The sequence below is a fragment of the Actinia tenebrosa genome, unplaced genomic scaffold, assembly GCF_029948245.1.
Source record: "Actinia tenebrosa isolate PJP-AT-01 unplaced genomic scaffold, QUT_ActTen_1.0 PGA_scaffold16__25_contigs__length_10494907, whole genome shotgun sequence".
Classification (NCBI taxonomy): Eukaryota; Metazoa; Cnidaria; class Anthozoa; order Actiniaria; family Actiniidae; genus Actinia; species Actinia tenebrosa.
In genome coordinates, this window is record NW_028292576.1 from 1,225,509 (window position 1) to 1,297,136 (window position 71,628).

General features: G+C 37.5%; 7 protein-coding genes across 8 annotated transcripts in view; 3 read left to right on the forward strand and 4 right to left on the reverse strand.

Moving 5' to 3' along the window:
* Positions 1-11,902: 11,902 nt before the first annotated feature.
* On the reverse strand, positions 11,903-16,962 carry LOC148910526 (uncharacterized). Its single transcript, XM_089031369.1, has 4 exons — positions 15,261-16,962; positions 14,732-14,832; positions 13,388-14,410; positions 11,903-13,195 (listed from the first exon to the last, which is right to left on the reverse strand). The coding sequence occupies exons 1-4, from the start codon at positions 15,679-15,681 to the stop codon at positions 11,903-11,905; spliced, it is 2,838 nt and encodes a 945-aa protein (XP_088887495.1). The 5' UTR covers positions 15,682-16,962.
* Positions 16,963-17,096: 134 nt separating this feature from the next.
* LOC116293864 (src substrate cortactin) lies at positions 17,097-34,428 on the reverse strand. Of its 2 annotated transcripts, XM_089030977.1 has the most exons (23): positions 34,255-34,428; positions 32,713-32,786; positions 31,008-31,060; positions 30,128-30,143; positions 29,489-29,549; positions 28,875-28,929; positions 28,270-28,325; positions 27,889-27,943; positions 27,397-27,452; positions 26,509-26,563; positions 26,376-26,431; positions 25,566-25,620; positions 25,434-25,489; positions 25,269-25,323; positions 25,149-25,204; positions 24,672-24,726; positions 23,847-23,902; positions 22,711-22,777; positions 22,246-22,307; positions 21,833-21,922; positions 21,325-21,561; positions 19,844-19,898; positions 17,097-17,761 (listed from the first exon to the last, which is right to left on the reverse strand). In XM_089030977.1, exons 1-23 carry the CDS (start codon positions 34,339-34,341, stop codon positions 17,625-17,627), a joined length of 1,605 nt encoding a protein of 534 aa, XP_088887103.1. In that variant the 5' UTR covers positions 34,342-34,428; the 3' UTR covers positions 17,097-17,624. The 2 variants fall into 2 exon arrangements, with proteins under 2 accessions (XP_088887103.1, XP_088887104.1); XM_089030978.1 differs by lacking the exon at positions 34,255-34,428 and having other exon boundaries at positions 30,128-30,145; positions 31,009-31,060; positions 32,713-32,730.
* Positions 34,429-37,133: 2,705 nt separating this feature from the next.
* On the reverse strand, positions 37,134-38,434 carry LOC116293860 (uncharacterized). Its single transcript, XM_031701351.2, has one exon. It carries the CDS (start codon positions 38,432-38,434, stop codon positions 37,328-37,330), a length of 1,107 nt encoding a protein of 368 aa, XP_031557211.2. The 3' UTR covers positions 37,134-37,327.
* Positions 38,435-43,868: 5,434 nt separating this feature from the next.
* LOC148910527 (uncharacterized) lies at positions 43,869-47,453 on the forward strand. Its single transcript, XM_089031449.1, has 2 exons — positions 43,869-44,399; positions 46,254-47,453. Exons 1-2 carry the CDS (start codon positions 44,147-44,149, stop codon positions 46,358-46,360), a joined length of 360 nt encoding a protein of 119 aa, XP_088887575.1. The 5' UTR covers positions 43,869-44,146; the 3' UTR covers positions 46,361-47,453.
* An 8,303-nt stretch (positions 47,454-55,756) lies between these two features.
* Positions 55,757-58,718, forward strand: LOC148910528 (uncharacterized). The gene has a single exon (XM_089031166.1). It carries the CDS (start codon positions 56,107-56,109, stop codon positions 57,988-57,990), a length of 1,884 nt encoding a protein of 627 aa, XP_088887292.1. The 5' UTR covers positions 55,757-56,106; the 3' UTR covers positions 57,991-58,718.
* LOC148910529 (uncharacterized) lies at positions 58,133-60,675 on the reverse strand. Its single transcript, XM_089031167.1, has 3 exons — positions 60,222-60,675; positions 59,747-59,961; positions 58,133-59,456 (listed from the first exon to the last, which is right to left on the reverse strand). The coding sequence occupies exons 1-3, from the start codon at positions 60,508-60,510 to the stop codon at positions 58,287-58,289; spliced, it is 1,674 nt and encodes a 557-aa protein (XP_088887293.1). The 5' UTR covers positions 60,511-60,675; the 3' UTR covers positions 58,133-58,286.
* Positions 60,676-69,429: 8,754 nt separating this feature from the next.
* LOC116293870 (uncharacterized) overlaps positions 69,430-71,628 on the forward strand; it is a 7,548-nt gene continuing 5,349 nt past the window's right edge. The window contains exon 1 of the mRNA XM_031701371.2: positions 69,430-69,937. Within this exon, the coding sequence (XP_031557231.2) occupies positions 69,641-69,937 (297 nt within the window). The 5' untranslated portion in view covers positions 69,430-69,640. The remainder of the gene's footprint in view (positions 69,938-71,628) is intronic.

Here is a 71,628-nt window from a genome sequence, read left to right on the forward strand (position 1 = left end):
CGCAGGGAATGAAGCCCTCAGACATCTACAGGGAAATAAAAAGAAAGTTTGGGGATCAAGTTGCACCCGGTGAGTTCTTTACCAATAAGTATGCACTGTGGATTGACATGCGAACCACCAACGACGAGGATTTACATGGGCAGGGATTGCGTCTGGTAAATACCCAGGACGGCATTACCCTGGAAATCAAGCGTGACTTAAACGCTAGCGCAGGCGACTCAGACAAGATCAACGCATACATCTTCGTGGTGTCTGACGCCCAGTTGAGCGTAGAAATGAATCAGCTAAAGAGCGTTGCGTATTGATTCGCGCGCTGCGCTCCCTCATCCAAGAAAGGATAAAATATCCCTTACGTATATAATGCTTCGCGTATTCGAAAACAACAACACCAAACTGCAATGCATAGTGCAAGGCGATAAACTTTATTTCAAAGCAAAGTCCGTGGCTGATGCCTTGGGTTACGTAAATTCCAGAAAAGCGGCGTCTGATCACGTCTCAGAGGAAAACAAGGTAACTTTGAGGTCTATAAAGGGTGTAAATCTGACTGACACCCTTAATGCGCAACCACATTCCGTTTACATCACTGAAATGGGTCTTTATGAGTTAATATTCGGATCTGAAAAGTCCGTAGCTAAGGAGTTCAGAAAATGGGTGTTAGGTGACGTTCTCCCTACCCTCAGGAAAACGGGTAAGTATGAAATAGAGCGGCGCTTTGACGGTCCTAACAAGTTGGTATTCAAAATAGAAAATGAATTTGACCTGCATAAGAAGGTCGTAAACTACATACGTCGATTCCACCCTATCCTACTGCTCGCACCAGGTCTTGGAGAACTACAGGACTCAGCTAGCAAAAGGATAGTATGTTGGCAGAAAGGGTATCAGGCGGGGCAACCCGACATCTTAGTCCTTAATGCACATAAAAAACATAATGGGTTATGCCTGGAGTTGAAGACGCCTAAGGGTAACGGCGTATTATCCTCAAAACAAGAGGCGTTACTCACACAATACGAGGCAAATGGTTACCTAACCATGGTGTGCAACGATTACGACCTTATATGTAGGGAGATCGACCATTACGCGGAAGGCATTCGTGTACCTTGTCCTTGGTGTGTTAAGGCTTTTAAGACGCAGGAGGCGTTAAGGACTCACCAAAGAATATTTCATAGATATAATGATAGTTGAACAGACACACTGGCGTGAATTAGTTCAAGGCATCACATACAAAATAAAAAATTACGTCGTCTTCGAAGACATCAGCCGCTTAAGGTTGGTCCTCAAACACGAAGGTAAAGAGTGCACGCTATGGGCGCCGGACTGCGTGCGGTACGTCATTCAAGGTGAAGAGTACACACACATACGCAGTCATGGTAAGGTTAACGGTCGATGGAAGTTCGACGTTGAAAGGAAGGTAGATGCTAATCCTCTGTGTGATTAGAAGTCATCCTCATGAGCGGTTAAGTATTGGTCTGCTACGGCGGACCTCATTTTTTTCTGTCATGTAATTAGTATGGTAATTAAGGCTCCTCCTGCGAACGCTGCGATGTAAGGTAACATCATATATTATTCATTTTTCCATGCTTTTCTTACAGCAAGGTAATGGTCTAAGGGCTTGGGTCCGTCGTACAGGCAACACCAAATATGTTGACCGCTGCGTAGACAGCCACATCGGACGCAAATGCCGTCCCAGTGTTCCCTGTCTTCCCATCTCACGCCCTCGACGTCGTCAAAGCATACGAAGGTCTGGTCTATTTCCTTCTTACGTCGCGTGAGCGCCCGGGAGGTTTCGTGGGGACAACAACGTTCGGCTAAGTCTCCGTGGGTTTCACAGACGACATCTTCGAGGTGGTAACGACGACAGCGGTATTTATGCCAGTTCTCCTCGAAGTGAGGTTCATCGCAACGGAGACAACGGTCTTTGAGGCAGACTCTGTTCTCGCGGTGATATCGTAGGGCCTGTACAGTGGACAGTTCCTTACCGCAGTCACCGCAAAGGGCACTTACGGTCTTCTGACAGACTTTCTTGGAAAGATGGTATTGCAGTCGCTGCTTGCTACTAAAAGCTCTATCACATTGCACGCACTTCATTATATATACCTTATTTTTTTATTGTTAAATTGTTAAATGCTGCAAAGAGGTCTCAAGTAAGGATCTATCTTTTATTGTTATTTTGTTAAGCCCCCATTAAAAGATGAGGTATCATTCTTTCTCATTGTTGAAACCAGCAAAAAGATAATCATGTTAACCATTCTTCGATCGTGATGATTTAACAAAATAACAATAAAAGATAGATCCTTACTTGAGACCTCTTTGCAGCATTTAACAAAATAACGATAAAAAAAAGAAAGACCTATGCTAATTCCTCTTGCTGGGGCTTAGTAAGATCTTCTTTGCGACCTCTTACTCTTCTCGAACGTCGTCTAAAGTCCTTTGTGCTTTAGTATCCGCGGGACACCAATGTCCAACGAAGTCTTCTTCAGAGAATACCTTATTACAGTGACAGCAGCTGTGTTTCTTACGAGGCGTCGGAGGGGTAACGATGATGCAGTCAGCAGGTAGTTCGCACGTAATGCAGTCCATATATCTATGGGGGATATCGAATGAAGTCCTTAATGGACTCCTTAGCCCAGCCCGCCATTGTCAAAAGCGCGCCAAACCGTTCTGCACGCTTCAGACCACACATTTCATCGTACAATTCCTGTACGCGCTCTTTTAACCGGTCTATCTCTTCCCTTTGCATTTCTATGGTGTCTCTTTTATCCTTTGCGTCGGCGGCAATCCTTCTTACTGCGTCCACTGGGTCCATTGTATATATAATGGATCCGAACCATATTCCCTGCAATGCTCTGATAGTAGGACCCACCGGCTGCGGAAAGACCCAGTTCGTGGTAGAGCAGCTATTAGGACCCTTTAGATACCGCTTTGACTACATAGTGCTATTATGCCCCACCTACGTGAACAACCGCACCTGGACGGGCATAGGAGTGAAAGACGACGACTTCTTTGTAGATATCTTAGACCCTAACGAGTTATCCAGCCATTTGAAGTTCTGGCACAAGCAATTCCCTAAAGATACACAGACTTTACTCATACTGGATGACATTGCCTGTGGGGACGACGTAAAAAAGCGCACCTCCGAATTAGTGAAGCTCGCTTTCAGCGGCAGACACGACAATATCAGCGTTTGGTTGCTCTCGCAGCAGCTTACCAGTGTCTCTAAACCCTTTAGGGAAAACATAGGCTCTCTCGTAGTATTTTATACACCCAGTAAGTCTGATCTGGAAACCATCTTAAGCGACTACGGCGGCGAGATAAGCAAGGAACAGTTGCATGAATACATGCGGCATTTAAAGACGCACCAACATTCCAAAATGATTTTCTCTTTGAGGTTTCCTTATGACGTTAATGTATATGGAGATTGAGCAGCTCTTAGATGAAGTCCCCACACAGTTAGATGAAAGTAACCTTAAGGAACAACTTAACATCCTTGTGTCTTCTGGGAAGTGTAAAGAAATGATAGGTAAGGAACTTACCCATGAGCAAGTTAACAAGTTGTCGGAAGAGGAAGTCAAGAAGTTCCATAAGAGGTATGAGGCTGCCCTTGCAAGTAAGACCACGGACGCCGTAGCAGACTCCGCCATTAAGCTGATCACCAAGCTCCTCGGACTTGCACTGCCCATAGACGACGTGGAGCAACTACAGAAGGACATAAGAGATGACTATGTCATATCCCAAGAACTTAAGATAACCTGTGGGTGGTTGTCTTTGAAGTGCGGTAAGTTAATGGCAGTCGCCTCTGCGGCACTTCACGTAGCTCAGCACGTCGACTTGAAGGAACTTACGGCCTCTTGGAAGGACTTCAAGAAGAACAGAGACGTTGAAAAGGTCTTCCAGGCAGCACTTACTGAGGTACCTGATCAAGTCGCCTCAAGTACCTAGTCAAGTCGTTGTCAAGTCACCTCAAGTACTTAGTCAAGTCGTCCTTAAGTCATTCTCAAGTACTTAGTCAAGTCGTTGTCAAGTCACCTCAAGTACTTAGTCAAGTCGTCCTTAAGTCATTCTCAAGTACTTAGTCAAGTCGTTGTCAAGTCATTGCCAAGTCATTGTCAAGTCGTCATCAAGTTACTTGTCAAGTCCTTCAAGTCCCTTAATATAAGATGAGTGACACCGAAGAACAACCAGAAAAGGCTCCCGTAGAAGATACCAAGATTACCAAGGCTAAATCTCCGGGCAGAGTCGCTGCCGGAAAGAAGCTCGCGGAGATGAATAAGAAGAACAAAGCAAAGAAGGAGGAAAAGGTGGAGGAAAGAGAAGAGGAATCCTTTATCAATCCTGGGTACGTCATTGGCGCGTTAGGAGTTGCTATAGCAGCAGGCAGCCTTTACTTACAATGGCGGGCTACGAAAAAGGTAGAACCGCCAACATATCGCGCACCTGTGGAGGTTAGAAAAAGCAAAATCCCTGAAATGGAATAACCTTCTCGCTTTGTAATATAATGTCGACCGCGTTGTTGAAAACTGTTGAAGAAGCAGCTATCATTACTTCTATTGTTGCGGGTATTGGTTGGGTAGGTAAGAAAGTGCTCAAAGAAGACTTTACTGAAGACCCAAGCAAGAGCTTCGCTAACTTTGCTAAGATGACCGCTGCCGTAGGCGGGGCTATCATGCTAAAGGATTACCTACGAAAGGAAAAGTACCTGCCTACGACGTAATATATAATGGCTGGCTTAGTCGCAGGTGGAGTCATTGCAGCTTTAGCATTCACTGGAGCTAATTATGGCGGTCAATATTTGGATAGATTAGTCAGAGGCGACAAAAGCGGTGCCGCCGAAAGGAAGAGACACGACTTAGCGCTGGAGAAATATCAGCGGGACGTGGCAGCTTGGAATGAAAAAAGACAAGCTTACAGGGATTGGTTGGATAAGAACTACCAAGACAAAATGCAGGCAGACAAGAACTTCGAAAACACAGACTACGCCTTCAAACTTTATGCGCAAGCACACCCCGACTTTAGAATGAAAAAGCCTCAGTTCAAGAATTACTACCAGCCTTCTAAGAAACAAAAAGACAATGAATTGGTCTTTGTAGGAGTCGCAGGGCTGGCCGGAGGCGTGGCTTTGGCGTATCTAATATAATGATCGTCTTTTTGGAAAGCGACAAGAATGGCTTTACCACGTATTTGAATCCTCCCATCAAAGCCTGTAAGGTTCGGTTGGTTAGTTGCTCTTTGTATAATTCTTGGTATAATTTAATTAATGGCTTTGTCATCGGAACTTCCGGCACCAAACCGAAAATACCAGATTCCCATTACACCCCCATAACACTGGCTAAGGAGCTAGCAAAGCATGGATATACTCTTACCACAGGATTACCCCATGAAATGACATTTAAGAAAAATAATGGGAGCGCTAATTTAAAGGACAGTTCATTGGTAGAACTCCTGGGCCTTACTAGTACCACGATAAATAGCGGCAGTACATATGACGTGAAATGGAAAGTCGCATCCTCTTATGAAGTCTATTGCGACTTGGTCCATAGTTACAACAATGGAGAAAAGTCTTCTCTTATGTCCAAGTTTCTGCCCCAAGGTAATCCATTTGACCCAGTAGAATACACTCCCATTTCTTTGAGCTATGACTTGTCTAATTTGGTAGAAAGCATAAACATCACCATTAAAGTGGACGGAAAGACGGTGGATTTTAACGGACGTAAGATCAATCTTGTTTTGGAATTCATATAATGGGCCGCGTAGAGGACAAACTCAAAAGGATTTACTATGGGCCGGAAGGCTATTGGAGAGGAGCGTCAGCTATCAAGAAACTCGCGACCGCGGCCAGGGTATCAGACGAAACGGCTAAGAACTGGTTAAGAAAACAAACCCTCTGGCAGGTTTATCTTCCCGTGCCTAAGTACATTCCCAGGCCCAGCTTTACCGTAAATGCCCCCAATGAAGTTCATCAAGCGGATTTGCTTTTCTTGCCGCACGATAAGGTGAGAAAGAAGACCTATAGGTACGCTTTGACCGTAGTCGATATCGCAAGCAGATACAAGGACGCCGAACCTATAACCAGCAAGGATTCTGGGGAAGTCGCAGAAGCCCTAGGTAGGGTTTATAAGCGCGTCTTGAAATGGCCTAAGCTGCTGCAAGTGGATGCGGGGACGGAGTTTATGGGCGTGGTTACCAAGACCCTGAAAGACCACGACACTAAGATTAGAAGAGCTAAAGCAGAGTACCACAGGGGTCAGAGCATTGTCGAAAGATTCAATAAGACCTTGGCCGAGCGTCTCTTTGGGTACCAGTATTGGAAAGAGCTGGAAGATCCCTCCAAACGCAACAGGGAATGGACTCAGAGGCTCCCCCAGGTCGTCGCAGCTTCGAACAACGAGGCGGCCAGGGCTACGGGAATGAAACCCAAGGATGCCATAAAAAAGAAACACGTGGAACACAAGTCCTTCATCAGAAGTTCGAGGGCGGTCTTCCCCCAGGAAAAAAGATTAGGCGATGTCACGGTTCGATATCTCTATGAGTCGGGTGAATTAGAAGGAGGATCCAAAAGAGCTACGGATCCTAATTGGTCTTTGGAAACTTACCAGATCCGAAGTGCGATAGCTAAGAAGGGTCAGCCCATCTTGTATTATCTTCATGATGGTCCCACGCGTGGGTTCGTCAAAGAAGAACTGCTTATCGTGTGATGTCCGAATGCTATCGTATGCACTCCGTCATCACACATCCATCGCTTACCGTCAAATGCAGACAGTGACACCTTCTCCTGCGTGACGTTATGTATCTGATGACCATAGCTGCGCAGGCTGTTCATCTTATGCCGCTGTTCCTTGCGTGTTCGTAATACGTTGAGGTAGGACTCGTGCGTAATGTCCTTCTTAACCACATACTTTTTTACGCCTTTAGCTTTCTTTTCTACGCCGTCTAACTTTAGCACGCTGTACATCTTTGGTTTCAGACCCACGTACTCCACGATGGGTTTTCCTAACATTTCGTCTTTCATCTTCCCAATTACCTTCTTATTCTTCGCAGAGTAAAGGAAGTGCTCCTTCGGGTAACCGCTGGTGTCGTACTCGTCTATGTCGGGGAGGCAGTCTTTGTAAACGTCTTCCGTTTGCACTTCTAGAATTAGGGAGTCGGTGTCTGTGTACAGGAGGCGACAGCGGTCTCCGTACTTTGGCTTAAGCTTATCGTAGTAGAACTCGTACATAAGCAGCTTCGATAGATCCAGCACCGTAAAGCCTGTGTAAACGGGCTTGTTTAGTAAGAGGTTTGCCTTTTTCATGTGAATCACGTAGAAGTTCAGCATTTCTACGTATCTAACGAAGCCTGGCTGTGACACGTATGCTTCTGCTTCCTCTTTGGTGCTGACTATTTTTACGCTTACGCGCTTGCGGATGTTCTCCATTGTCTTTCCGAACACGCTGTTGTTCATCAGTTTGAAGAGATTTTTCTCGAAGTCATTTTTCGCTGCGGTACGCTTTTGCGTGTTAAAGTCAATGTAGGGGCGCATCCAGGGTTCCTGCGTGAATTTTAGGACTCTGTGGATCTTCTCTACGCGCATTCCGTGTCGCACGTAGAACTGCAGGTTGCGGTAATGTACCACATACTTCTTCTTATCCATCAGGTTCATAGTTAGTTTCCTGTACGGTTTGTAACCAGGGCACATTTGCTTTTGCAGCGGACTTAGCTGCTTAAATGGTATCTCTATCGCTTCTGGTGCTAAGGGGAACTCATTGTGTTCGTCGTGCAGGCGCTCTGGGTACTCCAGATCCACTTCTAAGACGTAACCCTTGTCTTCCTCCTTTCCTACCTGCATGTAGAAGTCTATCGGCTTCACTGGATCCCATTCGAAGTCTCTCACAGGTAGGTACTGTGACATTGCCCAACCATAAAGGTTATTCGCATCCAGGTAGTAAATGTATGTGGTTGGTTTCTCTGGGTCGTGCTCTACTAAGGGGTTGTTTGCGCGGGCGTAACGTCGGCTGGGTCCGCATACGCCGCCACGAATACCGTCTTCCATAAACCGATACATGTCGTACTCCGTTAGGAGATCCAACTGCGCATTTGTCTTCTTTAACAAAGCACTCCAGCTGAGCCCAGGAGCCGTGTAGAAATTAGCGGGATCCAATCCGTAATATTCCATAGCCATCTTTCTGAAGCTTTGGAAAACATCTGCAAGCAGCACTACGTCAGACCTTAGATAGATGTCGTGGTAGTCACCCATGTTCTCACAGGAGTACTTTTCCCACACGTCTAACGCATGCTGGTACTCCTCATCCTTTATACCAGACTCGTTTAGGGTGCTGTAGAAGCGATCTTTAGGTGGTAGGGGTTCTTTGAATCGATCCCAGGAGTCCATGTATTCGTATGGGTAGACTCCTTTCCTTTCCGCGCCGTATTGACTGGAAATGGGAAAGTTGGTGTTATACTTTACGAGGTTTGCTAAGGAGTCCGCCATAAACTGCTGCGAATCTAAGAACTTTAGCTTACCCACAGTTACGGACATGTAGCGCTCTTTGTTGTTGGGTATGCATTTGACGTCGGAGCCGTCTGTTCCTTGTAGTAGCAAATGGGAGTCGTAACCGCGGAGGTTGTGAAAGAACACCGGAATCTCCATGTCTGGATTTACTTTGAAGTTTATATTGCATTTCCAGTGAGTCGCTCCTCTGTATTTACCCGTGATGTGGCAGTGATCCCTAACCTTATCCACATAGAAATCCTCAACAAATGCTTTGTGGCAGTGAATGCAGTGCGTGGAGGGCTTTCCCGGCTTCTCACCTTTCTTAGCATACTTCCCGCATTTAAAATGAGCTTCTCCTAGATACTTTCCATCTTCATCCCACGCTTTCTTGGCTCGTCTTCCAAACTGAAGAAGCGTATGTTGACAAATGTGGCATTTTTTTGCCTTGTTAAAAGCCTCCTGGTTCTCTTTGGTAAATTCCATCTTCTTTGGACGTCTTAATTGTTCTCTAATCTCCCCCTCCTCTTCTCGCAATGCTTCTAGAAACTCATTAGCTGCGTTCTTACCTCGGTAAATCACAGGAGGGTTTGCTTTACCGTCTGATCTGACTACTATGTAACCAAAGGAGCAGATCTCGTGTAATCCTACCTTATTCGTGGCGCCACGTTTCTGCTCTTCCTTAGTTATCAACGCTTCGAAATCTGCATATATCACGTAAGGCACTTGCATCTGCTTTTGATGGTCTGCGTATGAAAGCTCTTTGTTGGTGGGCATCTGGATCCGTTGCGCCACTTCTTCGACTCCGCGGCAGATCTCATCGTGTTTCTTTAGGGTATTTAAGGATGTAAATGACAGCAAGCAGCAGTCGCAGAAGTACTTTTTGCCTTTGTGCTTAGTGTGTCTGTAGAATAGTCTGCTAATGTGTTTAACCCATGAGTAGTGTCCGCCGTGGTAGAATAAATGTACGCGCTCTCCTTTACTTTTTGACAGAACTAACGGTACTATCGTCTGCTCTCTGACTCCGTAAACGTTAATTGCTAGATCGTTTATTTCCTCAAATATGGGGATGTCTATCAACTGCATGGGAAATTCCACACCATCCCACTCTAAATCATCTGTGGGATACTTACTTGTCCTACAGGGATCCTTCTCTGCTGGATACAGTGCAGACCTGATTGCCCACATAAAGCATCGATTGTCTTCATTCTTCACGTTTACAATAGCCTTCTTCCTTTCTACCCACGTTGGTAGCGGTACGTAACTCCCCCCTCGTATGGGTACGTACCTGGCTATACTTATCTCTATTCCTTCAACCTCCTCTACTGTCCAACCCGATCCTTCTTTCGTGTAGTTAGACAGCGACTCCATTATTGCTTCTAAGGCTTCACTGAGTGACCTATCCAGATTCGTGGATTCTAATATCACTAACGACTTTGATCGCAACATTGCTGTCGTCATTACCTCGTCTTTTGACAAACTTACTTCTACCATTATGCTCGCTTTCAGGGCTCCTAATTCTTCTATACCTTTTCGGAGAGTCCTTTTAACCTTCCTTTCTGACTGACGCCAAAACTGTCTAACGTCAATCTCACCGTTACCGGGTATTGACACCGTGCTGAAGTTGCTTTGGGATTCCATCTATATAATAGGAAATATTTTATACCTAATACCAAGCACTTTTTAAGTCGTCGTAGTCGTACTCACAGTCCTGACAATGCCAAAACAATTTAACCTTAGTCTCAAACTTCTTACCACATCCACAATCATAACTGCTCATACACTTCGTCTTCATTTTCAAATGCTTTTTCAAATCCGCTTCTTTCTTAAAAGTTCTCTTACAATCTTCGCACTCCATATATAGACTAACATATTTGCGCTGTTGCCCCCAACCACACTTGGAGTGGGTTGTTTCCGTAGGTGGATTTTTGACACGGGTCTTGCCCGTGTTGAGATTGCGCTGGAACCCCCATTCCCTATACTACTAAATCGTGCTTCGGTCTAAGGTCTACGGTCGCCTAAGATCTGTCAAATCGTCAAGTCGCAACTAACAATTTGCATCAACAATCACGGGTTTTTTTCTTTTGCCGGCAAACTGTCTTTAAATCAAAACAACAAAAACAAAAACAAAAACATATTTTGCCATTAAATTTCGTAGATTTCAACAACTTGTAGCTATAAATCTTGTAATTTATATAGTTCATATTTAGCCCGCCAGCGCTGGATAATTTATGCACAGGACTTCGATTAAATTGTAAACACTTTTTAAATTGCGGTTTTCCTTGTATTTGCTGTCTTATTAAAAATATATTAGTTTGATTTCTTTAGGGAATATGTGGACGATAAATTCGCCAATTTTCTAAAAAATATATATAAGCTTCGAAAGAACCAAACCCGACATTTGTTGATCGACACTAAGATAAGGATGGCGGCATAATTAACATGTAATTGCATTTGCGTTCCTACAAGGCCCCTATAATGTACACCCCGAGAACGAGAAGGTATAGGGCGTGCACGCGGGTGAGGGATTTGACTACCCTCTCAGATAAAATGCTACAAACATAGGGACTACATTTCCCTTATATATTTTAGCATTGGATTCAGATTACTTTTATTGGAGTGATCATGCGGATTCTACTTTATGGTAGCTAGCTTCGATCTTGTAATAATTGCGAATAACCAGAACCTGTATTCTTTTTTTTCTAATAACGTCACTTCCTTACATACCTGAAAACGGACGTGCTATCAGTTGACAACTTTAAATATTAGACGTTGAACAACTACAGGTGGCGACCAATTTCTCGAGAAGATCAACATATGGCTTCTTTCGCTTTATTTTAATAGAAGATATGTCCAGTTCCAACGAGGTACACATATCTTGTAACATTGTAATGGAAAAGTTTGATAGTTTTGACTGAGATGCCATTTTGCAAATGTCGTATGCTTGAAACATAATTGGATGTTGAACAGCTACCTCGTACATTACTTTCTTTCTTAATTCTTGTAGCTCATTTTCCACGTCTAGTTGGTGTCGTTCTAATTCTGAATCATCATCCCCATCATGGATGTCGACTTTTTTCTTTGCCGCTACGCGCGAGAAAAAACTAGATATCTGTTGTGGCGTCAAAAACTCGTTCTTCCCAAACAAACGAGCACCGTCCTTGTTTCTAGCTGTCCTCATCGCCTTTGAAACGGTTGACGGGTTGGCTTTTTGACCTGTCCGTTCTCCTGTTTGAAAAACTTTGATCAGGTAATTTCTTTGGCTGTCGGTGAACCTCTTTTTTTTAGCTGTCGTCTTAAGTGCCCAGCCCATCGGTAGTGCTTTTGCATTATCCAGTGGTTGGTTCATTTCTTTACCGGATTCAGAAATAGTACTAGCTCCATGTTCCAATTTGTTTGCGTATAGGTTCATCGCCTTATCGTACAGTGTTTCATGCTCTATCACGTATTTGTGTTGTGTCGTTCTAGATCGAGATGGTTTTCCAGAGGATGGTATCTCTGAAATGACCGTATGCACCCCTCCTCAGGACAGGAATACAACATTTCGTTATCATCTTTTTCTTTTTCATCATCATCACCTTCAGAAGCAGCTTCGACATCTCTGTCATCACCTTTCCCTCCATCGGCTTTTTTGGTTATCTTTGTTCTTAAGAGGGAATTCTTTCTTGCCTTGGTTGCAACGAATGCGCCTGTTGGGCTTTCGTTTACTGAGATTTTGTTCAGCTCAGGCAAGTTTTTGGGTAAGTCGAAACTACTCCATTGCAAGAATTTCCCAGGTCCAACTCCGTACGCCCTCCAAACTTTGATTCCTTCAGTGTCGTATTCAATATTGTTAATGAGACTCACGCCTTCCCATTTCACTTTTAAGTTTACAGAGGGTTGCGGGCCACAAAGCGCTACTACTACACCACTTATGCCACCACAAAATTCTATTGCGCTCTTCATTTGTTCAGCGGTTTCGATATCGTTGCCTGCATTTAAATACATTTTCATATGATTCTTGATCAATGCCGCCTTACGATCGCAACTTCCTTTTCCACCTTGTGGATCTGAGAAATCGATGCGTCTAAGAGAGATATTATGCTTCATAGCTACTTGGTGAATAAGAAGCAGAGTTGATGCTGAATGATAACATCCAGCATTGTCTTCTTTTAAATACACGCTTTTCACAACTGGTTTGACGTTTTTCAACTCTTTAAGTATGTCATCGAAAATAGCCAAAATTGCAGAGCTTTCCTGATTGCAAGATTGGAATGGATGAACAAATGTCAGCATTTGCATTTCACCATCAGCACTCTTTCGAATAGCCACGGTAAGGTGCCAAGAGATTCCCCTCTTACCGAACCAGTCTCTTTGATTTTCTCGGTACTTCCTTGGCAAGAATTTCATTGCCCAATCTGATACTAGCAGAACAGAGTGTTGATCTAAGGTCTCAAGAATTTCTTGTCTCGCGGAATCTTGGTTCACGTTTCTAAGGAGATGAGCTTTCCAAGCACTGATACTATGTACTGACGTTGACACTATATACTCCATTTCTTCTCTTTCTTCCTTAGAACACTCGGCTTTTGCAAGAACTACCTGTAGTTCATCCATAGCAGCAGTTAGAAGATGGCATCTGTCACACTGCATATTGTGCTCATGATCACAATCACCAGTAAAATCGTCATCATCTGGGTCACTGAGTGCAAAAGTTCTACAATGATCGGCGACCATTGAACTTTTTGAAACGTGGACCTATGAAGAAAGAAAAACCAAATAATTAAGAATAAAACAAATAACACTATACAAAAGGCGTAGTCATCGTCCCGTCTGTATGTTGAATTTTCTCGCGTACGCATGATGTAAGTTGATTTTACTCTAGTCTCGGAAAAGGCGTCTTCTGTTGCTTTAAGGTTTTTTCGTATAGTTATTTCAAATTTGCTTTACCTTGTAATCACATTTAAGGTATCGTTTGGCAAGTTTAAATCTGTCACTTAAATCTTTGGTCCAAGTAAGGCCCTTTCCACATTCATCTCCAAGTTTATCGATCACATTTTGTAGGTCGTCAAAAGCATCTGCTCCAACTGCAGAAAAATAGTCTAAACCTTGCAGAGACTTGCGGGTGGATGCCGAGCACACGTTAAGGACTCTCCACAAGGTGCTGCGGCTCATTGGCTCAAATCCTATTTCACTACAGTAGCCTTGATACTTTCGGATTATCTGCTCTGGTATCAATGTTCGAACAACATTGGGGATCCTTATTTCTGCATCACAAGAAAGCCTAAGTGTCTTTTCTCCAAAAGGCAAATCTTGCACTATGTGAGTGCTCGTTATAAATGAAAGAAAGTGATCGAGTTTCTCTTCTTTCACACACATCCTAGTGTTATTCACAGGTGGCAGTGCTGTGCCTCGGCCATGCAATAATATGTGATGCCTAGCAATGTCATAGCGATATTTAGTTAAGGTTGGTATCCACCTAAGCAAATCTTTAAAGCCAACCTTATCAGCCATTATAGATAGTATCTGGCGACGAGAACTCCAGTGTTCTGCGTTATTATAACATTCAGACAGGGCCTCCATTAATGAGCAATCAACGTTAGAACCTTCAAACTTTTTTTTATCTAAGTGATTAAACAGCTGGGCTGATTCTCCTGGGGCAATTTCCTCGAGACACGTATGAACCACTTGTTGCGCCTTTCGTAGATGCAATCTTTTAGTACGCTCCGACGCATTATCCCATGGAATCGTCAGAGTATTTCGGACGGGACTTATGTCTCTGGAACTAAGATATTCATTTAATTTTGCTCGCGGAGATTCTTCTGCAACAGGAGTAAACAAAAGTGACTCTTGGCTTGGCTTGTAAAGGCTTTTTGGAGTATCTGGACTAAAGCATTCATTATCATCTATTTGAGAGAGTGCTGGACTTGCAAATACTGGTCCTAAAGACACCTCTTCGTCTTTGTTTTCTTCCTAAAGATAGAAACAACCAAAATTATCAGTTCTACTGCTCATTATTTTTTTGGCATAGGCATTCTGATTATCCCTTCTTCTCTAAATCTTTTTTTACAAACAAACAAACAAACAATTGTATGTGTGAATAAAACTATGCCGTTTCAGAGTTTTAATTGAATTGAGAAACAATAACCTCAGGCGAATGGTTGGGATGCCTGTGTTTGTATCGCCATCATATACTAATCGACGGCGCAGGGAGGGAGGGGCTGAGGGACTAAATGAATGCCTTAGATTGATTATCGCATTTATCAGCCGATTACATCAATATACAATCCATACCAGTTTCAGATTACTCATTTCAATGGTGACTTCAGTTTCATGATTATCGTCCTCTTCTTTTTCCATTTCCCTTAGCAGTTTTCTACAGTTGACGCAGACACCTGACAAAAACCAGTACTAGACTGAGCGACTGAATCAATTTATTAAATCAAGAGAAAATGAACTAAGAGAAGGAATCCCCGTGCACCATCATGTGCACACTTTGACGCTATTTTTAGAATCATTGATGCTATTTTTAACTCGTTACCATGCCCGCGCGATAATCTTGCTTCCCTTTAATGCTTCGTTTTAGGACACGAAAAGCGCCATATTTCGCTACGTTCACAACAAAAACACAGGCTTTTGATTACTGCAAGACTGGAAGCCGCCTACCCTCAAGAAATCAACCAATCAGGTTCTTCGCTCAAAATATTTCCAAGCTAAAAATAGCATCAAACTGTGCACATGATGGTTACAAGGCTATATAGGTAGGATTCCTTCTCTTAGTTCATATTCCCTTGATTAAATAGAATCGACAAAAATATGTTACCTGAGCCAGGTTGAACAAAAACGCCAGTCTTCTTTAAGATAAATTGCGCATCTCTTTTACCGATTCCCCTTTCACCCTTCGGCCACTTTCTTTTGCCTTTTCCATGATTAGAGATTTGCACGGGTACTCTACACCTTGTAATAAACTTCCTTGTCCAACCCAGCCCTAGTTTTCCGCGATGAAGTGCACAAATCGTCCAGGTTTCGATATCTTTGGGACGTGTAAATAATCCAGCTCTACTTAAAATCAGATCTACTTCATTCTCGTGTCCAGAAAATTGAAATAGATTCTCATGACTAGAAATCTCCTTTTTACATGCAACGAAAGGAATCACTTTACAATATTTGTGACGATCTCTTGCAATTGGATCAGGACCACAGTTCCCTCCAGCAACAGCTTTAAAAAAACAATGTATCTCCATTTTTACACCGAGTTGAACTTGTTAAAAGCCCAAACAACGTAACCATCTAAAAATATTTTGATTTTGCTCTAACTTTTAGTCGGGTAGTCGGAAAACACACATAACATGTCAATGTTAATTAGTCCCCGCCATCCTTATCTTAGTGTCGATCAACAAATGTCGGGTTTGGTTCTTTCGAAGCTTATATATATTTTTTAGAAAATTGGCGAATTTATCGTCCACATATTCCCTAAAGAAATCAAACTAATATATTTTTAATAAGACAGCAAATACAAGGAAAACCGCAATTTAAAAAGTGTTTACAATTTAATCGAAGTCCTGTGCATAAATTATCCAGCGCTGGCGGGCTAAATATGAACTATATAAATTACAAGATTTATAGCTACAAGTTGTTGAAATCTACGAAATTTAATGGCAAAATATGTTTTTGTTTTTGTTTTTGTTGTTTTGATTTAAAGACAGTTTGCCGGCAAAAGAAAAAAAACCCGTGATTGTTGATGCAAATTGTTAGTTGCGACTTGACGATTTGACAGATCTTAGGCGACCGTAGACCTTAGACCGAAGCACGATTTTGTGAAAGTTCGAAGCTCCATAACTTCGCTCCATCACATTTACCCAAGCTGTTTTTTTCATAGTCATATATTTGATATCTTGACTTTAAGTATACGAAATATTATTGAATAATTTTGGGTAGCACATAGTAAAATATTTTTTTGTTTTTACACTATTTTTCATAAGGCGTAAAGTATAACTTTAAAATAAATTTAAAATAATATCAAAAAGTAGCTAGAAATTTTTATAAAGCCTTTGGACTAAACTTAAGATGTCAATTAACAATTTTAAGAAGGTTTGAAGTCATAAGAGTATTTAAGTTTGCCACACGAGGCCACCAAAGTTGACTTAAAATCTGACCGTCTCAAAGCAGCGATTTGACGAAATTTCATTTTTCGCGATTTTCTCGTAAAAAATGCAATTTTTTTTCAAACAAAATACCTCATGATTTGTTTCATGTTATGGTCTATCTATGGTTAAAATATGAGCAAAATCTATTTTTTGAGCTTTGCCACGATTGTCTGGTTTTTACAGACATCTTCTCTTAAGTCATTTAGTAATATAGAAACTACTGCATAAAATTATTTATTTTGCATCTTCATAGTATACTTGGGCTTCAGCTGCATTTTAAACGACTATTTATCATTAAGCGATGAATTATGCTTCATACAGGAAAAATAAAATAGAAAAAAATGATTAGACTTACCTATCACTTCGTTTTTATGCATAATATACCTTTCGCAGAAAACCCCGTAACGAATAAATTCAGCTTAGTGTCCTTAATACAAACTGTTAAATTGTCGACAGCGTATTAAAAAAAAAAATTAATAAAGACATCACCAAGAAAAGGTTTTGCACATTCGCCTTTTTCATAATCACTCCATGATGTTTTGATTTATTGGTAATAATCAGTGAGAAAACTAAACGAGATCATATCATGCTGCTTCTTTATATTGCTTATGAGCGCATTATAAGAACATCAAGAGATTTACTGTATTGACTTGTCATACAGCTTCAAATATCATGCATATAATGTGCATAATTTACAAAATCGTCTAATTAATCTTCAGCAAAATACTTGTGGTTTTTCCCCTTAGTTACCTTTCAGAGGAAGGACGAGGAATATTAAAATGGCTAATAGTTGTCAATTGAATAAAAAATAAGCAGAAAAAATATACGTATATAATCATTTTTTTGCTATCCAGTTACAATCTCTTGACTATTAATTGCTTAAAGAGTTTTTCAAACAGCGCATTATTTATTTTTCTTAAAAAAGCATATTTAATTGATAATCAAATAGTTATGGATTGCTTCTTCCAAATCCTCTTCTGTATACTGACATGGACTTGCGGCGGTAAAAATGCCGTGCATGTACTAAAAGTGTTCGGCTGTTACTCATTCACCTCAACGTAATTGGCGGGAAACAGGCCAGACTGACCATTGCATGTACCACTCCACCATCCCTCATCAATCACTTCGATGTTAGTGATGATGTCACCGGGGTCGAAAGTGATTTCGTCTTCACCAGCTGAAAATATCAAACATTATTTAGAAGAATTATTAACATCATAATATTGCACTAGTTCGGTAAATCCTAACATATGCGGGAAAAATTATCTGTATGACTGTTTACCTTTCCTTGGGAGTTCTTTTAACTCAATGGATAAACAAAAAAATGGCCAAATCATGGGAGGTTGTTACACCATAATTGTGAGGTTGTTTCAGGAAACATGAGTCAACTAATTGCTTTTAGCATAAACCTACTAGCATACTATCACAAATCCTGCAATCTGATTGGCTAACGTACTCACTATCTATCCAGTGATAGCGAGTAGCGAAAAACAAACAAGTGCATGGTCAAGTTTCGACGAAATCTCTGCTTGTTCTCTAAAAAATCTTTAAAAATTGATTGTAGGAAAGACAATACTTTATCAAGGAAAGAAATGGAGGTTTTGAACGGTACAGATAAGTAAAAAACTGAAGAATTACAGCAATTCTAACACGAAAAAGCGGCCGTCAGATTTCGCTGAGATTTTCATGTGCAAACTTTACGACGGACAAACAACTGACTGCTGAGATAATGATGGTATTTTAAAAGAATTCCCTCAAAGAACAGAAAAAATCCAAAAGACAACTTATTCACATGTATTCAAGAAGAATTTTAAACGGTAAGAACAGGCGAAACAATAAAGAAAGTGCAAGTTAACTGACAAGAATCTTGTAAATTGAAAAATTGTAAACATGGCACGGCTTTGAATGGTCTGACAACAAAGTATTTGTAAATAAATTATTTCAGTTTATCACTCATCAACAAGAAAAATGATCCAAAGAACTGATAAGATAAAAAACATCGGAAAGAAAATTTTGACAGTAATAATAGAGACAAAAAGCTATAAAAAATAGAGCAAGTTTAAGCTTTACGTTAATACTTCGAAACGAGTTCGAAAATATGAATGAAAACAGTGCTGCCGGTTGACCATCGCTTTGTACGGTAAAGTTTTCAGTGTCATTTTTTGTTTTCAATACTATAATATTAGCTAGTAGGTTTATACTAAAACAATTAGACTACTCGTTCTCGTTTTCTATGAGTCAAATAGTCGATTAGGCGCTACGCGCCTCATCGACTATCTATTGACTCATAGAAAACTCGTAGTCTAATTGTTGATTAGTATCGTGGAATGTCTCCAGTTAATCTCGAAGACGGATATTTGAAGAATGTTAATAAATATTTCCAAATTAGTGATTGTTATAATATCTAAAAAATATATTATTATAATAATATATAATATATAAGAAATCAATATCTAATAATATCTAAAGATAAAGGAATATCTGCCCTTCACTTTTATAAGGATTATTATTAAATGATCTATTGTCTACCCTGCGTGCTGCCCAACTTTAACTCTGATTAAGATCAGCTCAAGAATGAATATTTAATCGTTAATTCAGGGGTTTTTACTCGCATTCCAGTGGCGGATCCAGGAATTTAAAATTTTGGATTCCAAAATGGCCGCCAGGCAGAAAAACCTGGTAAGCTTGGCTTCACATAAGGGGTGTTCCATTCATTCTACTGCCAGCGTAAAGAACATGCTTCACAAGATCTCAGAAAAAGCGGTTCCATGGAACGGCCCCTGGATCCGCCACTGTATTCATTTCGGTTCAGTTGCGTAATCTTGAGCCGGTCGACAACGTTCTTTGAACTGACTGTATACACCTATTTCGAAAATCGTTGTCGCACCAGGAGCGTCAAGTAACAAGCGAAGGCTCCTGAAAACGTCGGTACTTTTAATTATAATTGATTTATTCAAGGTTCATGCAAGTGGCTATAGCTCTCCACTAATTATCAACTCAAGCAGCCTTGCTTGGAGCAAAGTCAATAAATGAAAATGCACCATGAATAAACTAATTACAGCTAAAAGTACCGGCATCCTCTGCGGTCTTGGCTTGTTGCTTGAGGCTTTTGGTGCGACAATGATTTCTGAAATAGGTGTGTATAAACGTGCAACTGACTATGCAGGGGACTAGAATTAAGGAATCTTGCTCTGATTCTCAGACTGTTTTGACCAGAGTTAAATAAAGGCTGCACAACTGAGGCCAACTATTGTCTTACTGGCTTCGTAATCGTAGAGAGCAGTAGCAACAACACCATAGTCACCAGAGGAAACCTGAAATACGACAAACATACTGGTTAGCATGAGTGATTTTGCTTTCTTGGTTTTCACAGCTTTTCATTAACAAAAAAATCTGCCAGTATTAAGTGACTAGTTGTTTTTCACTCTTTTAAGGTGGCTCGATGCATGGCGTTTTCTCGGCGCGCTACCATCCAACTTCAAATCGCAACCAGACGCTCTTGGAACGTGCATTGGGTTGCCTAATGTGTGGGTATGCTTGAGCTTATTTAACACCTAATCTTTGTTATGTACCTCTATTTCGTGGGAGGGTGTGCTTTGAAACATGTTAAATGTATTTTTATGTCCGACCATATTAGTTTCAGCTCGTCTGAATTAAATAAAAAGTTAAAAATACCCTTTTCTCCTTCTTATGTGCACTTAAAGTATTTTTTAACATCCAAACCAGTGAAGTGGAATGGGACTCAATTAGTCTCTAGAAAACGGTTACTGACGTGACTAGTTTTAATAATTATACTCTCTATCTTGAATTACACAAATTACAAGCATCTTGGCCTAAAGAATCGTCACGTCTAACGAAATAAATAATATTCAAATACCAATAAGCGGCCTAATTTTGTATAGAAATGCGTTTAAATGGTTATTTACTTTTCGCTAACAGTTCTGAAGTCCTCGATCTCTCCATTATTGATTATATTCGATTCTTGAAAAAGAGTCGTCTTTTATATCCAAACCAGTGAAGTGGAACGAAACTCGGTTAGTAAAATGATTCAAAACTCAGCGTTGTTGCAAAGTTGTTGCACGTCCAAAGTTGTCATCTTTATTACCGCGTTGTAATTCGTTTTTGCAAAATTCCTATGTGTCAAAACTTCAACGTCATGCCAGATTTCTGAAAAACGCTCTAGCAGATTTTCTTCAAATTTTCTAAATCTTGAGCTAAGTACTCATCCTCAAAGATGTCAAGCGCAATTTAGGTCAAAAAATGGAGAAAATGAGTAATAAAGCAAACGCGCCAACACTTAACAGCAGTATTTTATTAATTCCGACTTCAGTAAAAACATTCTCATTCGAAAATTTCGTCTTTCCCTTAAAATCTTTAAACTTTTTATCCCCAATAAATTGTTTGCGAGCGCGTATTTGCGATTTGTAGTTACATGGTAGGGCGCCGAGAAAACCCCCATTGAGCCACCTTAAGTATTTTCGTTATAAAAAAGGAAAACCACAACTTCCCGCACATCAAGATAAACTTTGTGCGACTGGAGATTGCACAGAAATAAAGGACTAGGGACAAAAACTTTCTCCATATCAGAAAGAGCCAGTATTACGCCCATGAGCTTGTTCTGTGCCTAAGAAGTTGGGTTGGTTTGGTTTTCTTACGAAGAAAATTCCGCTGTGACGCAGGCTATTCGAACTGTTGCTATTCTCGTAGCTAGTCAATCTAAATGTTAAATATTCATTTTACCTCAGCCTGGGGCTCATCCTCTTGGTTTTCGGGTTTTGCTGGTGAAGCAGTGTCATACAAGGCTTCAGCGTCTTCTTCAGCATATCTCCTTTCTTGTTCTTGTCTTTCTGCTTCTTCAGCTTCTCTCCTTCGGGCTTCTTCTGCTTCCCTCTCAGCTTCGTCTGCTTCACGTTGGGCTTCCTCTTCTTCTCTACGCCTTTCCTCCTCCTCATTTTCTTCCTTTTCCCTAGCTGCTTCCTGTTCCAAAAAGTACAAAGGAAAAAGGTTATTAAGTAATACATCTATGCACATATCATAGGTAATGTCACTTGCTTGTAATCCCCTCCTCCTAACCCCGATGCTTCTCTTTCTTCAATTTAATGATATTTGAACTGCTTCATACATGCAAGTTTCATCTTTTTAGGGTTATTTCAAAAATAAAAAAATGGAATAAAGTTTTTAAAAATGTATTTTTTTTCGAGCATTTGCTGAAAAGGAATGTCTACTAAGCTGTTAGTGTTCCACTGACCCTTTCCTGTCTTTTCTTGGAGGCTTCTTTTTCACGTTCTTCTTTGGCTCTACGCCGTTCTTTTTCTTCTTCTGCTTTGCGTCTTGCCTCCTACAGATCAAATATTGGAACAATTAGAAGGACGAGGAATACCTTGTTTAAACAATAGACATGCTAACCCCTATACTCTGTTATCCTGGTAAATGGATTGTTTTTATTTTCATTCACTAAAACTACTCATCTAATGTTCATGAAAGTACATATTTTCTTGACGCTAAATAAACACAGATCAGATTCAACCATTTTAAATCAAACTCGTTAGATTTTTTAAGAGTGCGAGTTTTATAATTTTTCACCACTCACCGAAGGTTGCCTGGTGCATTGGTGTCTTTTAAAAACCGATAATATAGAAACTAAAGACTAAAAAAACAAACCTCTTCTTCTTGCTTCGCCATGTTCTCGAACCTTGCTCTCAGATTTCCAGCTGAACCAGAATCTGAAATTAGACAATTATGTACGAAAATCAGATGGGATGAAGGAAAACTAGGCGACACATACCGTCAGACCCTGTACATATTATTGATAACATTTTGCATTGACTAGAGTTCCTAGTTTACTATAAGTAAGCCTAAACTCATACATCCGAAGCGCGTGCGCTCTGATTTCTCGAGAATTACTTATAATTGTGTTGTGTTGAAGAAACAAACTGAATACGCCACGCGTGTGCTCTGTGCGGTTATTGGCACAACACAAGAGAAGTGTTAGGATCTTAAGCGTCGTGCTTCTAATGATCTGTTAATCTCCGCGTACTTTATAACTGCACACATCACTCATTATGGCATCCTATGTACATTGACTAGAGGTACTTGTTTAGTACAAGTATAATCCATACACCATACCTGTACGAGGTTTGGCTGTGTGGTACTCTGATTTGACTTCTTGCATGTCTTCATAACCACCAGCAGACTTTCCATAAAAAAAGAAATGCAGCACATTACACTAACTAAAATGAGTTACTAAAAAAAGATGCAAATTAACAAATTGACATCAGATTTTTATGTGTCTGTCCTCTTATTGACAATAAATTGCGTCATCACATTGTCAAAGTAGTGTGGATCCGCATACTACTTTGACAATGTGATGGCGAAATTTATTATCAATAAGAGGACAGACACATAAAAATCTGATGTCAATTTATTTTTTACAATAACAAAAACGATAAAAACTTCTCATTTTTAGCGATCAAAACATTCAACGGAAAGAGCGCGCGCTCGTTGACGTCAGCTTTATCTGTGTGTCCTCTTATTGATGATAAAAAATTACCAATCAGCGCGCGAGAAATAAGAAGTTGTTGTAAAATGATCTGTTGCACAGTTGATGGAAAAAATCGAAACGATATGAACCTTTGACAAATGATACCATTAAAAATAATAGTGTTGGTTTGTATATTAATTTTTTGAAATTCAAATTTGAATTTTTACAAAAATTGAAAAAAGGTTTCCTTTTGGTAGCGACGTCATTATTAAATTGGTTCATTGACAAATGCCTGCTGTACAGGGAAAATACTGTAAGACAAAGAAACCTGACGGTAGAACACATCAGATAAGGCAATTCAAACGTTTTGTCTTCTGCTTCAGTTTTTATAAAAGCGAAACGAAAAAGCAGTGAGACATGCGGTAAAGCAAGAACGACGGCAAGAAAGCAATTAAAAAACGAAAAATACAGCACTGGCAAATACAAACTGTCAGTCTGCACGGAAAGGAAGGATAAAAAAGCTCTGTTGACAACCGGGGACAAACAACCTTCAAATATCATCAATACTGACCCTGAAACAACCCGCTCGCATGCATGACACGACTAACTAACAGATTGAATTCAAAGAGACCTAACAAACTCTTTTTACATATGATGTCAAGTCTAGATATCAAACCTGAGACCCCAAAGGTGAGACTGGTTAATTTCGAAAGCATTTCAATTACCGCGTACTTTGTTATATTGACCTGGTACAGAATAAACTATTATATTCTTTTCCTACCTTGTCCATACGATCCTTTTGGACTCCATACTTGCCACCGAACCCCTTAGCGTAATCTGTAGCATTTAAACGATGGGAATATTATTTACAAGTTAAGATTAGTCGCCTGAAGCATAACCTTCCTTATAGACCCATGGACAAGGATTACTTAGCATTTCAAATGGAATGCCAACATTAGAAGTGGAGGAAAAATTCAGCGTTCTAACAAGTATACCTGAAAAGTTACAGCGTTTTGAAATTACAAGTACTTGCATTAGAAACTACACACGACCAACACACGACCAGGCTCGTTTTCATGTTTTTCGAATATCTTAAATGCTTGTATATCTTTCCTTTACGACCAATGAACAATACTGAAATTGTGGACATTTAGTAATTCATTCATGATCTCTCCTTTGGTAAGAAAATGATAATCCAAATCGCGAACTACTTTCCAATAGCCCATAATGCTTTATGGGGGCCGGTATGATCAGCCTTCAGCACAATGCGTGTGGTTTTTTCCTGTGATTACGCGCCAAAACTGTAACGTATTAGATGGGTGTGTGAATAATCGCACATATTTGGAAAGGGTCTATAGGCACGAAACGCGAGACATAAAAAAACTACCACCAGAACCACTAACACCATCACCAACAAAAATTACATTTCTTATTCCTCTTTTACTTTAAAAACTTAATACTTATTTCTAAAACCTCAATCCAAGTCACCGACTGGTCTTGCTGCAAGAAGTGCTATCAAGCCGTTTTTGGAATCATCACGCATGTCACATTCAACAATCCGCAGTTTTTAACATTATCATTTACCTTCTAAAGTAAAACAATTTACCTTTCTGTGACTCATGCGCATCTGTTTTTCCTTCATATTCCCATCCCACAGCAGACTACAAGATAAAAAATTAAAAAAAGAGGTTAGAAGTTTATTAAAAATGAGCATTTCGGGCCATTAAGTTTAACTGATTGGTCGGGGTGGCCAGTTTTCAAACGGTACGTGCCAGTTTTGCCCGCGACTGTCCAGTTCTGGCCCCTCGGACCGACTGGTTCGACTTAATGGAAAGCACCCTTCAATAATGGGTGAGTAAAGATGTACAAATAGTAAAGATTTGAGTGAAAATGAAAAAAAGTCCTGTTCTATAGCTACAAAGAAACCAAATGAGTCGGTGGACTTCAAAGACAGCGATATTTATCAAAGTATAAAAGGGACTATTAAAACCCTAGAGGCAAAAAGAAGAGTGCACATTACCAATCTTCACTTGTGTTAGCCACTTAATAACTGTAACAAAAACTCAATGGACACAGTAATTACCTTGTCAACTCTGTCTTTTTGTACACCAAACTTTCCTCCGAATCCTTTTGAAAAATCTTTAATAAGAAAGAAGCGGTTAGTAAGAAGAATGTATGATAGATTGGGTAGTAATGGTGCTACCTTTGGTTGAATCATGAGCCTCTGTCTTGCCTTCATACTCCCATCCTACAGCAGACTACAACGAGAATATTGCCAAGTTGTTACTGCAACTCAAACATGCATTCCCCCCCCCCCCCCCCCCCCTCAATAATAATTAACGTTATTTGAGTCCGGCAATTGACATACCTTATCAACTCTGTCTTTCTGAACACCATATTTCCCTCCAAAACCTTTTGAAAAATCTGTTAAGAGATAGAAAGTTTTCCTAATAAGAAAAGCTGTTACATGGAATATCCATTTCAAATTGTTTGATCGTACCTTTAGTGGATTCATGTGCTTCTGTTTTGCCTTGGTATTCAAAGCCCTCAGCAGACTGTTCAAGATAACCAAACAAGTTTGAGAAAATAATTTGGAAAAAGAGATGCTTATGAAATAACAGTTATGAATCTCGCGTTCTGATTGGATGGGAGATCGTGCTTTATGAGAGCACACAGAATATGCGCACACTTTCTATTTCGTCATTCCTATCCAGAATAACGGTTACTCTAATCGCATTTTATAAAAGAAATAAACAAATTGCTTGTTGTGCTGTGTGGAGTAATAAAGCACTTGGGTATTGGCAGAACACTCGAGAAGTGTTGAGAAGCACTGCGCGTGCTTTATAACTAAACACAGCACCTTCACGTGTTTTCTATTTCTTCTATGTTATTTAGATTATCAGACGAGTTTGTAATAATAAAATACAAAAGATAACTCATTTAGCTCATGTAAAAAGGGCTACTGAATCAAAGCGAACGTACTTTTAGTCAGACCTATGGGTCAAAGTGTAATCATTATGTTGTGATTTGGGAAAGGAGGGTTAGTGGTCTTAGGGATGTCAGTATCACGTGATTGATTCAAGGCTTTTTCTTTGGATTAATATCTAGTTTTCCTCCCTCCACAAAATTTAACAAGCTAAATCCCAATAATATCTGCACGTTAGCCACGTCCTGAATTTGATCAGCCAAGAGGCTGTTTCAGGGCATTGATAAGTGTTGTTTTTTCCCCTCAAAATGTGTAAAAAAATTCTTTTTTTTAATACTGTATTTAGTTTTTTCCTCATAATATGTAAATAAAAAGTAAAATTACCTTGTCCACTCTATCTTTCTGTACACCATACTTGCCCCCAAATCCCTTGGAATGATCTGTAAAGGATTTAAACATGAAAGAGTACATCACCAGAATGCCTCATTTGATAAAGCATTGGATTAAGAAAATGTACCTTTAGTGGATTCATGAGCCTCTGTTTTGCCTTCATAATCCCATCCAGCAGCAGACTATAGATAGGGTGAAACATAAAATGAATTGAAATCGTTTGTAGGTATCACCACTTTAGGCCTTAAGATTTACATGTAAAAATATTTTTGATCCGAAATATCTTGACGGGACAAGAGACATTAAAGAAACACCATTCGTTTAAAATCTTAAGAAAATTCAACGATCAAGAAGAAAATGTATCATAAATCCCGCAATTTTGGTCAAATAGGACATTTTAAAAAGTTACTTGCAAAATCTTGAAGCAACACAGCATTTTAAACGCCATCTTGTTGTTTTAAAGTGGTTAACAGTAGATAACGTTCAGAATTTATGCAAGATTTAACTCTTAGACATGATAACAAATGGTAGATTTACGAAAAAAGAACAAAATTGTAAATAATTTCTTGAATACTGAAGCGTTTTTTGTTGTTTTGTTATTAAGTAATCCCTTGCTTTCCCTTGCATAATTTGACATTCTTTCTGCATAATGCGGAAAAACGTTCCACATAATGTGAACTTTTTCTCAGCATTCTGTCAGAAGCCCTGCCTTAATAATGAACGACTGTGTCTTTTACATCTCAAGAAAAATATAGAATGTTGTCATCATTAGATGTTTTAAAAATGTTCAAATGACCAGTGAAGTACTCAAAACTGAAGTACCCGAAACTGAAATGATAAAAAGGTAAATTATACACTATGAAACGATGAAAAAACTGACGTTTCGGACGTTAGTACTCCGACGAAGGAGTATAATTTACCTTTTTATCATTACTGTTTCATTAGAAACACCAACGCAGCTCACACTAGTTTTTAGCTAGTTATATCTTCTTACCCAAAACTGATTATGATTTACCTTATCTTGGTGATCTTTCTGTACGCCAAACTTGCCTCCAAAACCTTTGGAATAATCTAGAAGACAAATTGCATATTTTAATATAAAAGATAAAAGAAAAGATAAGTTTACTTAATATGATAAAATTTAATTAATCATTTTCCAACAATTCAAATATTGTTGACTCATAATAACACACTATGACAAAAGTCTATTTAACCAACAAATTGGTATTCCGTTTGGACAAGAGGTCATTCAGCCCACATTGGCACTGCCAAGTGGTTATCAGCTTTGCACCAATAAGAATGACAGTATATAATGTGAAAGTTGAGACCAGCATGTAGATTCCTTTCTACATTATTGAACATCATGAAAAGTATATTATAATTGTGAATCACAGTGATGTGGCATATTCACCAAATTCATTATTAAATGTCATGAGGGGTGGATTTTATATTAAATAAGTCATATTCCAGAGCATGATTTGTGTAGTATCATATATTTTAAACGTACCTTTTGTGGAGTCATGTGCTTTTGTTTTGCCTTCATAATCATAGCCAACTGCAGACTTCAAATACAAAGAAAAGTCATTTATTTGCAAATACTGCCAGCAATAGGCCATTGCCCTAACCTGGCCACATCATGACCCTGCCCTTTTAAATCAAGAGGTTGCACCAGAAATAAAGATCACCTCAATATTAGTGAGGAGACAGAGCTTCAGCTAAAACGGTCAACTATATAATATTAGGGATTGAAATGGTTTCAATAGCAAAGGAAGGGTATCCTGTAGCTATGAGTTGTGTGTCAAGCCACTTGATACTGCGATCGTGTGGTTGTTACAAAATATTAAATTTTAACAGGCTTCTGTTAATAACATTTTGCATAAATTGTTACCTTGTCAACCCTATCTTTCTGTACTCCATATTTTCCACCAAACCCAGTTGCATAATCTGCATATCAATAAGGACATATTATTATTGCAACATATACTGTATGGAATTGATACAACTCAATAAAGAATCTTATTCTCAAGGGAATGACAAGTGGCCCATAAAATTATTGGAAAACATTATTGCAACACAAAGAATTAGGTTTATTGGCTGACTGTTAAAGGATTATTGGTTAAGAGTGAGTCGATTGACGACCAATAATCACCTGGTGCACAGCTGTCTGTAACATACATGTGAGTGACATGTTTGTGCCGGGCGTGGAGGATTTGTTCAATTAATAGATCAGAAACCGAATTATTACTAAGGCAGGTTATATTTTTTTTAAATATGGACCAAACAGGAGTGTGATTTACTACAAGCTTGTGGGAACAGTTTTTACTTGATTGTTGATTGCTGTTATTTCATAATGACTTGTGTGCCTACACCACCTGTTTATAGACAAAACTTGGGGGCTGTGTCTATAGTTTTCATGCTGAATATATGCCAAGACTTTTCTTGTGCAGGTGCATTTAACATCTCAAATTATTAAATAGTATTAAGACTTCATACCCTTTTGAGAATTATGTTTGGATAGCTTTGCTTCATAGTCATAGCCAACTGTACTCTGTCATTTAAACAGGGAGACATTAGTGCATAAGCATCATGTACTGGCCACTTCCTTTCAATAAACCACCCATCCATTCAATCATTCCTACATGTATTTTTTTCATACATGCATATTCATTCATTATCTTACTCAATGCCTGCAATAATACTCACGATGAAGGCATTAAATTTTGAAGGTCATTATCTTTAAAGTTGTACATTCAATAATAGACTATATTGCTTGTCTTTCTGAGCGATGCATTCTTGGGATGTTAACGAGAGGTCATGGTTTGTTGTTCTTTTGTTTGGTGAATTATTGAACTGAGTAGACAGTACCAGAATGCATTGCTGTGATAGACTAGTGATATTAATAGTCTATTCCTTGACTCATTACTTCGCTTGTCATTAATACCACCTACACATTTCTTAATTGCAAAATCAATGAACAACAAAAACAACATGCATGCATTACTAGTGAAGGGGATCTGCTGGTGGAAATTACGTTGTTGGCAATAAACTATGAAATCAATGAGGACTATAATTAATTAGCACTACATTTGTTTAACATTAAAATTTACCTTGTCTTGTCTGTCCTTTTCTACACCAAACTTTCCACCATAGCCATAAGATGATTTAGGCCTTGTGAAATTGTTAAGAGACAAAACTACTTTACACTTTGACTAGATACCGAATCAATTCTGCAATACTGTAATACAGTAGCTTCTAGATTAGCTTGATACTTTTAAGTATTAAAATTCCCTCATATAAAATAATAATATTAGTCAACATATACATGTACTCCTCTATTTGTCTCAGAAGTAAATCCTGCATGAGCTAGACAGGGTTTAGAACGAGAGATTGTTGGCCCAAAGCATTTTCTTCTTGATACTCCACTTATTTTTCTCTCACTGCAAGACTCCTGCAATTCACAGTTTATATGAGTTTATGATGTCCTAATATAGGCTTACATCTAACAGTCCAAAAATGTTATAGGGTTTGATGAAATTGATAACTGGTTTTAGGGGGAAGAATGAAGCTTCATACATGAACATTAGTAATTTAATCAATCTTAGACTTCCTTAAGGAATGAATTATATTTTTCATTATGAATTATAATATCCCCCTCCCCTTGATTTAATGTGTGTTTATATGAATCAATTAAAAATATTAAAATATTATTATTTTTTCTTAAAAATTATTCATGATGTAAAGGATACCCAGATTCCATTTCCTCTGTAAGAAAAAAAAAAAACAATTAAATCAGCCAAATATATATTTCTTTTAATTATTAATTATAAATTTATAAAGAAAACATGTATCATTTCTAGCTTTTGCATAATATTTGGTCTTTAAAAAAATTAAAGCTTTGATAAGCATATTATATATTATCATATTATTTGCCCAACCATCCCTCTCAGACTTTGGTTGCTCTCTTGAATATTTAGTTCTCCACATAATCTTTTTTTGTTTTTGCTTGACATCACAGTATATCAGTATACCCAACAACACTGGTCACCTCTATGCATGTTTAATGGGCAAGAGTAACACAACCCTCTTCCCCTCCCCATGCTCACTGGTCACCTCTATGCATGTTTAATGGGCAGGAGTAGCACAACCCTCCTTCCCTCCCCATGCTCACTGGTCACCTCTATGCATGTTTAATGGACAGCAGTAACACAACCCTCTTCCCCTCCCCATGCTCACTGGTCACCTCTATGCATGTTTAATGGACAGCAGTAACACAACCCTCTTCCCCTTCCCATGCTCACTGGTCACCTCTATGCATGTTTAATGGACAGCAGTAACACAACCCTCTTCCCCTCCCCATGCTCACTGGTCACCTCTATGCATGTTTAATGGGCAGGAGAAAAACAACTCCTTTCCTTTCCAAAGCTGAGTTGTCACCTTATGCATGTTTACTGAATTAAAACTAACTTGGCCGGCAGCAATCATGACTGGCTACTGAGCAGCTTTACACATGTACACTGCATCTTAAGCCCTGCCATAGTCATTTATAGTATGAACAAAGAACTTTTTAATTCAAAAGTGAATATCAACAGATGCTCATAACATAATTAACAATTATAGGAACTCTACCTTTTTTTACATTTTTATGATCCTTTTCTACTTGCTGTCGAAGATCCTTGATGCTATAGAATGAGAACACGTAATAAATCAAAAATGAGTGTGAGTATAACTATTTCATGGGGGATTCCAAACACCAAGAAACTGATGGTTCCAAGGTATTGAAAACTGCCACATAGTGATTAATTATCTCGAGACAGCAGACAATTATTGCTTAAAGGTACTGGAGACCTTCAGGGGTATGTTTCATTTAAGACTCTGTCTATGCAACAAAACCCCATAAACAAAAACCCCATAAGACTATTATCGTTTTACAGGTCATATGATAAAGATGTAGAAAACAATATTGTATTTTTATTTATATAAAAGTGATTTTTTAATTTGAACAATGCCGAGCCTTAAACACAAATCGGGCATGTTCCGTGTACGTGAATTAATGGAAATGGTGTTTGCATAATAGCCAAAAGAACTTTACTATGTGAATAAGCAAAAGATAATCTACAAAAGGGTATGAGCAATTTTGAGCAATTATGAGCAATTATGAGCAACTTTTCAAAGAAGCAAAATATCTAAAAAAAAGTGTGTTTCCTGTTGCATGATAAAAATGATTGGGGTTGGTAGGACAAATTTTTTTTTACTGATACAACAATGGAAATTAGCTCACTAAAAAATATTAGATGAGAATATGTGGACCGCATGGCACTAATGAAATACATGAAGATATAGAAATATAAATAAGTTATAGTGCTTGGGAACGAGGTTATTCCGGGCGAAAGCCCTTGGATTTAAATTCGGAAAAATTAATTTCCAACCTCGCTGGGAATTGAACCCACGAACTTCGGAATCGACCTTCTATTAATTATTTCGCCCGGAATAACCTCATTCCCAAGCACTATAACTTATCTATATTTCTATATCTTCATGTAAAAAATATTAGCGTCGGCAAAAATCAGCAAGAAAATTAGGGTCTGTCACGCAACAGGATCGAAACACACTTATTTTTTTGTTTGGCCTCACACCCTTTTGTAGAACTTTTATCTTTTGCTTACAGCTGCTGTATTTACATAGTGAAATTCTTTTGGCTATCGCTGCGTTAATGTCATGTCCATCAATTCACCTCTACAGAACATGCCCAATTTGTGTTTAAGGCTCAGGCATCGTTCCAAATTAGAAAATCGCTTTCAAATGATATTATTTTCAAAATCTTTACCTTTAAGACAACGTATAGTTTTATGGGGTTTTGTTTAACACATGTTGTGTAGAGAGTCTTAAGAGAAACATGCCCCTGAAGGTCTCCAGTAACGTTAAAACCAACAACAAGTTAGGGGCAGACCATTTGATAATTGAAGGGGTATTGCAAAAATGTCCAGCAAATACTTCCATACATATACATATACCACCAGTGTCCTTAATAATTTAAACTTTAGTTCTAACCATACCATGGTAAGCTAGATTATAAAAAAGCTTAAGTTTAAAATAAGGCTTAAAATAACAGCCACACAATGTCTGGCCAAGATTAGACTTTGTCCAGATAAATATTTGCCTTGTCCGTCACTATGAACCATTAAAGTTGAGCCACAAAAACAAGGTATGACTGAGCTAAATTAATTTGACCAGTGATCATGAACTGTGACTGTGCAGCCACTATTTGAGCCCTGCTGTAATGTGTAAATACTTTTACATCTAGAAACAGCTTAGTACAATAATTTTAACCTACTTCAAGGACTCTTGATGACCAGATCCTTCAATTGTTTTAGCACCCCATCTCTGTTCTTCCTCAGATACATCATTCTAGATAAATATTAAAATGAATAAACTAGTTATTTTCATGGAAACATTGAAAATAATATTAAGCAATTATCAGGACACCACAAGAATGGTGACCTTTTTTATTACATATATTTATGGAAATGCTAAAGATGCTCATTCACTCAGTTAAAAAAAACATTAATTTATCAAATGTGACATTTTTTGCTTCATTTCTACCTATGAGAACAACAACAAACATGCCGGGACAGTTTTGTTCAAGATGTGCTTATTTTGTTCCTCAAGAAAGAGTTTCTAGTTTAAATGCCTCATAGAAAACCATCTTGAAAACAGATTATTATAGTTATAAGTGCATTATAACATTTTAGTTATTTTCCACTACTAAATGACTTGTCACCTAGTTTAGGATAGGTGCAGAAATGACCCATTTTTTAAGTCATTTTATTTTCAGGTTGCAAGGTGACTGGTGCACCTAATTCTTTAGACTTTTTTTGTGTGTTTTATTTTTATCAACTGGCATGAGTTTCAGAAAATTGACATTATGTCAAATAACTGTGCACTATTAATAATAACATATTATTAAGTATTTTAGTAAACTTATCAGTTTGTACACATTCAAATAATAGTAAACTAATTAGAAATCAGTACTTGGTTCACAGAACACATGACTCTTGCTCCCCTTTCCCATCTCAACTCAGAATAGAATTATGTCATCAAATTACAAATCATGCACATGCTTGAAACCATTTTTCTTTTAAATTTTCCCCTTGCTTTTTTTAATTTAATTGTTAATTTTCTGTGGTAAAAATACAATTCCCTCCAGGTGGTATGTATTTACTTTTTTTTTGTCATCGAGCCGTCAAAATATGTTGTGGACTCCCTCAACTACACCTTGTGAGTTCACAACATTTTGACAGCTAGATGAAGAAAATCATAGTAAATAAGAGGACATACCATGTAAAACTGGAGGAAATTGGTTGAGTAAAGCCCGGTCCAGGGGGGAAAGGGGGGGGGTCATAGAGTTGATGATAGTTGCACATAGTTTCAGTACTGGAATATTTTAAATTTGAATTGGTGTACTAGTGTATGAGCATTCCTAGCTTTGGTCTCATTTTGACCTTTAGAACGACAAATCCGAGAATACACACAAAGAAAGTCTCACGATCTTAATAGGAATGCATAAAACAAATTAATAGATCTTCAATAAACCATACAAAGGGATGAAAGCTGATAATGAATCGAATCTGAAATAGTATAAAGCTTTCGTTCGTCAAGTTCGATTCTGTAAATACTTCGACTTCTTACTGACTAAAAGTCTTCTCGGGAGCTGTAAATGTTAATCAACTTCATAACTTGATAGGCAAACGATCTTTTGGTTCACATATATACAAAAATACGCTATGATTGAGGAGCTGAATCTAGTCCGGAAGGCTGACTATGAACCGAGTCAAGGATAAACATTTCCTACAGAAAAAGGTACAAAATATCTTACCACGAAGTCAGGATCAGTTTCCCAATCATCGTCTTCAGCGTTATCACCGCCTAAAGGGACATTAATGCCTGCTTGAGCCTTCCACATGATCTTTTGAAGTAAGATTGAAGAAATGTGGAAATAACTTGCTGGTTTGTATTACTTCCTGCAACCCTGCCCCCTGTCACGTGATACTAGCAAACTGACCACAGCTAGCCACTTGCACTAAAAGTTGAAAAGCGTTTTCACAAAATAACACAAAAATTTAAAAAAACGTTTGTTTTCATTTATAATTATATAGGTTATATACAACTCATAAAAAATTATATTTTCTAAAAGAAATGTGGTTTTTTTTTAAATTCTCAAGAATGCAGAATTCTCAAGAATTTATGGTACTAACCGCTGACCAAATATCACAATCGGTTGCGTGCGGAGTCGAGTCGTGAGTGATCTCACCGTTTACATAACATGCAAATAAATTAAATAATTAGGGGCTTTTAAAATTAGTCATTTAGTTGAAATTTATATATCTAGGCATTTTGATATTTTTATGTATTATGGTTTTTTATTGTTGCAGTCTCTTTAGCCTGTGGTTCATCTAGGGGAGAGGGGTGTGTGGTGAAAGAGAAGAGGGGGCTATTGGCTTGTATAACTGTTCGTAGAAGAACACCAATCAAGAAGAAAGAGTAACGACTGAATAAAAACTGCGACGACTTGTGAGCCGCATTGTACTATTGACAAGCTACATTCCCACTTCTGAAAGTGCCAACTATATTTATCGAAACACTATTTAAAAAATATATATATATTAAAAAGTACTTTAATCATTCAGAATCGGCAAAATATCTCCTTTCAACTCGATTGCATTTAGAAATGGTACTAAATTGGTACTCCGTTTATTGTTGGTCATCACTGCTAGATTGACGTGACCCTCGTGGGCCGGTAGTGGGGGGGGGGGGGGGGGGGGAGGGAGAGTGCAGAGAGTCTAATGCCAATCGACGAATTTTTAAAATTGGAAAAAGGGAGTGAGTAACAATTAAGCATTCCAGCATATGTTGTTTTGTAAGCCTCGCGCAAGTATTCTCCATATATGGAAGCAAAAGACTTAGTAGCTGATAGTTCCTGCTGTGTATACGTCGAGTGGCTGCAGGCGGTGGTCTTCACGCACCGAAAACCACGATGGTACAAATTGAAATTTCGACCCATTTGCATCTGAACGTCCAAGTGTAAACAACTAAATTGCTGTGTGATTCAATGAATATTCACTGTCTTCTTCCATATTTTTCTCAACAAATAAACTCTGATATATAACGCTTTCTAGAAAACCTAGGATAGTAAATGGGTATTGTTTGATCTACAAAGCAGAGCAGTCAGTTCATGCGCAGAGAATTGACATACTCACTTTATTCTTGACTTCTTGGCTGGCTTCAATAGCGGTTGGTGTGTTAGGGACCATCGTACCGTTTTAAACTCAAGTATAACAAGAATAGCGTATTTAAATCACTTTATTTATTTATTTATTTATTTATTTATTTATTTATTTATTTATTTATTTATTTATTTATTTATTTATTTATTTATTTATTTATTTATTTATTTATTTATTTATTTATTTATTTATTTATTTATTTATTTATTTATTTATTTATTTATTTATTTATTTATTTATTTATTTATTTATTTATTTATTTATTTATTTATTTATTTATTTATTTATTTATTTATTTATTTATTTATTTATTTATTTATTTATTTATTTATTTATTTATTTATTTATTTATTGGTTTGAAAGTAAGGAACCATCCATAGGCAGATATAAATCTAGAATACTTCAAGGTATCAGTGCAGTAATAAAAGTTGTTTTGGTACGAAGAGTGACGTGTGATGTGTCGGGCCGCCGATGCTCAATATTCGTTAAATTTTCAAACTCCAAGGCCGATTTTCACCCTTAAAGACCCATTGCCACTTACCGTGATGCACCGCGGCCACAGATGAATTTCGTGGTCCATGAAATTCAAAGATTTATATATTGAATAATAACTTGATATTAAATCCTTTTCCGACATAGCACTAAGGCACAATAATGATTCTTTTACATTCTTTTAAGAGTTTATTCAAAAGGTTAGAATTGTTTTTTCAGTGGTGACACGATTCAAAATGTAAACAAATTGTGATGCATCACGGCAAGTGGCAATGGGTCTTTAAAGGAACCCCTTTCACTTTTTCTTAAAGCTTACTATTCTCATTGGATGTTTCGTATCACGTGGAACGTGTCCAACACCGTCAGATTTGGTTGCAAGGAGTTGTAGGTGGATATCGTAGGACATTTTTTCATTTGTCCAGGTTGATCATGACTTGGTCATTGTTGAAAGTTCATGAAATATTGAATTCATATTCTAGTATTGTAGCTAGAGGGCTCGTTTTAGCCGTTCTCCAGAGCGCTGGCGACTTCTTCGTTCGAAGGATGATTGAACCTCCTTTGAGGATAATTGGGTCCCATCGTTGAGAATGATTCGGTCTGTACAGCGAATAAGTAAACCCCTTCGCGAAGGATAACTATTTCATGTTTTACTGAGAGAAATGGAAGTTGAGATTTTCAAAGTGATCAGGAACAATATCTATTGAAAGTTTATCTAATAACTAGCATGAAGTTGCCACTTATGCTCAATAATTACCCCAGTCTTTTTTCTTTTTTTTTTTAAATAATAATAATATAATAATAATACTTATTTACATTATGTACTTTGTGAAAATTTAAAGAGAAAAAGTTACTATTTACAAAAAACTAGAAAAAAACAAAATGAAAAACAAGCATTATAAAAAAGTCTAAAATTTTTTTTTTTTTTTTTTTTTAAATTTTTTTGAAGTCTTTTTTAATTAATCTATTTATCTATTGTGTTTTTATTTTTCTTATGAGCATGGCTTTAAAACAAACATAGTAATGGATTTCATGCAAGTCTTTATATATAGACCGGGTATCCAAAGTCATAGACGTGTGAGCCTAAAGCAAGGATTTGATTGGCGCAATAAGTTATGATCGAATTATTTTAAAAAACATACTTCTAGTTCTAATTTTTTTTCCTTTTAGTTTAGCTTAGGCAATGTCATTTTTCCACTTTCTTGCTTTTTCCACCTTCTCTTTCAATGCCTTTATGTGTCTCTCTTTACTTTCTAATTTGGATTTCAGTTCTATATTATTTTGTAGCTCTTGATGGTAAGATGCTTCAGCCTTTATTTTCCTTATGGCCAGTTCATCGATTTTGTTCCCCCTTTCGTTGATGATAACGTTCAATTGTGTAATAAGATTCATGCATTCGGCCTGTTTCTCGTCTCTTTCTTTTTTTAAAGATTCGATGTTTTCTTCCAGACTTAGTTGTCTATCTTCTTTGCATTTAAGTATTAGTCTTCGTCGTTGTATTTTTTCTGTTAATCTTTCAATAATAACATTTGCTTCTTTCAGCTTTTGTTCTGCAATTGCGTTATCATGAATAAGTTTGGATTTTTCCTTATTTTCTCGTTCCGTCCTGTGTAGCAAAGCCCTAAACATGTCACCATATTGAATATGATGTGAGTTCCCATGGCAACTATCTCTCGCAGAGACTCTTAAAGCTGGGTCTACTGTGAGCTCTAGCGTATGTTTTCCTTTGGTCCTTGTAGACTTAACATTTATTTCATCGTTGACTTCACTATTTAATTCGTTTTCTAAATAAAGGCTTCTATTTTTTGCAGCTGTTTTCTTTCCACTACCATGAGTGCTAAAGAATTCCATGTCAAATTGTTGGCGAGAAAGGATATCTTTTTCGACCGATGCAAAATATCTGTCTAAGGGCTCTATTACTTTTGTGTTTCGTCCATCCTGGCTCCCTAAATTTAATTTGAAAAGGCTATCCCACGTAACGGTGCTTGCTGGTGCCTTGAACGTAAGATCATCAAATTCATTGCTCAACCTTTCTCCATTTTGCACAACGTCGTCATCTCTAATTCCAGGTGAATCAACTTTATCCAACAAGCTTGACACTGGTCCTTGATTGCTATCAGTCGATCCATCGCCATTTTTTAGAGGAATAAGAGTAAACTTATCAATTTGTGTTTCACAAAACAACTCATGATGGAACTTTTCATCTCGGTTCTTTTGAGGCAAGGCACTATTAGCTAGCAAGACACCTTCTGTAGATCTTGCTAAAGTAGGCAACGAAACCATCATGGAAAAACAATAGACTGTCTCTTGGTCGAATCCTTTTCAGTTTGATTCTTTATCGGCAGTGGCTTTGTTAACTGAGTGTTAACTCGAGAACTGCCCCCATCGCTAATTATGTTATTTATCTAATGTCAACAAATAGTCCGGCAGATCCATACCAGAAATTGTAAGAAAAGTTATCCCTTGCTTTGTTTAGCTGTCCCAAAGACTAATCCTTTAAATGAATTATTTACATAAAGTAATTTTGCTTCATAGATTTTATTGAAAAAAGGTACGTCCTTTGGCTTAGTGTTCAGGTAGTAATCTTTACTTTATTGAAGTTATTATCTTTACTTAAGAATTGAAGCTATTGTTGGTCGAATATACTTCTGTTCAGCAACAAGCAACAAAGGCAATATAGCTAACGGGCTGGTGGTCAAAGCTAGTAAACCATCAAACCGTTACTAAACATGTACAAACAGCACTCATTGCTACCGAATCAATAAAGAAAATGGAATTGCTTTACCAGTGCGCAAATCAAGAAAGCCTATAGATTTGATATAATGGGACTTAGAAGTGGCTTTAGGTACAGGCTCTCGTACTGAATACGCGGTTGGAATTGAAATCTAGTGTAAGTCGTAGCTATGATATTTCAGCTGTTTGAACGCAAATATGCAGGTCTCTGAAAATATGTACAAAAAAGAATGTCGTACTAAATTGAAGTTTAACTTTAGTAATAGTGCTGATAAATATCCAACAAGTAACAGTGCTTAAAATCACTAGAATCGTAACTGCAGCAAAATTGGCGATTGGAGTTAAGCTTATGCGGATTAACGTGTAAAACCAGTTTTATCGTCAATGAACTGATTAATAACGTGGTGTTCCAAATCTTTATCGGCACGGAATCATGACTTAGCTAGGATCCTTCAATAAAGGGTGCTCTATTTGTCGAGATCGATCTATACAGTTAGTTTTCGTACTGACTGCATGTTATTCTGACATGCTTTGCCGGAGTATATCAAACAAAGGGGACTTATTTCTTTTCATCGAGCACAGTTGGTTTCCAATGCAACGCCATGTTGTCAAGGCATGAACAACACTCAGCAATGTGTGTAGAAACTTTCGACCATCCTGTAAGTCTTGGGAACGTTGCCAGAATTGATGAGTCTTCAAGTTCATTGTTGAGCAAGGAAGGCAAAGTGGGATACTTTAAAAAGGCTTTGATTCGCAATGATAACAATTTAAAATTGATAAAATCTAATGGAATAACCTCCATCAATAATCTTGGTATTGCAAACCGTATTATCAAGGACCTTAGAATACAGCTAGATGATACGAATGTCAAAATGAGGGTCACTTTTAACAGTGAAAACACTTTGCAAATGCAAGTCAAACAGATACTTAAGGAGACCAAGGATCTTCGAGAAAAGATGACTATTCTAAGAAAACACATAGAGGAATTTGTACAAACGACTGACGTTACAATCAATCGACTGGAAAGTGAAACTACAAAGTTTAAAAAGCTTGGAGATCGACTTTTTGCGGAAAATCAAGAACTAAGAGCAAAGTTATCAAGGAGAAAGGATATTGTATATTCTCTAAATGGGAAATCAAAACATCTTAACAGTATACTGTATCATATTTTGTTGGCTAAAACATCAAAAAATGCCATAAAATACTGGAGAACATCGTACAAACAGTGTATCCGAAATGTTTCTATTTTCAACAATAAAGTTCAATTGTGTGAACCATTTGAATGTCTGATATATATACGAGAATGACTATAATTGGCAAACTAATTGCTGCATATACAGCTATCAGTTAAAACTAAGGTTGGTGAAGGTTGGTTTTTGCATACCAAGTCCGAACTGACTGTACTATGGTTGATGTCAATCCGATAAGCGAGAGGACACAACCATATGAACTTTTTCCAAACTTTGTCTGCACGTGTTTACGTTTTCAGAATAAACTCTTCTGTGTTTACATTTTGTTTATTTACTCTCTCTTATCTCGCTCAGTTAACAAGCTTCAGAAAAACTAGCATTTTTAATTTTTTGAATTGAATAGCCATAGGAAAACATAAAATACATTTCAAGCTTAGTAACATGCAACATGCAACATGCAACATGCAACATGCAACATGCAACATGCAACATGCAACATGCAACATGCAACATGCAACATGCAACATGCAACATGCAACATGCAACATGCAACATGCAACATGCAACATGCAACATGCAACATGCAACATGCAACATGCATGAAATAGCTGTATACTGATCTGGTCGTATAAACTGGCCAACGCCTCCGTGCTCAGTCATCGTAGTCGATTACGCGGTTCATATCTGGGCGGGTATGTCTTTGAAGACAAAAGGAAACCTTGATATCTAATATTTTGTTTATTCAAACCCATTGCAGTTTAAAAAACTAAGTTACAGGTTGATGTATTTAGTCATAAAATAAATAAATATAAATAATATCTATATTCGACATATAATTCATACTTTTGTATAACAATGCTAAAACAAAGGGCGATTTTGATAGTGTTAATCCAGACAGAGATCTTGGAATCTAACTGTAACAAAATTCTTAAAACGTTCAGTATTCAACTAAACACAATTCTAGGCCATGCGAAGTATCGCGCCAGAACGCAAAGCCATCGGTAGGTGTAACTTGTACGGTTCTGTTGTGAAGCTAGTAGGTAAATCGTGTGCGATAATTTCGGCCTTTGATGTACTTCGGTAAGAGATCCATTCAGTGGTAGGAGGGTCGGAAACTGAAAGCCGAAACATTAGAGTTATGTGTCAAAATGATATTAATTTAATTAGTCTCACCGCGCGGAACCAATTACATCCAATACTTCGTGCCATAAATACACACGGCAAGTAATTGCTTAACTTAATTTGTTATTGGCCTGTAGTCAGTATTAGATGTTCTTTTTTCCTTCCTGCCCAGTACATTCACACCGTTTATATATACTTCAAGCATACAGCGAGAAAAGACTGGAAGCTATAATTGACAGGCTTCTTTCATCATCCCACTCTGAATTATTGGAAGAAAAATTTTCACACGAATATTTATACCCATTTTACTGCTACAGCTGAATATAGGAAGATGGTTTTATTCAAAGTAAGATGCTCTCGAAATAACCCGGGGCTAATAATTACGTGTGGATTGAATTAAATGGATGATATGCTATACTAGTGTTTATGATATTGGCATGCCTCATGTTTATCTAACGTTCCAGTTGTTGAGGTTCGACAACGTGCACTTCAAGTCTTTGATCTTTTCTTCTTTCTTTAGAGCTTCCTCAGACATCAGCCTATTTTCCTCTCGCGTTACATTCTCAAGGTTTTTGTACTTTTGAATGTTCGATTTCAATTTACAGATACTTTGGTCTTGATCTTTACGTAGCAGTTGTGTCTGCGTGAAAGCAGCAGCGCATTGGTTTTCCACCACTTCCAGCTGTTTCTTTACTATTAACTTCAAATGTTCGAGATGTTTCTGTCTTGCTCTTAGCTTTTTCATTGAATTTTCTTGCTGCTTTAACCGGTACTTCAATTCTTCGATTACAAAACCAGCAATAATCAGTTTATTTTTAGTTTCTTGGTAATTATTCATACACAAGCGAAGCTGGCTTAAACCGTTCGGCCCGAATCCTTTGGCTGCCTATTCTTTTACTCTACCTCTCTTTCTTCTTCTCCTCCTCTTTTTTATCCTCTTCCTTTTCTTTTTCTTCACGCTCCCTCTATTTTCACTCATTTCGAAGTTAACGTTATGTAATATTATGGGAATGAATATATCAAATTGAAACTAGCTTAGCTCAAATTAATTATTCTTACTTAACAAAAATGAGACAATATTTGGCTCAAAAAGCGTTTAGTTGCGATAGATTTTGGGCCTTGAAGCGGGATTCCGTTTGTTAAATTGTTAAAACCAACCTACAAACCAAACGACCAACCAGCCAATATCAAACCCCCACCAACACCAACTCATCAAAATACCAACCCACCATCACCAACCCACCATCACCAACCCACCATCACCAACCCACCATCACCAACCCACCATCACCAACCCACCATCACCAACCCACCATCACCAACCCACCATCACCAACCCACCAATAACCCACCGAAACAAATCCACCATCACCAACCCACCATCACCAACCCACCAATAACCTACCATCACCAACCCACCATCACCAATCTACCATCACAAATCCACCATCACCAACCCACCATCACCAACCCACCATCACCAACCCACCATCACCAACCCACCATCACCAACACACCATTACCAGCCCACGATCACAAACCCACCATCACCAATCCACCAACACTAACCCACTATCACCAACCCACCATCACCAACCCACCATCACCAACCCTCCATTACCAATCCACCATCACCAATCCACCATCACCAACCTACCGTCACTAACCCACCATCACCAACCCACCACCAACCTACCAACACCAACACCAACCCTACAATACCAACTTACTAACACCAACCTATCATGCCCAGCAACAACCTTTCGACAAATCACCAACACCAACCCACACACCAACTATCCAATACCAACCCTCCAACGCCAACCCACCCAGCACCAACGGATGAGTTGGTTGGTAAATTGTTTTTTTGTTTTTTGTTTTTGTTTTTTTTTTGTGTGTTTTTTTTTTTGTTTTTGTTTTGTTGTTGTTGTTTTTTTTTTGTTTTTTTGTTTTTTTTTGTTTTTGTTTGTTTGTTTGTTTGTTTGTTTTTTGGTTTTTGTTTTTTATTTTTATTTTTAATATTTTTTAAAATCTTTTAATCACAACAAAAATCACTGAAAACATAACACAAAAGACCTAAGATGAAAAACCTTCTTCTTTTTTGTTCAGCATATGTATACAAGTTTAAGAAGAACATTATTTCCCGCATTAATATTTTTGTGCAGCACATGCTTTCTCTTACATTTTTCCCCTTTTTGTCTATAGTGTTTTGCACCAAACTAATTCCGGTAATTTTCCTATGAACCTTTCGTCAAAGGATTATCAGATCAAGAAAGGAAATGTTGTCTTGAGTCTCAATTTCACTCTTGTCCGGGTTCAAAGTATCATGATGGATTTGAAGGAAAGTCAACCCATCTATCAACAACAAAGGTGCTCATCATGGCCATGTCATGACAGTCCTGTCGGTTATCGAATTCTTTGTTTTTCTAGACACTTTGATTAGATTTAGTCTGAGAGTGTCTTCGTGCATGCTTTAACACAAAAATCACACATGTTTCGTGGAGCAGCATAGAGAATAACTACAACAGCTCTTGGTGTGACAAGATGGCACCAACAAACAACATCTCTATCAATAAAATTGACAATTGTACATCTGCTATTAATAGAATTTCGTTCATTGCTTTACGTCAGTCATCAGCTGAATTCAGACAACAACAATGATGATGATGAAGATGACATTTATCATATAAAGATCTTTCCCAAAAAAATTTCTACCGGAAACGCTCATTCAAATCATTACATGGATCGGACTGGACGCCAGAGATACAAAAGAAAGACTGGTAGATGACACACTCAAACCCTGCAGTACATCAGTACATAGACTTGAAAATGACCTTTATGCCTTCTTTCCGTAACAGGGGGAGTGTTTAAGAATCCTTTATTAACCAGTACGGTTCTGATCAAGTAACAGTTCGTGACAGCTATCGTCCAAAATCTTACCTTTATCACCATGAAGATCTTGTGTATCGCGACCATCTCGAGTCTATTTCTGATATTACACTTTTTAATTAGCTACGTGGTTGTTAATGGAGACGCTGTCGTGGTTATTTTGAGCAAAGGAATGATACGGAAACCCCAGCCAGAAAGTAAGCAATCCGCACCAATGGTCATTGCACCCAGGCCAATTCGACGTACCACTCAAGCAAAGAATTCAAAGAAAAAGTGGAGAGTGATCAAGAACTGGATTTCGCGTGTACTCAGAAGTAAGGTTTTACCACTCGAATCATATAGCTTGTGTTTTAGCATGCATACGTAACAGCATTGATTCTATAAAACGAAAGACTCTGTTATCGGTGTTCCAAAGGAGATTAACGTTGTTTGTATAGGCTTGATCTATTTATAAGACAAGCGGCAGACACGAGTGGTTAATAAGCTTTGCAACTTCGAAATGGATTCCATATCTTTGAAAGGAAATCCATACTTGTAAGCGTCATTAAACCCTTTAGTCGATGTCACACAAAACCATATAAGGTTTACATCTGGAGTGCAGACCTGAAGCTATGATTGTATAGTCAAGGCATTAATATCGCCCTGTTTAGAAATCATGATTTTCACTTTAATCGTATAATAATAGAGAATCTCGCAAAGAAAATAGCAGTTTAATTAGAGAGTGAACAGATTATTACAGTCTTTAACACCTTATAAGCGACGCTCGGCATTAATTCTGAACGTCATTTAGCACCAAACTGATGATATTAATACCTTTAATGAACGAAGATCAGTCTTGACTGAATATTGTTATTAAGATCAGGCTAGCGATAACTCGCTTGGTGCAGCTGTTTGTTTTAAGTGACGCCATCTTCTATGAAAGACGCCAATTTTCGAAATATTCTCTGACAAGACGCACTCGATAAAATCGGATTGCCATCAATTGAAATCAGTTGATTGTTTCAAAGAGGCTTTGTGGATTATTGAACACGCACACTAAATAGGCAAACCCATGAATAGAATCTGCATGAAGTATTTACTGAGAATATATGTTGCTTGTCAGGTCAGTTTAAATAGCTCTTCCCAAGCTGATAGGATTATCCCTATTTACAGTACACAGCTCACGCCACGCCAATTATTACACGGCAAAACCTACAATCTGGTTAGCAAATCCACTATCATCTTTGAAGACAAAAGCTGTCCTGGAAAACCTAAACACAATTATTGTGATGGAAACGACATTTTTGCGAATATTTCTGTGATTGACAGAGTAGCAAAAGGTCACTAAAGTTACTAAACATTGACATTGACTCCGACGAAGGACTAACGTCCGAAACGTCAGTCTACTAACTTTCATACTTACGGTGCCGGATAAAATTATCTATTACGACACATTTGTTTTTACCAAACATTAGGACATTTACTGATTCCTCTAACTTTAGGAAGCTTTGTAATGTATGGACTATCTAGTCTAGTCGATTGATGATCGATTGATGAAATATCGAATAAATTGTTTGACAACAAGAATTGTAAATGACGGTATTATTACCTATTATTACAATGAAAGTTAGCAAGCTTTATGCGTTTTTAATGACGTTACATGGTGTTGTTTCCATAACCTCTGACTTGTCTCACGCATCTTATTTTATCCCATGCAAATAATTAAACAAATAGATCTTGCGATCAATGATATATGCATAGGAAATATATTGGTATTTATTATTAATAATAATTAAGATCATAATGATTATGGTGATGAGGACGATGATGATGATTGTGGTGAGGATGATAGTGGGTAGTGATAAGGATGATGACGGCAGCTCTTTCGAAAAATCTTTGGTTGACTTGGATCTTATATGGAAGACAAAATAGTAGAACCGTCTTAATTCAGCTGGAAACGTCTTATAACCTTCTAATGTTTGGCGTTGGTGTTTCTCTATTATCATGTATAGTCGTCTCCTTCGGAAATACGATTCTATATCGTAACTGGTAATGATCAAATCACTCAAGAGAACGACAAGTATTCTGAAATGAGAAGTGCATCCAAGGTTGATGGACTAGCTCAGCAAAATGAAATTGAACAGAAAAAGAATATCCCATTTATATCCTTTTTAAATTTTGTTTTTCAGAGAACGGCGGGCTCCGATCCCAGACGTGCTGCAAGAAACACAACATTACTCGCGATAACAAACGGAACTTTGATAACAACCACAACACGAAAAATCTAAATAGATAACACATTCAAATCACAAGCTAAGAAGTAATAACTAAGACGACATCGATCTGATCCTTCAAGACAACTTTCAATGCTGGCAATTTGGAATACACCTAACCTGTCATTATAATGATGGCTTAATGGCATAGGAAATACTGCACGCTTATTATAATGTACCATGTTGTAGTTGTCAAGCTAACTCATTCCTAAGTGGTGGAAAATCCCAAAGGATCTCAAAAACAGGAAAAGGCCCATGCATAGAAACCATGCATGTAGAACGATGCATCTCTTGAATTACCAGGGGATCAAACTTCACAGCGAAATGTGATGATTGCGTTACACGACCCAATGTATATATAGTCCTCAAGACATGGTAACATATCTACTTCTATAGAAACTAAGTCTTATGCCATCCTGTTTCATAAGATAGACACCAAGAATGTTGTGTACTTTGATGTATACACTTATTTCAATAAAGTTACTCGCCTGAAAAGCTACAAAGCTGAGACCAACAAGGATTATGGGTAGTTACATTTTACATGTTTCAACCGCTTTAATAACTGTTGATGGATTTTAGATCCTTTACCAGTTACAGTCTCACCTCTCCTGAGCATCCTCAAGCTGCAAATTGTATCAAAAGCTTTACTTGTTTGATATTAAAAGTTTCCCATGGTCCTCAGTGATCTCAGCTTTCTAGGTTTTTTGGTGACAAACTTTATTTAAATAAGTGTATATGTGATTAATAGAGGTGTCGTGGATATATCTCATTAGAGTTTAATATAGATCATTGATGCAATTATATATAATGGAGACTAGCTATATGAACATTCATGTGTATAGGTGTTCCATGATAGTAAAGCTATATATTTTAGAAGAAATACGCATTTTAAAATGATGTGTAGTCTTGAATTTAGCTCAGACCGTCAAGAATTTCTGAGCTAAAAGCCATAATTGATTTCGTTCTTTCTGCTGGGAGCCAGTAAATTGGCTTTACTGATTTACTATGCCAAGGAAAATCCGAACTTTCTGTTTTTTAAGTGGTGGCACCTCTTTAAACACGTGTTCTTAAACAGATTGTTTGATTTAATTAAAAGTTTACTCTGGATTCACTGAATCATGGCACACTTCTCTCAACTTTATTCAGATACCTGTTTCAAGCTAAAGCCTCTCATGTTACAAATTTTGGCCTTACATGGCGCCGGTCCGGTCGTTGCTATAGATAGAGAATCATAAGCCTTTTTAAAACAAAATAATGACATGGACACGACATTACTCACCCAATGATTGGCTGGTTATTATTTGAAATTTTGTTTTAAATGTATGGAATGCAAGTGAGTCAATGTAAACTCGCTTGCACTGGAGTTGACGTCCGTTTTTAACCGTTTATTTTTCAGAACGTAAAACTACCTTTCAGAATTCAAAGCATTTCTAAAATTTAATGCGGTTCATTTCTTCGTTGGCTTCAAACGTGCAAGCATTCCAGCTAGCCCCTTTCACATCTGACAATGATGAATAAAATTTTTAAATTATTCCACCTTGCTTTCCATCGCTAACGCAAGCTGAGGAGAAACTTTCAATTCAAGATCTGCATGAAAAAAGAAAGCTTACATTCAGCACTTAGCTTTGACTATGTTATAAGCCAATGCATACATGGTCAGTGCTTATCTATATGCTTACATCTAGTTCTGGATTGAGCGGAAGGCTCCTACATACTCATAAGACAATCCCTCTCAATTTTTTTTTTTTTTTTTTTTTTTTTTTTTGTGTGTGTGTGTGTGTGTACCCTGATCCTACTCCGGCGAAGGCTCTTAGAAACCTTAACTGACCTCAAGCCAGAATCTTGCGAGAGAGAGCGCATGCTCAGTGAGTAAAGCTTTTACGCTAATGTGCAAAAAACGCTGTCATCGTCTAACGCGATAGGCAATAGGCGATGGGCGATGGGCGAAAAGCAATAGGTCATTCCAAGATTCAAGAATAGATGACGTGTTTCTGCTTCTTGTTCGTGTTCTCGTTTTACCTGTTTTAGTCGCTTTATTTGCCTCTTTGTATCTTTGAAATTAACCAGCTGTCAAAGAAAGGCTGTGAGATGGAATCCATTGTTAATGCTGATGAATACTTTGATTCAAGCGACGAGAATGAGAGTATTTACGACCTCGAGGACGAAGAATTAGACGAAGCCGTTCATGGATATCCCGAACAGGAATATTCTGGGGTGTTTGAGCACCCAGCAACAACACATCTAGTCGGCATTTTTTCATATTCTGACCGAAGAACTAGTAAGAATCGATCTTTGCTTATCAAAACATTCGTTCTTGTTGTTACGTCACCACTCAGCAAGACTCTGCTCGGTCCCAGTTTCCCTTTATCCCGTCCAAATCGATGGGGCGTGGCAAAGCTGCGTACTTTAGGGCATTATATCGCCGAGAATATTTAACAGAAAAAGATAGAAGCTTGAAGACGTTTAAGGTAAATTTTAAACATTTTTTCGTAAGTCAATACATTTTCTGTAAGACCAAAACTCTTGATGATCTGTACACGCAAAAATAATTTGGAATAAACTGATAATCAGTATTGTACAGATAAGAGCAGGTATAGTATAAATTCGATTAAGAAACCTTTCAATTTGGGACAGTTTTTTGATTGGTTACCCCGCAAAAACGCAAGGCATTATGGGGATGTGAAAGTCGAGAATAAAGGTTATAGGCACTTTACACGAAACCATTCCCATGTCGGAATGACCACATCGCATTTTGCGATGACAGCGTTTTTTGAATTAGGTATACATAATAAGTAGGGACCTTAAGATCCTTAACGGGAGTGAGGACAGATCACTGGGACTGGTATCGCGACTACCTTTTTCAAAACACCTTTATAGCACTTTTTTTTGTTATCCTTTGAACCTATGAAGTGACAGTGACAATGGTGTATAGAATTTATCTTAGAATTTTTAAGAGTCTCTTATATAGTATATTGTTGTCAAATATGTTGATTAAAAAGGGCAGAAGACCCCATTTACGAATGCCCTAAACCGTATGGCAATTCTTTCTCGTCCTAGCCACCTCTCTTTCTTTCCGACAAATAACATGTCCATCCCTGATGATCAAATGGTGCGATGCGCCAATGTAACAAGGGCCTCGCCACTGGGCCAATATATTGACACTGGGTCAATAGTAACACTGGACAAACGGTGACACTAGGCCAATGGAAACACTGGACCAAACCCAACCGATGGTGACAATGCGCCACTGGGCCAATGGTGACAGCAAGGGATTAGCAGAGTAAGTAATATATATATGTAGGCACTGCCTAAAAGCGGAGCTCCCGATACGGAAGTCACAGGGAGAACAATTTGAATGAAACTGAAAGGTGAAAATAAGATCGGCGAAAAAATCTTCAATTATTTTTTATTCGAAATGATGATAATTTCTCCCATAATAAAAACCATGCAGTGAAATCGAATCGAAATGCACTACATCGTTTTTTGTTTTTTTGTTTTTTTGCGCGAGTATACTCTCCCACTTAGGACTTTTGTGCACAACTTACCACCACCCCCAGGGGCTAGTTTTGTTCTTGGAAGATTCTTCGACAAAAAGTTTTCCAAGGCCTACAGTTTTAGGCTATGAATCTCTTTTACTTAAAGAAAAACGAAAGCTAACTACAGATAATCCAATAGCAATATCAAGTTTAGTGAAATTCACCTCGGATGTCTTTCATTGAAAACGAAAATCTGGAGATTTAGGACAAATCAAGACCAAAAAATAGACTTGTAAACTAGTAGTTAAGGTGAGCAAAAAATGAGGTTTACCGGCTTAAAAGGTCTTTTACAGTTTTCCAAAAACAGAGCTTACATTCATTTAAACAGTTGACAAGAACAACTGAGACAAAATAAAAAATAATGCAAAGGGCAAGCAAAATACAAAATGACTCATTTCTTTGGCAGTAAATTGGCGTTTGTAAATATTTTTGAATATTTTTTAGCTTTTTAGAGTAAAAGTTTAGTAGGTCTTTATACAATAACATCTTTCAACAACACAAATTTAAGCTCATTTTTATAATCATACTTGCTCGAACAGCTTAATAAACAGTTGAACATTTGGTAAAAATTTATATTTCATTTAATGATTAAATAAATTATCTGCAGAAAGATATCTAAAAGTCTTCTTTGTTTTGCCGACTGGACCCCGCGATAGGAGGCGAACAAAGCTTTTTCTTGAACGAAATACATACGATAGCTAGTTAAAAACAACCGAATTGTTAAAGATTTGCAAAGCTAAATAAAGGACGAATATTTGTAGTAATAAGTTTTGAGAGAAAGTCTTTGATTTGTCGATTCGTCGAAAAATGCTTGTCAAAAAAAAAATATATATATATATATATACGATTGTTTGCTAAAAAACACACACCTGAATTCTTGAAGAACACTTCTTGATCTATCTTTGACTACATGAAAGTGTTTTTTTTAATTGTTTTTGGTCTATAACTTGTCCTAAAGCGATTTTTTCTGTGCATTTGAGAGCAGCATTTGTGAGTAGTCTTGCTTTGATATCAAGCGGGATTCCTGTGTTGTGTACACGCCCGGACGGACGGACGGACGGACGGACGTACGGACGGAAGTGACGTCAGCCAAACCATGAAAAATCAACTCGATGGTTTACCATTTTTTCTTAAGTATGGGGCTCCGCTCGCGCGGGCCTTGGGCCCGCGCGGGAACTCCGCTATTAATGGATCCGGGAACTTTATGGTTTTGCGCTCGCTGATTTCTTTGAGTCCGCGGCCTTCATCCCTGTGCATTAGACCTTAATTTCAGTGCAATCAGTTTCTGAGCACTCAGAAATAATATTTGTTCTTTTTAATAGCATTTATTTGTAATACTGTGGCTTTATAGGCACTCTAATTAAGCCTCAAATAACGATTTTTATGATCTGTTGTGACATGACAAGGCCGCCTTGGAATGAACGTCCTGCTGACCGCAAACCATTTAGCCGAAACGTTACTACTAAATTTTAAATATATTACCTCCATATAAGGACAACAGTGTGTTATGCATGCATGTATGAAAAAATAACAACACTAACCTCCCCTCTCCTCCTCCTCGATCCTCTCAAGAAATAATGACTTGGTTTGTCGTGCGCTGAACCGCGGCGCAGGAACCACTTAATACAGTTATAAGATGGTATTTCTGGAATCTCACTTATCCTTATTTCTAATTGATAGCCGGATATAAAACTTGAATCATATACCACACCAGACTGCAATTGCTGGAGGCAGTAATTATGCAGCATATTTGGTAGCTTTGGGTTTTTTTACACGGCTAAAAATCAAGATTTCAAGTTCCAATGATATAACCTTCAGGCACTGGTTCAGATGAAGACGTTTTCGTGGAATTCTACATGTCTGACTTCTACCTTTTCCTATATGGGTAAGAGTCGCTTCCTCAATAATGCAAACAGATTTCGTTCGTAGCAGAATTAGGTTAAGGCCGATATTTGAAAAATAAAACTGATAGCGGTCCAGCGTTCATAGTTTTAAAGTAAACGATATCATAGCTTTCTAAATGTTTTGAGCCTGTGACAGAAAGGGGAAGGAATTTAACCAAGGCGTCCGCCTTTTGTAGACACACCACTTCTGTGGTTAAATAATATATATACAACAATATGGTAAGTCACTGAATCGCTTTTGTTTGCTCAATTTTGGATTAAGATACAACTAGTATGCGATTCCCTGCCAGGTGACAAAAAGTGGTGTTAGTAAAGTAGAGTGGCAAGCAGTAGCCTTTATAGTATATGCTGTAGATGGGATCTCTGCAAGTGATATTAAGCTCGTTGAACTATTTAAATTTACTTGAGCAAACCTAATCAGTATAGTGTTTGAGGCTATGATTATATATCATCGTAGGTCGTAAAATTAGCCTATAAAAGCCACCAAAAGCCCAACCATTAATTTGCGATTTGAGGGCTTTATAGAGCGCACAAAAATTCCAAATTTAAGAAAAATTATATTTCTAAATGCTATCATATACCAAAACCAATATTTTTGAGAGCTAATATTGGCTAAGAAAATAAGGTAAATTTAGTTAACTTCAAACAGTTAAACTATCATAAAAACGGCATGGATCCCATCCAACTCACAAATTTGTCTTTTTAATTTTTTACCCAATAAAGATATTTATTATTATTATCATCATCATCATCATCATCATTATCATCATCATTATCATCATCATCATCATCATCATCATCATCATTATCATCATCATCATTATCATCATCATTATCATCATCATTATCATCATCATTATCATCATCATTATCATCATCATTATCATCATCATTATCATCATCATTATCATCATCATTATCATCATCATTATCATCATCATTATCATCATCATTATCATCATCATTATCATATTATTATCATTATCATCATCATTATCATCATCATTATCATCATCATTATCATTATCATTATCATCATCATTATCATCATCATTATCATCATCATTATCATCATCATTATCATCATCATTATCATTATCATTATCATCATCATTATCATCATCATTATCATTATCATTATCATTATCATTATTATTAGGGGACACGTCATGCAAGTACTATAACATGGATTAGAACTCGATTATCTTTTGAAATGATTAAGTCAGTACACATGTGTGTCAGGGGGACAAGAACCCCTTTTTTTAAGGACAATGAATTCTTGAATGACTTTAACCTTAACGCCAATGTAGCGGAAATTTAGAAATAATTTAGATTTTAATAATAAATGTATAGTTTTAATATAGTATTATATCAGTGTGAAGAGCTGGACTCGTGTTTTGAGCTATTAATTTATTTTACAAATATGTTTTCATAGATAAATAAGTAAATATTATATATATTTGTTATTTTATATTCATAATCTCTCTTTTTTTTTTTTTTTTTTTTTTTTTTTTTTTTTTTTGTTTTATAATTATAGCAATATTCTTATCACGTCTCATATTATAATGAATTATTAGTTAATTATTATTGTTAATAAAGTTATTTAGTAGTGTTATTATTATTATTATTATTATTATTATTATTATTATTATTATTATTATTATTATTATTATTATTATTATTAGATTCTTACTGGTAAGCATATAGAATTAGGGAAGATTTGGGACACTTTTTGGTCGTTAGGAACCCCAAGTGATTTTTTTCCATTATTCTTTTTTGTACAAACTGGTGTCGTCGTCTTACAAAATCTCCACTGCTTCACCGCATGTCTGTGATCGCCCCAGCTGTTGCATCTGCAGACCCATTTCCGTCAGTGGTATAATTAACAAGCTTTATCATACGTTTGAAATAGCAGCAACCAAACAAAAACAAATTATTGCTACAGTGGGGCTTCGGGAATATCTCGAGTGCCGGGGTCCCTCGGCCACTGTGACAAACCTAGATCAATCAGTGATTCCGCGTGAGAATAAAAATGTATTATCACAGAAGAAAACATCATGAATTAACAAATTGATGGATAATAATGGTAACAGTCACTCAGATGTGTAGTGTGAACTCAGCCCACGTAATAGCATAATAACTACTGAATTGATTTTCCACTCAATTCGAGCAGTAAGTTGGGTTACTTAAAATATATAAAAAAAGTGAATTCTAATGACATCTTGTGTCTTTGTTTCAAACCTTGGTTTTACCATGCTTTTATTTGTCTCAATTGATTTAGTCAGTTTAATTAATTTTGAGTGTTAAAACCTTTTTCCCCTTCTCTTGCTTAGATTGTTAATTTTTTTCTATGCAAAAGAAAATATTTTTAAAAAGATTAATTTGTTGATAAAAGTCGATCATTTTTCCTTGAATATCTTCTGCTTTTATACATGTATTTCAGTTTGTTTCGGCTGAAGTCACAACGAAATATCAACTAGCTACATCGAACGATCGAATTTAATTATTTATTTATTATTGTGAGATTGTCATAGAGGTATGGTATCACATCAGCGCATGTGTATAAACTGAAAAAGCCAAACATAAGGCAGTAAAAAACAAAATAGCAAGGTTTTCGTTCTTTTCCGGTCATACCTTTTCCTCTTCACCTTTCAGGTTGTTTTAGTTACAATGCTCTTCAAAATACCAGACATTGTATAAAGTTTTCGCGTTAATTACCCGGTATCCTTCAGGCTATAATTCCAGATTTTGTAACAGATTTGTACAAAAATGGTGATACTGATGGAATTACGTACGCATTGCAGCAATGAGGCGTGGGTTACTTAAATTCCAAATTGCTTAATCTATATATCAATAGCTATATTTGAGCTATGTTACCCCACGGGCAGACAGGGAGACCGCAAAATTGTATACTTACTAAAAAAACAACAATTTTTTTTCCATCGTGCTCAAATGGTCAATACTAAGTAATTTATTTCCTGTCTTTTTTGGACCGCGTGTGATATTTCATAATCAGGTTATTAGGTAAGGGGCTTTTAACAAGTAATGACATTTATAAATTAACCTAGATTAAGTACTTTACTCATTTACTATCCGCTTTTAGTAATTAAAGATTAGATCAGTTATCAAGATATGGATCGATGGTTGCTTTTAAAGAAAATGCTTTCATCGCAAATATTAATATAAGGTATGGACTTGGATAATGACATACATCCTGCAAACACCGCTCTTTTTCACAGGTTACACTATAAGCATTGCGTAGAGATACTATTAGCAAGGCTAGTTCTCGTCGGTAGGCTATCACGTCGAGCAGCTCATGTAAGCAAGGTATTTTAATACCTTCAAAAGTGTAGTGACCTTGCTGTGTCATAAGAATGAGTTATTTTGGTCTTTCTGTAATTTACTCCTCAGTAGTAACGACCTTCTATAAATGATAATGTTGAATAAACTGTTTCTCTGGATGGAAACGAGTAAAGCAAATTTTCCCCGATCAAAACTTTGTTCAGTCCTCTTCAGGGGAAGTTGTGTAGCGGAATATGATGGAATCAAGTATGCAGTTTAGCTTATAACAGAATGATGTAATAAATGAATTCATTCTACGAATACTTTGCTGTGCTTTTGTCTATTCTAAAAGGTCAGGGGCCTTTTACATCCGTTCTTACCGTATATTTTTAAACAACTCGTGTGACTTTGTCAAAGTGTATAAAAGATCCGGTTTCGTAGAAGATGCATGTCTGTTTTAATCGTAGCTGAATTCCACATCCGCTACATCTTAGGCCGCGCTGTTGCAGACTTACAAGAATGTATGAATAGAAAATGCCGGAAAAACCTATTGCGTTAGTCTTGTGTTGTCGTGATAAACTAAGGTATATTTATAGTGCCTGATGATGCATCAATGAGCATTCCATGCGTTCCTGCTAAATCATCGATGACCAAGTATGCCTGCAATTACTTTTATTGTCAAGTGCATAATTTCAATTCAAAAGACGCTGCGAGTGTTTTCAGGTGGGAGGATATAAATCATACAAATAGCTCACTTGAAAAACTAATAGACTCAGATTGACCATACGTCGTTGCAACAAACACCTCGTGAAGGATTTGACATTGAGAATCTCAACATGGACAAATACTCCAGTTTCGAGTTCTCGGTTAGCGACCGCTGGACTCTAAGCCGCGTGTTCGCTTCTAACGCGAAAACGAGGCTATCCCTGTATTGCTGGCGTGACAACAACAACAATCCCTTATCAACGAGTGTGTTTTTTATTCCAAGTAGTAGCAAAAGTCAGTAATACGGTGATTTTATTTGAAATTTTTAAGTGAACTAATTCAATGGAAACCATTCCATCGCTTGATGAGCTAAAAAAGTTTACTGTCAAGGAATTACGCGAGATTTTACGTCGTGAAAATCAGACGTCGAGTGGAAACAAGTCTGACCTTGTGATTCGATGTCACACAACTTTCCAAAGGAAAGATTTAAGATTACAAGGAGATGCTGAGACCAAGGATCATTATGTAAAACCGCAAGCCAGAGAGCAAGCATTAGTAAATATCGTATCAAACACTAAAAGCAACGAAGAAACAACCTACGAAAAGCTATCGCGTGAATGTTCACACTGCCAGTGGAGCAAGGACTTACGAAACCTACCCACGTTTAACCTTGTGCAGCTTTACGATTACCTTGTAACCAAGACATCCAAGTATAACCACACATCTATTCAGACATCAGCTTACAAAAAACTCAAAGCGTATCAGTTTTTTAAAGAGGGACATATCAAAGACATTCGAGTCGGTTGTTCTACGAGAGTTACGTATGTCGAAGCAGAAGTGTTGGCTTCCATGAAGCAAGAGAAATACAAGGCCATTATCTCTTTCACTCATCTTGGAGATGTTTTAAAAGCTGCTTGTATGTGCCCAGCAGGGAGGGGTGTACATGGTCGTGGCCATTGTAATCATGTTGGTGGGGTCTTATTTGCCATGGAAGACTTCTCCCATAGAGGTTTGAAGGAAAGCTGTGAGCCAGTGTCATGCACATCAAGGCTATGTAGTTGGAATGTACCTCGAAATGTTCGGATACAGCCTAAGCCAGTGGATGACATCGTAATTACAAAGTATAGCTTTGGAAAAGAAGCAAGAAAAAAAGCAAAAAACAGCCTGTATGATCCAAGGGCTCCAGATGACAGACAAATAAACACAGGAAGACTTGAAACACTGTGTTCCAATCTTGCTCAATCTATGCAAAGCTCTTCATTTTTCTTGTTTCATGATATCAAGCCTCTGCAAGTTGATGATGAGAATTTGATTATTGACAATGTTTGTGAGTCAGTTCCTGAAAGTGCACCAGATATTGAAATAGAACAAGATATTGAGTTGCCATTCAATGATTTTTATGACATTTCAACTATGAATTTTAAGTCAATGATTGACATTTATACTGAGAAAGCTGATGACAATGAAATAGAAACAATTGAGAGGATGACAAGAGGACAGAGTGCAAATGCATCTTGGCGGGAATTAAAGAGGATTAAACTGACTGCTTCAAATTTCAAATCTGCAGCAGTCAGGACGTCAGAACCTGATAAGCTGCTAAAGAGGATGATGTATATCCCTGATGTCAGAAAGCCTGTTCCAGCACTTGAATATGGACAGTTGCATGAATCTGTTGCAGTTGAAGACTACATTGCAGTGAAAGCTAGAGAGGGGAATGCAAATTTGAAAGTCTGGGAAGTAGGAACAATTATTTCAAAAGTCAGGCCAGGATATGGGGCAAGCCTTGACAGAATGGTTTTCGACCAGAATGCTAATGGGCAGAAGCAGGGTGGATTAGAAGTGAAATGTCCTTTTTCGAAGAAAGGAATGTCTGTTGAAGAAGCATGCCAGGACAAAAACTTCTGTTTATCAATACGAGACGGTCAAGTTCCTAAACTAAAACATGGTCATCAATACTACTATCAAGTCCAGGGACAAATGTTTGTCTGTGAGCTACAATGGATTGATTTTGTAGTTTGGTTTGGTCCAGCAAACTTGAACATTGAAAGAGTATACTTTGATAGACAGTGGTGGTTTAGTTTTGTTCTACCAAGGATCGAATACTTCTATCGAAGGGCATTTCTCCCCGAAGTGTTTACAAGAAGAGTTCAGCATGGCATCCCACTTTATAAGCATGGTGGTTGGAAAAGTTTCAAGAAGACACAAAAGGCCAAAAGAAGTGTTTAGCCTTGTAAAATATAGTTAAAGTGCAGTCAGTAGTTACATGTACATGTATTTTGTGGGTATACTGACTGCAGGCTATTAACAATTTTGCACAAATTTTTATCAACATATGGTTTGTTTTTAAGAAAAACGTTTTTGGACAAAACAAGTCACTGTATTTTTATTACTAAATCTTACATACATGATTTGTATGAAATGTACAAAAAGTTCTTGGTTACTTGATAGCTAAATAGTCATTCGAAGACTTTTATAGTAGAAAAATACTTTTGTAATTATCTTAATAATAATCTCATTATTTATCAGATACATTTTGGTGGGAGTAAAGGTGGCAAAAAATTAGTTAGATAGGAGCAAACAGTAAATATCTGATTAGCTACATGAGATAGACTTAAAGGCAGGGTCCCATCAAGAATATGATATCCCTTTATTCTCCCTATTGCTCGCTCCACATGAATGCGTACAGATGCAATATGCACTGTCTCTTGAACTTCTTCAGCAGTAAGCTGATTTCTACTACCTTTGTAAGGAGGAATGTTTAAATGTACTCCCTGAGGTAAGATGTCTCCAATATCAAACCCCCTGTCAGCCATGACATTATCCCCAGTATTAAGAAATTGGATTAAGCCTGATTGCTGAGTTATAAACTTATCTGAAACCCTTCCACCCCACAGTTTAGAAACAAAGGTTACTTGACCATTTGGAGAAATACCAATTAAAGCTTTAAAAGTGTTGTGGTGTTTGTAATTCGACCATGTTAATGATTGCGCTGTCATAGAAGAGGGAACCTCCACAAATATCTCTGTACAATCAATTATTACCCTTGTTGTTGGATACAGAGCAAACTGCTCTGGCATATTTCTTCTCACTGCACTTTGAGAAGGAAATGGAAATAACTGGTCTAATTCAAAATATAAAAAATTTATCCAGGTACAAAAAATCTTGGAAAAATGACCCATAGAGATGTTAAACCTATCAGCTAAATCCCTGACAAAAAGACCAACTTTAAGTCTAACTAATACCATAAAAAACTCATTTATAAATGTTATGTTCCTTTTGGGACCTGGTTTCTTTTTGCCTTGTTCTTGATATGTCTGGGAATCTTTTACATCACCACTGCCCCAATACTGCATTTTTTCAAGTTTTGGTTCAATGTAATTAAAAAAGTGCACAAGTGTATCATAGTTGGGGAATCCAGTGTAAAACTGAATGGCAGAGTCATCATCTTTAAATTTCTGAAGGCTGAATTCCCTTTCTTTGTAGTCATCAAGTTCTTTCTGTAAATTTCCCACTTTAACCCTAAGACTGTTCAACATCTCTGACTTGACTTCTAGCCTTTCCTGCATAGTCTGTTGGTATTCGCAAGGGTACTTAGGTGTTTGAGTAAAGGTGAAGGCATAATCATGGTCATTATTCTTTGAAGATGATGGAAAATCAAATGACCAGTCAGTCTGTGTGGATTTTTCTTGTACCTGCAATACAACAAGAAAGTTTTTTGTCAAGTTTACTCTCATAAATATATAATAATAAATATAGCAATGAACAACAATAACATTATGGGTAGTTATTTAAAACAGCACAACACATTTATAAGTTTTACAAACATTTATATTTGAGCACTTGGATGGCATTCTGTGCTGCTATCAGTGCAACATAAAATGAGACTTATTAGTTTTATACTCGCAAGGTAAACCCATAATACCAAGGGTATATTTTTTGGGCAAAAGAAAAAAAACATTCATAATAGTTTGTATGTAACTACCTGAGGCATATCAGTTTCGTCAGTCTCGCATACATTTACTGCAGGTTCACTGGGGCTCTCTTCAAGGTCCTTTTTCTCTTCAATGTCAATGTAAACGCTTTGTTCTTGAGGCTTTGGTGACACATTTTCTTTACTTTTTAACACTCTTCTTGTCAAAACTCTTCTTGTCTTTTTCTTGGGTTGAGGTGACCACTCGAAAATCGATGGCTCTGCACCTGCAACAACAGTGAAACGATAGTGATAAATAGGTAATTTTAAACAGTGAAACGAGTTTTGAGTAAGCTACTAGGTTCGAGCTAGTCTATAATGGGCACAAGGAAAGTAGAATTTAATGTATCTGACTTTTTACTTATCATTTGACTGAAAGAACATGTTATAAGCCATTACATAGGCTCCATGCATGCAGTAAGCATTTTGAATGAAACAATCAAACAAAGTAAATCCAGCTTGATCGATAATCACTTAGCTCACGTACCTGGCCGTAACCTATGTCGCGTTCCTCCTGGAGGTTTGTAAATGTCTTCTTGCTGAAAATGTTTATCGCAGACCACTGTAGATGGCTTAACATAAAATCCATCTCTCCCATGCTGCCTCTTGATCAAGTTGCACCAGCGAGTTCGCAAAGATACCTTCGCTGGGAACTGGAAAAACCGAATGTTTGAACGGCTTCCATCGTTCAAGTATTCAAAGCTATTGCAAGCTGCTGCTGCACATTGCTTTCCTCGGCTTCTTTGCCTTTTCTTGTTAGTATTATTTACCTCCATAAGTCGTTGAAACGATCAAAAAGCTTTCTTAACAGCAACTAATACTAAAAACCTCTTATATCTGTCACAGAGAGATGAGTTCGTATACAGGGATAGCCTCGATTCCAAGTTATCGAAGCGCGCCCCAATATCTTTTTCCAGCGGTCTTACGCGATCTAGCAAAGGGAGTATTCAGCCTCATAACTGCTTTTTGGAGTGTGATCTTAATCCTAGCCATTCTGAATAACAGTGAAGCTTACATCACATCACTAACAGCAAAACGAGATCAGGGAAGGAAAGCAAACAATATACGATATTTACAGAAGATGAAACGTATGAAACAACGACTTGAAAAAGAGCTGGAATCAAAGGCAGCTTTCGAGAAAAAAGTGATATACTTTAAGCGCTGGCTGAAAAAGTTTGAAAGAAAGGTAAATATGGTTTACAACATTAAGTTGTTATTTTACTATCACATTAGAAAAGTCTGGTTTATTTTGTTCAGTCTGGTCAAAAATACGGAACTTCAAAATGCAGATGAAGATATTCAGCTTATTTTCTTTTTTCGTATAAAATTCACTAACGAGTTCAAATTGCGAACTTGTGAACTTTTTGAATAATTGTATGTATTTTATACTTGAAAATTATAAATTGAACAGAAAATGATTAGTGTAATTCCTGTTATATGTGGAACTCGAATCCACATCTTCAGACTGTAGAACATGATGTATCCACTATACTAGCCACTTGAACCTGATTGATATCTAAACTGGAACTTTGTTTCCTTTACAGAGACATTCCAGACATCACAGAAGTCGCGGAGACCGCTGAAAGCTTAAAAGATGTCGAAGACATTTCTTCCATGTCAAAGCCAAGGGTGAAACACCGTGACGTCAGGAAATGAAGTTTCTAAACCAAGCAAGTTATACAAGCTTTAACTGAAAGCTTCAAGTGTTCCAAGAACAACTGGTGGGATGGTACAGACACATGACTCCATTGATAGCTATAACTCTAACATTTTTGCTTCGCATGGAAATTAAATAAGAACTATAAGAAGAAGTAAGAAAACAGAAACCGACGAAAATATGCGCTTTCTTCAATGGAAATCTGTACAGTTCATTTGGAAAAGACCATCTATGTACAATGCGATTTAACATTGTATAAACATAATAATCAAGAACTTTTAAAATTTAGAATCCAGTCCACAGTTTTAGTCCACAGCTATCTTGAAGACTAGCCGAGAAGCACAGCTTCCTAAAAACATTTAAGACGCAAATGAGAAGGAAATATAAATGAACGTAGCATTTACTTCAGATTTTTCTACTCCAAAGCCAGTGGAAAATTTTAGCAAAGAAGACATTATTTAATTAAAAGCTTACAAATGTTTAAAAAAAAAAAGTTATTTATATAGTTAATTTTGATATTTATATTTATACACATAATGATCAGTGATTTGAATGAATCGAATAAATTATTTGGAATAACAGGTTCTTTGAGTCATTATTTCATTATCTGTCGAATATCATGATAACATCTGCTTGCAGTTCAATATTTTACCTTGAGACTTTGGGATGGGGAGTGGTCGAGGGGGGAGGATGTAAAGAAGTTAATATATTCAATAGAGAATAGCCATGGGATTATGATTAAAACGAAGTTACGTAAGAGGGATCAACTATAAGACAAAGCATTGGTGAAAAAGTTACATCACCAAATGAAAGAATAGTCTATACTATAAATATAAGTAAGTCAAATTAAGAGAGAGAAGAAAGCACTTGACTTGAGAGGTGAAGACTAGAGCAGCGAAGGAACAAAACAGCAGAGAAGGATCGACCAAAACAGCAGAGAAGGACCAGAAACAACAGGGAAGCACCAGTTTGGAACAAGGCACAAGAAGTAGAAAGAAAAATAGAATAACACGAGAAAGGACAAGCAAGAAGGACAGTAAAATGAACATTGTTTAGAGTTAAAGCATTTCAGTTATATTATACGCCTATTATTCGTACTATTTGAATTAATTTAATTATAAAGGAATATTTCCTACATATAAGTTCATCTAAGCAGCGACTATTTAAGTTGATAAGATCAATAAGATCATTGAAGTCATAGATTAAAAAGAACTAGTATTCAATTTTGAGTCAAGTTGCCGTTCCCAAGATTCACGTTTTGACAAAAGGGGGAGGGGGAGGGGGAGGGGACGAGGTTTTGCGTTAATATCGTTTAGTAATATGAAGTGTGAACAAAAGTAACTATAAAATTGGTTCCAAATATATAAAGAAAATAATCAGAAAATGTGAAATTTCGCCCAAGTCATTTAACCGGGAATTTATTTGCACGGGCTGGCAATTCTGAACGCCGGGTATGGTGGTAAATGTATTGCTATAGGTTCTGGGACCTCCCGGTCAAATGATTCAGTGAAACTCGCGTGCCTATTGCTTTGAGATTCACATTACATGCTAGGGACGTCTAGGTAGACGGGTAGAAAAATAATGAATGAATCACTTTAATTTCAAAACGGCACAATAAAAACCCACATTAAAGAACCACTATTTCCCCCAATCAGGCTGTAATGGTTTTAGCCTGATTGACTAGATTTCAGCCTTAATCATATCCTTTTTGTAATCACTACCAAATCCTGCAATCTGATTGGTTCAAAGGAGGGCGATTAATTCCCAAATCGCATCCTTAGGAGCTCTTAATCGCATTCTAAAAAAAAAATTTTGTTAACGATAAAATAAAACAAAAAAATATAAAAAAAAGTTTTTTTAGATGTTTTTTTTTTTTGTTCCATTCGCATTTAGTTCTTCTACTACATTATACTGATTATTCTGCACTCTTTATTGTGCCTTTTTCTTATGTATGATTACAAAAAGGATATGATTAAGTGGTAATTGAACTTCGTGTCGTGCAATTTTGGTCTGAAATCAAACTTGCAATTACAAATCACACTCCCGCTACGCGGTCGTGTGATTTTGTAATCGCGCGTTTGATTTCAGACCAAATTGCACTCCACTCAGTTCAATTACCATTATTAATCAGCTGCTTCTGCGGTTTTTTAATGTAGTAAGTTAAAAAAAAGTTATTTACAGAAAAGCCGTTTTCAACCAAATCATTTACAACTATGAAATGAATCATGGTTATATATCGTAATTGAGTATTGATGACAATCATTATGAGATTATAATCCAAGAGAAATCTCATTTCGTCGAATTGTTTTTGAAAATTAAACAGATATCAATTTTTCGGTTTTCTTTAACTCATGATGGGACTGTATTCCAGGCTTTTGCACTCCTATATGAGAAAAACCCTTCGAAACATTCGGTTTTTGAAATGTCATTTTAGAATAACATCTTTACAAAGTCGTCATCTTAGCTTTCTTTAAGACGACAACTATACGGGTTATGATCCAATAAAACTGAGTAAAATATTTTAACATAAACTAGCTTTTTGATTTTAAAAACATTTTTAAAACCTGGCCGGCAACATATAAGTGCAGATAAATTGACCTCCCGGTCCTCAGACAATGGTATTCGAAGTAACAAGAAAACAAGTTTTTCCCCAGTTCTATTCCCGGTTTGATATTAACTAGGTGTTTTCCCCATTGTATTCCCGGTTTGACGATTAAGTTTGAAACTAGGTTTTCTAGGTTTACAATTTTGAGGTGCAAAAGGGATAGTTGCATTTCTCACTTACTCCCTTGCAGAGCTCCATGTGCTCTGTCCAACCACAAGAAAATGTATACATGATCGACAGACAAGGGGACAGGAGCGCAATCAGAATCGAATCAGTGTTTTTTTTTTATCTTGGCCCATTATAAAATGATCCTGATTTAGAAGCAAAATTGCAGATGACCCACCCCTGAAAAAAGGATCCACTGATTATTTACCTATATTCAATATAAATCCCAAAAGAATTTTCTTGATTGCACACGTCTTCCACATTGTAACATTGACTGTTTCGGCTTCTTCTTTCTCTGTCATCGTCTTCCTCACTATCAGTAATTCCTATTTCATGAGTAACAATGTCAATTTCTTTGTCGCTATCCAAATCTTCAGTACCTTCACCAGTGTCCTCACATGAATTATCATCATCTTCAGTGTCCTCGCGCGAAATACCATCTTCTTCATGCTGCATAGACAGCCAAGCATTTATTACTTGGATTTTCTCACTTTTGTACATTTTGCGCTTAAGTAAGTTGTGCTTTTTTAAAAATAGGTCCAAGACAGCAACCCTCTGCTTCTTAAGCATTCCGCTTTCTTGTATGTCTTTCCAGTCATAGTCCTCGTATGTTTTAAGTTTCTTCGCTTCCTTTGTTTTTTTTTTTTTGTTTTTTTTGTTTTTTTCATTTGCCCTTTTAATTTTTTTCATTGGAAGGTACTACAGATGTTCTACATACTTCCTATCCAGATCCTCTGCCACTGCACATTTTCTTGAGATGATGACAATTATAATAGTAGTCTATTTTGTAATGGCCCACCCTTTTTAGTTGTCAAATTTTATCAACAGCCCACCCCTTTGAAGGAGTTCAAAATTATGTGACCCACCCTCTGATTTTGCCCCCACTCCCCCCTTATACTTTATGACCAGTCCCTTATATAGATAGAAAAAAGAAGATAAAAACAGACAAGAGTATCTTATTTTTTAAAGACCTGATGATGTTGTCGAGATGACAGCGAAACGTTGTCTTTTACAACTAGTTTTCTTATTAAAGAGTTTATTTGTACAAGAGTTTTTGGTTTCATGGGCCATCCATGTAAATGACGAGAGCAAAGGAACATTCCCGCGATATGTTTGTGCGTCATGTAAGCTTTTTATCTCTCTAAGGTTGGCAATAACAAATAAATGGTCTTTCTCCCAACTAACTGAGTGAGTGGGCACCTCATGATTTAAATACAGGCTGTTTGTGCCAAAATTCTATTGGCACAGCAATCTCGAACTGAAGACTCTTGAGCGATACTGACAGTTCTGAAGAGCTTTATTTGGAGCAAAGTCCTCGCACTTTACATTCCACAGCATATATATGTATGGTGCCTTAGAAACTTTGACTTGGAAAAAGCAAAGGAATCGAGGCAATAAACTGAAGGTAACAGAGACCATGTATTTCCAGGACAGAGTACATATTAAGAAGACCATTGGACGTAAGCGACCATAGGAAAAAAATGACCTCAAGTCATGGACAGAAAACAGAAATCCCATTATTAAAGGCCATTAAAGGTCTATGCGAAACTCAGTGATATAGAGAAAGAAAACAACCGATTTGATCCAACATGAATAGTGAAGGCAAGCTTGGATAGGAACATGGCTCCAGGGGTATGTAACTCATATACATGCATGTATCTGTATGAATCTGTATGAATATCTGATAACGTTATGGGACGTTTTGGATCGTTGAAATCCTTTACATTCCACACAAAACCTTAATTACGTGTATTTGGAACAAAATCCAATGGGAACAATTGGAATTACTCCCTATTATGATCTCCTATTATGACCCCGCCTCCCCCCCTCCCGCGCTTTTTTGAATAAGCAACTAAAGATCGTCAAATTATTAGATGTGACAAGGGCGGATCCAGGTTTTTTTTAAAGGGGGGGTCTCAGGGGTAAATTTTGTGGGCAAAGGAATCCCAGTCGCATTTTTACCACCACAGGGAGCCCATTTGACCTCAGGAATGACAGGGGGGTCGCGACTCCCCCGACCCTCCCCCTGGATCCGCCCTTGTGTGAGAAAAAAATAATGTGTGAATTCTTTCTGTCCGGTCGTGATGACTACCTTAATTACTATTGTAATAAGTGCAATTAACTTTCGATAGATTATGACCAAACTGATGAATATGATCTGAGAAAGATGATGGATGACTGTACCCTACTGAAGTTCAACGAGGCATGTTACGGAAAGAGGTATGCATAGATATATAGCTATTTGAAACAACGATCCTTATAGCTAGAGGATGTAAGAAACTCTAGTTCGCTAGCTTCAAAGAGAAATTGAGCCAGGTACGGTTGTCTCAAAACTTCAGATTCCCACACAGCAATCATGTAAAACAGTATTTGTCTTTTTGTTTAAATAAAGTTTTTGATTGATTGATTGATCGATCGATCTTGAACATCCAATAAAGACTTTACCAGCAAATAACCCCGTAATTTGATTATGACGCTCATATGGCTTTGATCGCGTACTCGTTCCTTTTCATGTGAGATGCGTTTAGTAATTAGTGAACTTGATCTATTTCAAAGTTCATCTGCTATGAAAACACGCTATTTACTTCAATTATTAACTAACAAGGACCATACTTCCAGACATCGAGTGCTGAACCGTCGTATGGCAGCGCGAAGCATTTACGGCTACGCCGGAGATTTCGGCCCCGACACCGCTATCCGGAGATTTACACACTGATCAGGAAGCTCGGCCGAAGCCTAAGGGAGAGGTTAGTCGGCCCCTAGACCGTAGATGATTAACCCCTTGCTATGACCAGCAAACTCATACTTTTTGATTGTCACGCTGTATTGCTTTGAATGCATACTCACTCCTTATCCATGTGGGATGTGTTCGGAACGTGCATCATAGTAAATTTGATCTATTTCAAAGTTCGTCTGCTATGGAAACATGACTTCAGGATTTTTACTATTTTACTACAGTGCGACTCATTAAGCAAGGCCACCCAAATAAATTTTAAATCAAATTCACATTTTTGAATAACAAATGAATTGATGAATTCTGGATCTTAAACTGTTTTTTGTTCACTTCGGATCGTAAACACACTCGTATAAAGTATAATATATGCTTTTAAAGAAAAAATGAATAAAAATTTGTACAGATTCTATTGTTTAAATACTTAATCGTGATTGGCTAATTTGTATGACTAATATTTTGGGTGGTCTTGGTTTGGGTAATCGCACTGTAATTAAGCTAGGACCATACTTCCAGACATTGAGGAACGGACCATAGTATGGCAGCGCGAAACATTTACTGCAAATCTAGATCTATGCCTGAGAATTTGGCTCCAGAGTTAATCCATTTCAAGAAAGCTCTATCACAGGGAATGCTCACCGACTCTGTTCGCGTTCTATATAAATCCGGTGGCGTGGAAACTGAGAGAAACGGAGGGGTATGAGTCATCGAAGCCATTATGAGCGTTCGAGGTAGCAAACTTTTGCGTCATCGGAAATCAAGCTGAAGAGATTTGTGAGATTTGTTAAAGACAATGGAATGAAGTGTATTGGGCTAAAGTAGAACTAGAAGAAGTGTGCTGTCAAGGAAGCCATGAAATGCGCGCAAAAGCTAGGGCTACAAATGCATCTAGTCTATACCCAAAACCTGTTATTACAAAGGCTGGAATAGAAGTTCAAGGGCAAAGACTCAGCAATAAGAAGTTTTTTTCTTTTATTGAGGATGCGAAATGGCAAGGTAAACTCTTCTTTTTTAACTCTTAAAAGAGTAGGTTTGAGGATAATGACGCTAACGATGAAGATTGTTTTGCTTGGCTCCACCTTTGGAAAAGCGCGCCTACGCACATGCACCGTAGTAGGTGTGCAAGAGTTATAGCACCAACAGCTGCTTCCAACAAAGCTCTTCTATTACAGAAAGACAGGTACCAGTGGCAGTGGGGATGAGAAGTGTCGATTATGCGGCAAAGGACCAGAAAGTGTCTCACACATCCTAGCGGGTTGTAGTGCGCTTGCGCAAACGAAGTATTTTGCGCGATATAACGCAATCTCGTACCCAGAGCCTGCGTTTCTTCTGGCATGCGCCGAGGGCTCTGACATAATCCATTTTTTTGAGACCAGATCTGGGACTTCCGGTATAAGAGCGCATACGTAAAAGACTTTCCAAAAATAAAAAAATATGTTCCCGATTTCTAATTCTTATTTTGATCGGAAGTAAATGCAGAACTCTGTTTGAAAGCATGATTTTCATTGATTATGTTTCAATTGCGGAAAACTGCACATGCGCCAAAAAAGAATTATGCCAGAGCCCTCGTTCTTTGCCTCAGGCCGAAAGAAACGCAGGCTCTGGGTACGAGATTAGATATAACGACGTCCTCAAGATCCTGCTCTTTGAAGTTCTAAGATCTCTATAGACCTGGTGACTTGGTACTTGCAAGTTCAGCCTAAGGCGAAGGATGAGAATAAACGGGCAGTTGCTTATTGAGATCTCCCACTATATGCCGACACTACGCATGTCAAGGCTAACAGAATTGATGCTATCATTATCAACAATGAGAAGAACAAAATCTCAGTCATCGAGATGAGCTGTCCTTGGGTCGAAAACAGGGAAGCAAACGGACACCGTTAAGAAACGGATAAAACTTTAAAAATGATGTTTATATTGTAAACATTTCAAATTTTCAATAACAATAATCATAAAAATAAAGTTACCAATCATCCAATAAGTTAAAAACATACCATTTCAATCAAAATTTCCTATTTCTAATTATTTGAAAATGTGTGACAGAATTGCGTGACAGAATCTAAAACCGAACCTCGATACTTTGGATTTTAATTACGTCACGTGAAAACCAAGAATACTGTCATATTAGTATGATTTGGTTTAATGTAATATAATTTAATTTAATATGACTTAAAAATGCAATCTTTTTTACTACATTTTTAAACTCTCTTGGTCCTTTCCTTGAACTTTAGAAACGTCAACCTAAACTAATACTTAAAGTTGGGGGGCAATCATTAATCAATAGTTAATTAATCACTCTTCTTCTTTTTCTACTTCCTTTTCTTCTTCTTATACAACTGTTTTATCGATCGAAACTATTTATGTAAGCGCAACTTCCATAGACAGCGAGGAATTTAATGATCTAAACGGCTATTGTGTTTGATTGACATAAGCCTTAACTTAATAACAACAACAAAAGATTCACTACAATAGCATGTATTAAAGAATTTTTTTAAAAGAAAATTTGCATTTGGTTTTTGAAGTTGTTTGCTCACTTGTTCACAAGAGAAGCTTGTGATTATTTTCTGCGGAACAAATTTGAACGCTGAAATGTGCAAGTTAAGTTGTGATCTCAGTTTTCTTACTTTGTTACTATGGTGGAGCAATCGACTCTATAGTGGTTTTTGATTGTAGCTATTGAAAAGCAAGCCAGTAATTATACTATCGTATTAAGCTGGAATACACATTATTTCTAATAGCAATGATGAAATGATGGATACAAAGGAAAATATCGTGACAGACAACAGTGGTTTCGATCTTGGACTTCGAGTTTGTGGACCCGGAACTACACGTTTGGGATTTCACTCATCTACGCATAGAAAACTAAGAAGGCCGAGAAAGCAAGCAAATGTAAACAACAATCAAAATAAGACATCTGAACTGTTTGAATCTCTTCAAAAGGATTTATTAGATGCAATATTTTCTCGTTCGCATACTCGTAAATTTACTCAGCAACATCCAGACACTTCAACAAGGATACACCAGATAGATACCAAGGAAAAACAGGTAATTCAAAGGTCAGAAAGAACGTTAACCTTGAAAGAGAGTTTTGTTTCAAAATCTTCGCCTATAAGTAGTTCATTCTCTGAGCATGTTAGATGTGGGGAGGATTTGTCTTACTTACGTATTACAAGTGTTGCTTTAAGAACAACTTCCGCATTTCGACAAAGACGGGAAAGGAATACTATAAATCATATTACTCCTTTAGAAATAGTGCTACGAAAACGAAGCAAGCCCGAGAAGTACACTTATAGAAATTACCGAGAAGCTCTTGAATCATTTAACAAAATGAGAGACGAAGCCAAACAAAATGAGACACGACCAGCCAAGACCCAACAGGCTGAAGAATCATACAAACTAATGCAAGAAAGTACAGCAGATAGATCTAATCGCGCTTCAGGCTGTGCAATATATGTTTCAAGTGCTAGAGAAAGTAAGAAAAAAATTAGGAAAAAAAAGAGTGCTACTTCAAGCATGCTTAATTGTTGTCACGTTTCTATGGCAACTCTTCCACAAATGAAAATTAGCTAAGGTTCACTACATGAGTTCAACAGAGTGATCAATAGACGACTTGCACTAAGAGGTCACGTGATCAAATCGGCCATTGTGGCTGGCATTCTACAGGATTTTAGCTATGCGAGAACGTAAAAAAAGATGGCGGATTCGGGTAGTTTTTTTGGTGACAAAAGGTAAGTTAGCGCACTAAATAACTATAAAAATCCCCTTTTCTTGCAAGAAATATACTCTTAGTACATATCTAAAGTAGATTTTTGCTATTGACTCGCCAAAAAGAGAAAAAACATGGTATTTTTTGCGCTACGATGTGAATACCTACGAAGTGTTTAGTCTTGTTTTGCCGGCTTCATGACCTTGTCACCAAAAAAAATACCCGAATCCGCCATCTTTTTTACGTTCTCGCATAGCTAAAATCCTGTAGAATGCCAGCCACAATGGCCGATTTGATCACGTGACCTCTTAGTGCAAGTCGTCTATTAACGGTTCACTCTTGCTCCAGTAGCCAGTTGACTATTAGTGGGCAAAGACAGCGTAGAGAAGGATGCTTTAATAGTAAGCTTGGAGATGTTTTTTTTGCTTTTCGCCCGTTGACGTCTTCGCTTCTCGAACGCTGCTCACAAAATCATGCAAGTAAAAATGACAGGAAAATCAATAGAAAAGCGTCTAGAAAAGCAAACTTCTCGGTCCACAGAGTTAGGGGAAGAAAATCTAAAGAAACTCGAAGAGAAATCGGTTGAGAGTTTACTTATAGTTGATAGTGGAAGCAAAACAGTTCTCATTTCATTCATTTTGTAAATAGGACAATAACATGACTTTTGGAGGGCATATTGTTTATTTATGGCCCGATTGGCATCATTTGCTCCCAAGCGTAGCGATTAATATCATATCATCAATAAACTAAGCCAAGACTGTCTGTTTTCGGCTTTCACCTCGTTAAAATTTGGTAAAACCTCGTTGAGCTCTTTCGGAGCAATGGTTTTCAAGTCGACACTGATTTTTCGTTTTTTACTCCATTTGTAAAACTTTTTCAGGCCCCATTCAGTTGCTCTCTTGGTACTTTTTGCTTGAGCTTTCGCCTCAATCTTGTCCTGGCCTAAGTCAGAACTTTTCCTACTCATTTCTAGCTTAAGATGTTGATAATCTTCCATATTTTGACGAAAAAAAGCTGCCTCAAATCTATT

Bases quoted from the DNA above. Each gene is read 5' to 3' on its own strand.
- LOC148910526 (XM_089031369.1), bottom strand. From the start codon at position 15,681: ATGGAGATACATTGTTTTTTTAAAGCTGTTGCTGGAGGGAACTGTGGT. The intron at 14,833-15,260 runs GTAACATATTTT...GGTTTTTGTCAG, and splicing joins TTTTGTTCAACCTGGCTCAG to GTGTCTGCGTCAACTGTAGA. The intron at 13,196-13,387 runs GTAAAGCAAATT...CTTTCTTCATAG, and splicing joins ACCTTAAATGTGATTACAAG to GTCCACGTTTCAAAAAGTTC.
- LOC116293864 (XM_089030977.1), bottom strand. From the start codon at position 34,341: ATGTGGAAGGCTCAAGCAGGCATTAATGTCCCTTTAGGCGGTGATAAC. The intron at 26,564-27,396 runs GTAAATCATAAT...CCCTATCTATAG, and splicing joins AGAAAGATCACCAAGATAAG to TCTGCTGCTGGATGGGATTA. The intron at 21,562-21,832 runs GTCAGTGGAACA...TTTTTGGAACAG, and splicing joins CCAAGAAAAGACAGGAAAGG to GAAGCAGCTAGGGAAAAGGA.
- LOC116293860 (XM_031701351.2), bottom strand. From the start codon at position 38,434: ATGGTTTCGTTGCCTACTTTAGCAAGATCTACAGAAGGTGTCTTGCTA.
- LOC148910527 (XM_089031449.1), top strand. From the start codon at position 44,147: ATGAAGATCTTGTGTATCGCGACCATCTCGAGTCTATTTCTGATATTA. The intron at 44,400-46,253 runs GTAAGGTTTTAC...TTTGTTTTTCAG, and splicing joins GATTTCGCGTGTACTCAGAA to AGAACGGCGGGCTCCGATCC.
- LOC148910528 (XM_089031166.1), top strand. From the start codon at position 56,107: ATGGAAACCATTCCATCGCTTGATGAGCTAAAAAAGTTTACTGTCAAG.
- LOC148910529 (XM_089031167.1), bottom strand. From the start codon at position 60,510: ATGGAGGTAAATAATACTAACAAGAAAAGGCAAAGAAGCCGAGGAAAG. The intron at 59,962-60,221 runs GTACGTGAGCTA...CTGTTGTTGCAG, and splicing joins GCGACATAGGTTACGGCCAG to GTGCAGAGCCATCGATTTTC. The intron at 59,457-59,746 runs GTAGTTACATAC...GTTGTATTGCAG, and splicing joins ACGAAACTGATATGCCTCAG to GTACAAGAAAAATCCACACA.